This window comes from Parus major, chromosome 7 (genome assembly GCF_001522545.3).
Source record: "Parus major isolate Abel chromosome 7, Parus_major1.1, whole genome shotgun sequence".
In the NCBI taxonomy this organism is placed as follows: domain Eukaryota; kingdom Metazoa; phylum Chordata; class Aves; order Passeriformes; family Paridae; genus Parus; species Parus major.
In genome coordinates, this window is record NC_031776.1 from 30,249,356 (window position 1) to 30,321,444 (window position 72,089).

General features: G+C 40.7%; 1 protein-coding gene and 1 long non-coding RNA gene across 2 annotated transcripts; both read right to left on the bottom strand.

Moving 5' to 3' along the window:
• Positions 1–35,805: 35,805 nt before the first annotated feature.
• LOC117244743 lies at positions 35,806–38,942 on the bottom strand. Its single transcript, XR_004498382.1, has 4 exons — positions 38,569–38,942; positions 38,071–38,231; positions 37,801–37,879; positions 35,806–36,604 (listed from the first exon to the last, which is right to left on the bottom strand). It is a non-coding gene; the product is annotated as an uncharacterized LOC117244743 (long non-coding RNA).
• Positions 38,943–44,525: 5,583 nt separating this feature from the next.
• On the bottom strand, positions 44,526–57,880 carry ACTR3 (actin related protein 3). The gene is made up of 11 exons (XM_033516014.1): positions 57,825–57,880; positions 54,523–54,647; positions 53,847–53,957; positions 52,315–52,410; positions 51,666–51,773; positions 49,444–49,587; positions 48,512–48,685; positions 48,057–48,149; positions 47,510–47,635; positions 45,837–45,920; positions 44,526–45,440 (listed from the first exon to the last, which is right to left on the bottom strand). The coding sequence occupies exons 3-11, from the start codon at positions 53,916–53,918 to the stop codon at positions 45,345–45,347; spliced, it is 993 nt and encodes a 330-aa protein (XP_033371905.1). The 5' UTR covers positions 53,919–53,957; positions 54,523–54,647; positions 57,825–57,880; the 3' UTR covers positions 44,526–45,344.
• Positions 57,881–72,089: the final 14,209 nt, after the last annotated feature.

The following is a 72,089-nucleotide window of genomic DNA, read 5'->3' on the forward strand; positions in this document are numbered from 1 at the left end:
CTGTGACTGAGCCTGGACCAGTGACTCCTGCAACTGAGCTGGGCTGATGAGCAAAGCTGCTGCTTTCCTTTGCTGCCTCCCCCATGCTCCCTCCCAGCAAAGCCCCCTTTGAGCTCGGAAACCTCCCTCAATGGGAAGCACTGGGCTCAGGGGAAGTTCTGACAGACATTTCCCCCTGAGCAGCCTGTGAACAAAGATTAATGGCAGCAGAAGCCCAGATAAAAGCTTGACTGTGTTAAATGCCAGAAATATTCCTTATTTCCCCTTTCTTTATGAAATATGATTTTATCTTGACTTTTCAGAAATTCAGCATGATTGCTGTTTCAATTAACTTAGTGTTCTGTTTGTCATTAGTACAGTACACAATAATGTAACCCATTGTAATGTCCCAGGGCTTTTTTCAAAGATGCTGATTTACAGCAGGAAAGGGATTTTGCATTTCTTGCCAGTTATAAAATTGTTAAGGTAAAGCCAGGAAGCAGAAATGTTAGCATTCATTTCATCTCCAGCTGCTTCTATTTCCCCATGAAGGCTGCAGCAGGCAGTTCAACATAAAAGAAAGTTATTAAAAATTCCACACCCTTGAAGCAATCTTCATAAAACTGATAAAAATTCAATTTTCAAATTGCTTAATACAGCCTTCTCTTGACTAACACAGTTATCCTAACTTAAGGACCTTTTAAACTAATGACCTGGAAGGAATAGAGAATATTTCATTTGAATCTGTGCAAAATTTGAAGAAATGCTCTGTACTCTGACTTTTTGCATCTCTTAGTACCATTAGTAGTCCCTGAGCATCCTTCTCTGCTATGGAAACTTACAGGAAAGAACAGAGTGATTCATAATGCAACAGAAGTGATTAAGTACATTTGAACTCAGAAATATTAATAAGTTGCTGGTCATATATTTAAAACAAAGTCATGAATACATAATGCCTTACAAGTCCCACTCAAATATTACATTAGTTGAAATAATGAAAATTTACTTAACTAAACCACCTAGGAGAAGAACATATAATAAATTATTTTTGGACTTTGTTTTTGAACTGGAGTTGTGATAATTTATATCTCATAGCTCTTTTTCAAGCACAACACTTGAATAAAAAATTTAAAAAACAACTTTAGTGGCATGAATCTACATTAAAAACTAGATTCCCAAATTTGTCCAGCTTAGAGGATTATACCCCTAGTTATATCCCTAAGAAGATTGCTTGAAAGTTTCTTAAAAGCTTCCCTACATAAGACAATACACATAAATCAGTCTGCAGTAAGCCTAAGAATCAAAAGGAAGCGAAACATTTGTCTTTGTCAGCCCCTCTGGAGGAAGTGGCCCAGATTTGTAAAAGGCTTTGTGCAGAGTAGAGTACAGAGAGATCTGTCCTGTGAGGTGCTGGGTGATGGCACAGACCTGAGTGGCACCTGCAGCCCCCTGCTCCCATTCCTGCCTGATTCCTGGCACAGCCCTTCAGCAAACAGGAGGTCAGACCCCAAGCTAAACCAGCACCTTATCAGCTGCTGGTGGATTCCCACAGTCAGTAAAATAATTCCCTCAAGCCAGACTTTCCTGCAGCAGAGAGACACCAGCTCTGGAGATGGTGCTGGGACAGTGTAAATGACAATCAGTGCTCCCGACCTGCAGCTTCATGGGATGATTTCACATCCCCCACTTCTCCTAATGCTCAGATTCTGCTGTAGCACTTGCTGACAGAGCTAAAATGCCTGCACCCTGAAAGGAAGATGGCCTGTTTTGTGAGGAACCATGAGCAGTTTAAGACAAACACCAGGAAAGGTAATATTTTGCAGCAGAGTGCTCCCACGGTCCCCATCAAAGCCTCTGTGCCGCTCACGGGGCTGAACCCTTCTACACACCATGACTATTCCTTTTGAACTTCTGCTGGGGTTTTAGCTCTGATTTGAGAACAAGCTTGTGTATTGATTAGCAAGAGAAAGAGAAAAATCTGGCTTTGAAACTGCTTGTTTGAAGATAGGTTTTTCCAGCTTCATATAAATATCCAATGAATTTGAGAAATATTTGCAATGGCATTTAGGTAGCGGGATACAATATTGATATATATGGAAGTTTCTGGTCTGATTATACTGAGTGCTGCAGAGATTTGGATCAGTGGTTATCCACTTGGATGAGGGAATACTCACTTGGACTCACATGCTATCTCCAAGAGGTGCTCTTTAAAGCAAATTATCTGATCAAAATTAATTTGTATTTAAACAACTGTAGAAATTAGTTTATTTCAAGTACTCACTTTTATAAATTGCAGATGCAGCTTCATTATCTGATGAAGCACAGTGCATGTTGTCAAATTCAGGAAGTGGCACACACACAGTAACTGAGCATATATTTGTGAATAGCATTGAATTCAGCAATATATTTGTGAATATATTGGACTTTTTAAATTGTAACATGTACCATAGGGACATAGGCTAATGTCTGGAGAACTTCAGAGATTTCTGAAGATGGATGCTTTGATTAGTTGGGCTTAAGAGCACTGTATGGTACAGCCAAGCCTCTGTCTCACCTGGGGAAAAAAGATCCAGCAGCTCATATAGACACAATAACACCGCTTCAGAGCACGAGCTAAGTACAGACAAACAAATGAGAGGGAAAAGCCTTAACCACACTTGACAGAGAACTTAATTCCAAACAGGGCTCAGGGGGAAAGTCTCCCCCAGAGCAGGGAGCTGACATCCTTCTAAAGCCCCATCCAAGGCTCAGCAGTGACACTGGCCTGGCTCAAAGCACCCCTCAGTGTCACACAGATGTCCCTTTGGACAAGTGCTTGCTGTTGACCTCTGCCTGCTGTCTGTAACGTCAATGGCAAAGCTCCTACCGAAGGCAATGCGAGCACAGGCAACCCAAAGAGGCTTTTAAGAGGTTCCCCATAATATGCACGGTGAGAAGGCAATTTTACTTGCACTGTTGGCTGGAACAAGCATTATCATGCTTTGAGCACACCTATTTTCTGGTGAGCTACGGTGGTTGTTAGAGCATAAGCACAATCTGCCATCACATAATAAAGTCAACACATTACGCTTTAATTGGATGGAGTCATTTACACAGTAGTAACAGGGACTGAGAAGCAAAACACAACTCCTCATTTTCTTAAATCTATAACCAGCTGGTTTCACTGCAGGAATAAAGGGTATATGCCTCACACACCTCTTATTCGTCTTTGTGTTTTGCCAGGTAATTTAAGAAACATTTGCAAAAAACCCACTGTTTTCAGAGATTGAGTCATTCAGCAATGCAGCTGCTTGCAGGGGAGTCAATCTGCACAGGAGTGCAAACCAGGGGAACTTTTGCAAAGCTGAAAAATTCCTAAACACAGAAAGCAACAACCCAAAAGGTAAAATAACTCCTTTTCCAGAAGAAAATGTCCCAGCGATACAAAATACAGTTTAATTTAGTGCACTGACAGAGACAAGGACTCCAAAATGTTTTGAGAGATTTTACTGTAGAAAGAGAAAATTAAGTGTATAAGAAATTAAGTATTTACTGCAAGTTTTTTTCCCAAATTAAATCTCAGTATTTCTTTTAATGTATTTTTTTAATGCATTTCATTCTAAATGAAACTTTATAACCTTTTAACAACATTTTACTAATAGTCCCTTGCTGGCTTGATTAACACTAATCAGATGAAACATTTGACTGGATAAATATTGCAATGTTTTTTCTCCAGTTGCAAACATGCACTGTTGGTGCCCCTTTGCCAGCATCAAATATACAACTTCCAAACCTGTAACTGCTGTCCAATTCCATCTTGCCAATAAACTATGGATTCTAGGAAATAAATTCTAAATTTATGCAACCATTGAAAAAACCTGTTTCATTACCAAATGCAGTAAGTATTTCCATAAATTCTATGACATAATTCATCTGAATCTCATAATTATCTTCCCCCAGCCCAGTGTTTGTGGAAGGGTTGTTTTCCAGGAACAGCAAATACTGCTCCACAGGGCAGGCAGTGCAAAAACACAGACTCCAATATGAGAACATCTATGTCCAGAGATCCCATTAGAAGAGTAGAAATTCAGCATAAGCTACTTCTTGGAAAAAAGCTGTCGTAGTTTAAAGTTTCATCTTTATCCATAATTTTATATCTTTGCTCCTGTTTCTCTTCAATATGTATTTTGAACACTATTCTACTGTATTATACATCCCTGAGCAATCTGTTCAGTCAATTTTTGGATTACCAACTCATTGTATAGACTAAGTTAATAAAAGTTTTTAGGCCATTTACTCCTATCTACCTCAAAACAAATACATCTAAAAGCATTTCATTTTTTTGAGTAAATGTAGTTATAAGTAATACTCTGGGTATTCTTATCTATATAATTTATTTCAATAAACATATTTACACAATATTCTTCTACCTTCACTAAAGCCAGTGCTTCTAAATACATATTACTGTGTAACAGAAAGAAAACCCTACAGACAGCTCACATTGCATTCTCTGGATATATTCTCTTGAATATATCACAAGATTATACCTGCAAAAATCATCCTTTAAAAGCAATGTCAGGTTCCACAAAGCAAAGATGTTCCTTCCAGTTGCACTGGGCCTCTCATCATCACCATCATTGCTGGAGGGAAAAAATGGCACTGGGACACTTTGTGGAGATGCTGTACACACATGATGTCATATGTTAAACATGACTGAGACACATGATATTGGGAATGCAAACCAGGGGAACTTAAGCTGTAATTTTAAAATTGAGAACAGCTTCCTAACAAGTCTAGAACTGACTGCTCCAACAGCAAATTAAGACAGTTAATTTTTTTTTCCTACTTTGGCAAGTTAAGCAAGAACTGAAATATGCTTCATATATCATGAAGCATTGCTTGTTGCTCCACATGTAGCACATGGAAAATCATTAAATGATGCCTTTACAGGGACAGAAAATACTGCAGTCTAATTTCAAGGTAAAATATCTCCCACTAACTTGAAGTATAGAACAAAAATTAGAACGACCAAGTCACACATCGTTCATTGTCTTGAACAAAAATTAGTAGTTCAAAGAAACAGCCTGGAAGTTTGTGATATACTTTTCTCTCTAAATTGTTGAAGAAAATTCACCAGTGTTCAGAGTTAGAAATTACAATAAACTCATTTAGTTTTCCCAGAGATAGTGGCAAAATACTATTGCCTTCCAAACTAATAAAATGGTGCAGATATCTTTGATATCAATTACTGCCTTTGCAGTAATTAAGAAGATTTCTTGTTACTGTGGAAGAGACTCATGTAATGTTAGAGAGCCAGTTAAAACTCCAACAATGGCAGTGTAGTCACTCCAATCTCTCCTCCCTCTGGTCTGTAGCAACTTTTCAGATTTTCAACATTCACCTTGGATGCCTAAAGTGCCGTGGGAGGTATCCACACCAAGTATTGCAGTAGTTTTTACTGTGTCAAAAGTGCTTCCCTAAAACCCACCTGTGACAAAGTTTCACATGCTTGAGTGAAGGCACAGAAAGAAATGGGGAAATATATTCCTCCAATTTCCCACTCTGAGGAACCTCCTCCATGACCAGGACCACAATCAAAGGAGAGTAAAATTTGCCAAAAATATCTCTTTTAAAAGTAAGCTCATGTCCCAAACACTTGAGCAAGCCCTAGGTCCAAACTGTGTCTCTAAACACAAATAGAAATGGGGTAATGATAGTTCTTAATTATGTACAAAACATTTTATTTGAGTGCATAACCTTGTGCAATCTGACAAAAACTTGTTCTTTAGCATTAGCTAAATTTTTAGCTAATTTTTTACCAGGGGGAATTATTTTCTGGAAAAAGTTATTGAGTATCATTTTTGAATTGCATTTTCCCATTTAAATTCCTGTATGATTGTTGACAGAGCTTTCATGGGCACTTACCTGCAGTAACTTCAGTTACTGTAAGAGGCAGGTCAAGAGAAAAGATGGGATTTTACACCTCTGCTGTTGGTAGAGTGGAAGTGGTGACACCAAAGCTTGCTCTCTACCCATCCCCATTGCCTTCTACATGGATAGTGCAGGAACTTGCTCATCCCACTGGGGTTTCTTGCTTGTAACACATAAAGTGAGAGGAAAAATAGCCCAGGCCCACTTGCCAATCCAGTGTTAACTGCCCTGTGTACCCACCAGGAGGTTGGGAGCGCCCAGCAGCCGCCTGGGGCTGAGCAGGCACAGCTACACAGCCTTCCTGCAAGGCTGTAAATATGTAAAGGCATCGAGTTTTCTTTACTCCAGCACTTGTTGAAAATATTTTGGGTGCTTAGCAAATCTAGGCTCAAGCATTCACCCCCAGTCAGAGACAAACCTTTGTTCTTCCACAGCATCCTCTGCCACTCAGGCAGTGTCATTCTTATTCCCTTGCCATTGTCCCATGCTGACATTGCTGTGATAACACAACTCAGTCTTTTTTGCAAACTAAATATTCCTGCACATCTCTCATTATCCTTCTAAATGAAAGCACCAAAGTAAATATGAGTTAAGATTAGGCTGAGTATTCTCTGGTTTTAATTAAGAATATTATAGAAGTTGTAGTGAGATCCACTGCTTTCCTTACCCTTGCTAATCCACTTAATAGCTTTCCCATGGCACAGACTGGTGGATGACCTTATCCTGGAAATAAGGGAAATCAGGCCCTGCTCATTTCTAAAGGACAAGTTAAAAACATGCCTCCTGAGCTTCTGATATGGTCTCAGTTGCTGCTGGAAAACCAAGTAGCTACCATAGCCAAGACAACTTGCTCCCAGCTGAGGTCACCTGAAGGCCCGGAACCTCTCCTCACAAAGACCAAGTAAAATAAACACATGGGCCTTTAGCACCTTAAACCAGCCATTTAGGACTGGCCTTGCAAAACTTGGTAGCCCACATGATAAGCAGTATGAGTCTGTTTCTTGCAGGTTCCCCAGTGACTCAAGGTTTTAGTTTTATCAAAGCCCTAGCTTACACTCACACCTATTTCCTGGCAGCACAACTGCTAGAGCTGCAGTCTAGTTCATGAACTGAGCATTTTCAGTATGAAAAAAGCCAAACATTCTCCTTTAGAGTCCTTGACATTTGAAATTTATATTTACTCACTCCCTTATGAACCAGAGACTAATAAACCTTCAAGGCAGTCTTGGCCACTTGGCACTTTAAGGCCAAATGTAGATTTACACCACTTCCCTAAAACAGACTAGAGTGGTGGGAAACTGAAGAGCAATTTTGGGAACTATTTTGATGCATATGTTTGTAGAGAGCTATTTGATTTAGGGTAGGATTGAAGAAGAATTAATAAAGGCCTGGTCATTATTGAATTTCAGAGATTTTTCCAAGGCATGCATAGTGCTGGATCTTTTAAAAAGTAATCCAAATAAATGCATAAAATATTGATCTTGTCTAGCAAGGCCAAAATAATGCAGATGTTAAATTTCCCTTCTCTCCATGTACATCAAAATCAGTAAAAACTAAAGCAAAACATTACAATTAAATGTATAGGTTTGTGTCTTTCATACCAATATCCTTCAGGTCCTGAAGTCCTGCAAACATTTTCCCCAAATCTGCTGCACAGGAACATGCATTATTTATGCACTGTGCATACTTAGGAAAGGCAAGCTCTTTGCCATTCTCAGATAGTCTCTGAATAACACATAAAAGTGCTGGGTTGCTCAGAGCAACCCTAACACAAGCTCTGCAGAGGCTCTTCATAGGCCACTCTAACAAACTGTAACCCAGGGATGTGCTGGGAATGCAGCTGCTGGAAAAGCCATGTCAGGAGTGAGCAGCTTCTCAAGCTCTGCTCTCAGTGGGCAGAGGTGGCCCAAGACACACAGCCCTTCCCCAATGAATAATCAGTGTGGCTGAACACTCAAAGACATTTTAATCCCTCTCCCTAGGCTGCACTTTCTGTACTTTTCCTCCTATACACTACAAAGTCCTACCTGTGGTTTGCTAAATATCTGGAAATAAAGCAGGATTAGAAGCACTGCAGAATGTGGAGTGTTACAGCTCCACACATGTCTCAGAGAGAAGAGATACAATCGCTTTTAGTGACCCAGCACAGCTGAGGCTGACGTGAAGGCTGGTTACCCTCACTCATCCTCACCAGCGAAGTGCTGCTCGTGCTAACACTGCACACAGGACCTTCCCAGCATGGCTGAGCCTGGCTCTGGGTCCCTTGGGCTGGGTGCTCTCCAAACAGAGCCATGTTTGTCAGAATGTGGGTCAGTGTGGGCTAAAGCCTTCAGCAGAAGGCCAGGGAAAAGCCCCTTCCACACTCCAGCAGCTTCAGACACAGGGATTGTCTCATACCTGACTGAGCTGGTGTCACCCGAGGGATGGGATCAGCACGGTTCTGGCATTTGGCTCTGAAACAAGAGCTGGCACATCTGGAAGCAGGGACAGCATTAAGGTGGAGCATCCCTAGGCATGACAGGTTGTGTAACCCAAGCACTTCCTCCCTGGTTAGGAAACAAAAAAGGGTTCAGAACTGTAATATTTTTCCCTGACCACACAGTACAGTTCACATGGAGTGCACTGAATAAAGATTTTTCATGAGATTGGGAAAGGCTTATCTCTATCAGGCTGGCCAACCAATAGAGTTTATTCACATTTTAGATTCCCAAGACAGATACTGTTTGTGATCTTGTTTGCATGTTACTACACATTTTTATTTGAGCAGTTTTATTTCTTGTATTCCTTAATTAGGGCTGTCAAGCTTTTTCTGAATTCACTGCTTTTAAACACTTGGTTTTGTGAGGTACTTTTTCCCCTTGGTTAATGCTGGATGACAGAGGGTTACTAACTATTAAACTGTAATTTTATGTAAAATTAAATGCAATATAAGTTTGAAAAAATAGAATGACCAGTTCTGCAACCATTGTTTGTTTCTCATTAATCTGCAGCAATTTCACTTAAAAGTTGTATCATCAAGTTGTCTGTTACTTGCTTTTTAAAAATAAAATACTAATCTTTCTAGATGAACCATATATTAAAAATGCAAGTTGTAGTGCCTTCTGTTTCTTAAAAGGCCTTTTCTCAGTTAATCAGACATAAAGAGCTTGGCAGTATCACAATCTGTATGTTGGTGTCAAGGACATCACCCATGTGTCACTCCTGTAATCAACCCAATTTGCTAAGCTCCCAAGTTCCTTGCCACAGCCTTTAGATGGAAATAAAGCCCACTTGTTAATCATGAGGATAATGGATTTTGCAGTAATTGACAGTGACAGAAGTAAAAACAAGTTGCCTTGGGTAAAGAACTAGCAAAAGCCTCAGCAGCAGCCAGCTATGATCTGCATTTTCAAATAACAAAAGCTGCCCAAGTAATGCCTGAAGTCAGAGGCAGTGACAGATGTGTGCACTTCCCAGTCTTTTGTGATCCATATGCAATGTAGAGCGGCAGGAATCCTATCCTGCAAGTTAAGATCAGGTAAGATCAGGCTGGGACAGAGTGAAAACTGAGTTGTCCAGAACACCACTGCCAAAGTGCCCTCTCCTCAAAGGTCTATATTTGGAATATCCAGGTACTGAATGCACTAGTCTTTCATCATAACTTAAGTTATTAACATAACTTAAGGTATTAAAACATCTCTCTAAATGGAGAGATGAAAAGGAGGAAAAAGGAGGAAAAGTCTTTTCTGTTAGAGTTGTATTATGTAAAACTATAGTAATAATTTAGGTCAATACTATTTAAATTGCAAATGCTGAGGGGTATGGAATAATTAGTGCAGGAACAAACAGTTCAGAAGTGTGAAGGCCAGGATTTACAAGCAAAACTTAGCTAGGAAAAGGCTTAATAATGGCCAATTTTATTTGCACCCTGCTGTCATTCCAGTGGGTTCAGTCCAACAACAGATGTCTGTTTTGATATCCATCCCTATTTTAGGATTATTTAAAAAATACTCAATTCATAGTAACATTTCAGAAAAACATATCAATTTCAGAGATAGCAGCTCCCTGACTATGGATCACAGATTTAAAGGGCAACTGGGAAAATGAGGAAATTTACTTTGGAAAGATTGTACATTCTGACTTAGCAATGCAATACAATAATCAGAAAGCAGGATGTGCTTGGAAATGAGTGTGGATTTCCAGCCTTATAGATATCCTGGGAGCTGGGGAAGGTGCTTACTGTTTCCAGACATAACTTTGCCTTCGTCACCCTGCCACACAGCATTGCTGCATTATGAAAACAAGGTTGCATTTACACAGTAGTTATCAGAAGACTTCAGGAAAAGGCACACACAGGAGAAAGAGGATTTCGCTTTTACTTTGCAGAAGAGCAAATTGAGTAATTATGAAATCAGTCTTCTAAACTTCAGCAAGTAAGTGAAATTACAAGACCCCATATGTCATGTTGGAGCTCCTTAATATACTGCAGGTCCTAACACAGCAGGAAAGATTCTGGACACTGCTCAGTTTCACAGAACATATCATACAGCTAGACATGATGAATCAATGCTTCTTTTGCTATATCAGTGATGTATTTCTCAAAACATGTTCCAGGTCCAAAGGAAAATTAATACATTGACAGACATCATTAACACTGACACTGTGCTACCAGTCCATTACCTCTCACATTTCTGAATCTTCCACATTTAAGAAGTTCTCTGTAACAAATACAGGAAGTTTTATTAGTGTTCTAACCTTTCCCAGGTTTCTTTTTTTCTTCATAACTTTTTCCACCACAAGCATTATGGACAACATGTTGGCAGCTCTAACACAGTGCAAAGCACTTGTGCCCACTTCACAACGTTTGTCACATGCCCTCACTGATCGAAAGTCTCACAAGCTGCCCATATATATATGTTATATACACAATATGAATTCTGAGAACCTGTTGTCAAAACATTATAAAAATCCTTTAAAGCCAAGTTCTTTAAACATTTATGGCTAACTGCTATGCGAGTCAAGTGCATTGTTTATATTATCAAATGTCATATCTAATTCCCTGTTATGAACCCTTGAAATAAAATTATGTGATAATTACACAATCTGTTTGAAACCTGACAAATATATTCCCAGTACAAATGATTTACGAAGATAATGCGTTGCTATAGCATAATGGTACTTCTTAATGGAAGCAGTAAAGCTGTTTCCTATGCTTCGATAACCACAGTGATTTCTTACACAACTACTGATTAAGCAATAGATAATGGAGGCATTTTGGAAACTATATACACCACAGATTTATTTCAGGCTGCTCAAAAGTTATGGCCTGCCTATCTAAATGACCTGTTAGCAAGGTATGAGCTTCAGTTGGGCTGTTTTCCTCGCTCCTACCCAATTTAGTGCCACTGCACTAGATTTATGTTTAGAGCAATGCACAGTTTAGTCTCTTTTTGTAAGAACTGCTGTTAATCAGAAAATTAATGACTTGGCTGCTGTGGTGTGAGACATTAGTAATGCCAGCCCTGCTCTCTTGGAAGGGGCTTTGGGCTGGTAGGTGGTGAGCAGGAAACTCCCCCATGTGGGAAAGGCTTGCAGTCCTGCTGCTCTGAGAGCACCACCAGTGACAATAATTGGGGCACAGCCAGTGACATGAAGCCCTATGGCATCACCTGAGTGTCCTCCCCTTGCTCCTCTCCCTCCCACCAAGAGGGGCAAGTGATGCTCAAGAGAGAAAGCCATTCAAAACATTACCAACTGCATATTACATTATTTTCCTATCTCCTTTCCCCACCAAATGAGAAGTCCCTTCTCAACCATTTCATCATCATTATAATTAGTATCTATGGCAGCTGATCAAATTAATTGTTTCTTGGGTTCAAATCTAGTACTGGTAAGTTGTTAACTATTTAAATGAGACCCTCAATTTTCTACACATTTCTGCAGAGGGTTTAGTAATTGCTTTAGCTTTGTTCATTCTGCCAATCCACGCTTCAGAACACTGATTTCATTAATGAGCAGCTAAACATGACTGCCCTGCTGATGATTTGTTCCCATGCTACCTGGGAAATGTCATTTGAAATGGCCTAAGCTCTGTAAAAGGGCACTGAAAAATTTTAAGTGGCAGCACTTTGTTTTACTCCAAATTGCTACAAGTGGAAGAAAAATTGTATCTTATGCGGCCATTTCCAAAGGCATATCTAGAAATGATTGGTGCAACTTGCAAAATTGTATCTGGTTTCAAGATGAAAACTCTCACTTATGAAGATTTTTCTGAGTTTTAATTATCATAAATGTATATTCTTTAAGAGCATCAGTGCTAGAATTATAGTCTATAATTAAGAAGGAGCTCTAATCTGTTTTGTTCTTGTCTTCACTCTAATTTTTCAGTAACACAAGGTCTGTAAAGCATGAACTTTTAATATTCCAGAATCAATGCCAAATGGACAGGATGAAAGTAAGACTGGAAAAATATATTCTTCGTTACTTAGCACTATTCAATATTTTTCTGTGCTTAGCTGAGAACTTCTGCTATTTTCATGCTTCCAGGTAGGCAGAGGAATATTGGTTAAGGGAGCAGAATAGAATTGCAGACATGTTTCTTGCTAATTTAGTGAAAATAATCCCTATTCCTGCAAACATTTTGGATCTTTTGTTATGTTAGTTTATATATGTTCAAATCTTGACAGATAAATCCTACAGCTGGGACAGCAGAAGGGGAGCCAGGTACCCCACTGCACAGATCAATTCACTGAAATTCTGGGAGGGTTTGTGATTGAACAGGGATTTCCTTCAGCAGTGCCTCTGCTACTGACTGGGGTTAGATCTCTTCATATAAAAGGTTGACCTTTCAGTTCCCTGTTGCCTGCAAACGACCAAGAAGCCTGCTAACACTGCTAAAACTGTTGTAAGAGCATTTTAAGCATCAATAATATAAGATTTTTTCCTTAGACTTTGTTTTGATTCAACAATTTCAGCTGAAATTTCAGCAACTGAAAGCATGGTCCTAAGGAAAAAAGCAAACATACAACCAGGCACTGTTACCTTTACTGCCAAAGCAAGGATTAGCCCTAAGAGAAGCATCAGCAAATTACTGTCCTCATGAATAATTTTAAGGCAGTTATTTAAATTAGAAGTAGAGCAGGTGTTAGATACTAATCTGTTTTGCAAAGTAATTACATTAGTTGTATGCAATGTAACTGCAAATGAGTGCAACAGGCATTGAAGTAGGTGGGGAGATAAGAGTAATAAGGGTAAAAGCCTGCAACTGCACAGGTGAACTCCATGCATTTATGGATGAGGTAGGAATGGGAACTTTCATTAGTTCTGGTGGCCATATCATGGCCAAGCAGAGTTACCAGAGTGCAGAAGAAAGGATGATGCCAACTATGCCCCAGTTTTCTGATCTCCACAGCATTTAAAAGAGCAGTTTGAAAAATATAAAGAGATTTTGTCAGCAGCTCTGCAGTATTGCCATGAGGGAATAAAGTGCAATGATATTTTGAGACGTTCACAGATGTGAGAAGGGAACCACAAAGAGTTTGATTTGATTCAACTGCTGCCTGCCTACTTCCCTTTCCACTATTTTTCCTGCACACACATGCTGGATATTCCCCCCTGCACTCCAGCTCAGCTTGTTGATGGCAAACTTGGATGTGTCCCAAGAGAGGAGCTGGCTCACCAGGAGGCCACTCCACAATCTGTCTGCAGGACAAGACAGGTCTACCAGCAACCCTGGTCAGGTTAGGAGAGAAAAGAGAAGGACCTGCTGAGCAGGTTGTAGGCAACATGTGAAAATGTGCAAGAATCTCCTTGGCAGAAATTGAGAGGAAAGGGTCTGAGGGAGTCAAGACTAACTTGACAGGAATGCAAAAAAATTCATCTTTGTCTAGGGAAACCAGCTGAGGTGGCTTGAGGCTGAGTGAGGCCAGAGAGCAGGGAAGGAGAGGAGAAGACCATTAAAATTTCACAATATGATTTAAGTTCATAAGATCAAAGGCAAACCTCCTGGAGAGGATTTCCCAGGTGCATCACATATAAGAAACCCAAGAGGAACATTGCCACCAGCAGAGGACCAGTGCCCAGAATTCCAACCCTTCATGAGGTTCCCTGCACATTTGGGGTGTTTCTCCACAGCCAGACTCTTCTCCTGGCCTTTCCTTCCCAGCCACCTTCCAGACACTTCCCACTCAGAGTGCTTCAGCAGGAATCAGATGTCCAGGGACCAAAACCCAGGTGCCAAGGGTTCCCTGGTGAGCCCCTGCTTCAGATCACAAACCAGCACTAATGCTCTGAAATTCTGCATTCATCCAAGACAGGCCACAGACAAATCACTTCAGAACATGTCTGTTCTAGCTTCACATGGTATAACATGGCTTCTGTGAAGCTTGCTTTTTCTAACTAGAACAAAATGTTCTAAAGGCTGGAGCAGGGAGAGCACAGCTTTGTTACAAGGAAGAAACTGGGGTATTTTTTATGTAGACAATTGACATTTAGACAACTATCTTAAAATCAGAGCAAGGGAAAAGATTTTCCTCCACATTTTGTAGCTATCAGTGTCCAAAAAATAAAACATTTGACTTCTGAGTGGGTTTTGGTTGCTGTTTTAATTCTCCAAGACTCCTGATGTGATGATTAGATCAATTCCTGTCCATTAGAATTTGAAATGAATCTGTTTTGCAACTAGTGAGTGCCCTTCTAGTATTTCACTGAGCATTTTTGATAGATGGATGAATTTAAATAGAACAAAAATGTATCTGATAATGAAGTCATTATGCTTTTTCTGATTTAATCAGAATATTTGTACCATATAAGTCCATTAGAATAGAAACGAGATGATTCATATCAGGCTTCTTCAGGGAAATAACAAGCATTTTCAAAAATTTTATACTTCCAGCAGTGAGACTTTCTCCTCACAACCATCCACTTCACACAAAGCTTTGGTATGTTCATTGTGCATCTCTACATCCTTGTGGTGCTGTTTCAATGCTTTCTTAACAAAGGTGCCATCACTTAGAAGGTGTCATATGAAGAAAAGCATTTTACCTTTAACATGTATTCACAATTAAGGTGAGTGCTTTGAGGCAAGTGAGTAAAGGTATGTCTAATAGAGCTTCTGGGGAAAATCTTTCTGTTTCTCAGTCACATAAGGGCCAGGAGCAGGCAAGGGCCAGGATCCAGGCACTGTCAGTGCTGCAGGACAACAGAGACATGCCCACCCAACCCAGGAGTTTCCCAGGTACTAATGGCAGTGTCTGGGGCCAGGTTGTTTATCCCCGTTTGCCAAATACAAGCTACACCTACTTTTGGGGCTTTTAGTATCCCAACCCAAACAGCTGTGGGGCCATCCATCCCTCCTCCCAGCTTCAATAGGTGACCCTAATATAATCCCACAATAGAACTATGCTGCTGGGCTTTCCCACCTTCTTATCCCTGAACTCTGTTGATGAGGTGTAGAAATCAGAGATGCAACTGAGCACATTAATGAAAATTCATGTTTACCTCAAGCCCCTTTTTTGCCAGGCACCAAAAGCCACTGTGAAAAGCAGAAGACCTTGAGTCAAGCATAGTCCAGCAGTGGTTAAAACATCGGTGTGTTATCAACACTGCTTTAATCATCAATTCAAATCTCAGCACCATACAGGCTCCTGTGAAGTGACTTTGTGGGTAAATGAGGTATTAGCAAAATGCTCAGAACTAACTGCTGTTTGTCAGGCAGTTTTCAACCAAAAATTTTAATCTACATGTTTCCTCTACCATTTCTGAATATCACTTAAGACCAGTTGCTGTTGGAAGCCAGGTTTCAGGCTCTCAGCTACACTTTTTATTCACAGAGGCCAGGTGATAAGAATCAGTGAGATTCAAACCAATCTAATTCAGAAGATACAGTCTGGAAGATTGCTATCTCTACATGCTGCACAACTCTAAATTCACAAAGCATTATCCAGAGTAGCTCAATAAAACTCTCTGCTCCAGGCACAACAGTGGTCAAAAAAATCTAATCAAACAATTGAATACCTAGAAAATGTGATAGAAAATAGTGAAATTATAATAATGTCCTCAGATCAATATTACTCTTTCAGAAAGTAAATAAAGACTGAGCAGACGAGTGGCAAAGGTGAAGTTATAAGCTTCAATTCTTACTACTTCTACAGAAGGGCATAGGGCTTGCAGAAAAACTGAAAATTGGTGGTGCCCTGATTTTAAAACCACTTGGTCCCCTCATTACAGCAATCAGTGTGAAAGTACGTGAGGAACACGAACCTGAGGCTCTGTCAGCATGTGCAGGCTCTACTCCTGCTCTCAATCTTACAGCCAGAACACTTTATGGCTCAAGCTGTCTGAAATAGATACTGTGGACAGCAGCACAAATGCTGAATTTGTCAAGAGAGCTGACACTGCTTTCAGCACATCTGTAATTGCAATCTGGCCCCTACCAGAAGTAATTCCAAGCAACCACTTTGGAACAATATTTTTTTTTTCTCCCCTCCCTTTCTGTTTCTAAAGAAACTCAGAGAAAGACTCTTCACATGACTCAGTGCTCCTTATTCCTGCATCCTGACAGACTGGGAACTGACCTCTATGTGCACGTGCACCCACACAACAGTGGAAAATCTAACAGCTGCTGCCCGTGTCCCTGCTGGATAAGTGGGGTCCTCTCAATCTCTTCTGCAGCACTTGGTGAATAACTTCAGAAGGAAAAGTGTTTTCCTGCAGCAATGTGTTAAACTCCTTTTCCCATTGCAATCCCATTAGCATCCCACCTTCCCACGACTGCTGCAGCATCAGGAAAGCCAAAACTTCTTCACAGCCAGAAGGAGCTACAGAGACTCTCAGGGAGTACAGATACCTAGGCCATCACTTTCCTCAAAATCACAAAATAAAAGCATTTACAGCTACATCTATCCACAGTCTCTGAAAGCACAAAGAGGAAATGACAGAAGGTTTTTTTCCCTAGAACTGCTTTTAGATGAATACACCATTTTCACTGAAGGAAGAGTCTTACAGGGAAAACTACTTTTGCTATCACACCCAGTTAGTGCAGAATACACATTTATCTGTTAAGATATGGTTAAGAGGGAATTTTGGTATGGGTAACATAATCACCACATTACTCATAGAAAGGCAATTCAAGGTTGTTAAGGCTCACAGCAGGTGCCTGCTAGCTCCCAGTATGTGCTTAAATCCTGCAGTATTCAGTGGCAGGTAGAGGTGTTTGCAGAATTGACATTCTCAGAATAATGGCATTCAGATGGTAGCATTTCTATTCATTTTAGAATAGCATATATAAAAACTTTGGGTACATTTAACATGAAATCTGTGCTTCCCTTAAGCACATGAAATTGTAATTTATAGCTTTCGCAGCTAGATTCAGGGACTCAGAAACTTGATTTATTATGCATCTTCACATTGGTTTCTGTTCAAAACTTTGTTTAGCACCCCTCTGCACAGGACGACAACTAAAGCTAAAAAGCAAAAGCTTGATCAAAGCTGAAGCTGTTTTGTAGATAGTGACAAGAACACTTAGAGAAAGAAAATATTTAAGAAAAAGTTGCCCAGCTAAAGAAAGCAAAAAGGCATAAGCTAGTGAGCTGTTACCAACTGTATTATTTTCTATTTGAAAGACATCTTGTTTTCTCCAGCTGTATGAAACAAATTGCTGCTCTGATCTATGCTGAACTGGGGCTACACTGCAGACACTCAGAACCACAGCTTCTTTTACCACAACTGCCACCATACCATAGGAAAAAAACCCTAACATTTTTAAGGGAAATTGTTTTGACAATTTTTTTTCTCAAACAAATATTGCAAACTTTTAAAATACAGAAATAGGTGACTGTTATGATTTCCAGAATAGCAGTTCCAATGCCAATACCTATGGTTTTAATAAACCGTTTGTTATTTTACTGGAAATGTCCAGACTGATGATAAATTGTTACACTACTCAGTCTGGATGCTAGACCACATCCAACATTAGAAAAAGATGTGAGTTTAATTAAACTAGCTGTGATAATAACCAATCTCTTTCCATAAAATGGTACCATCTTCCCCATGAAAAAACAGGAAATATCTGAAAGGTTTGATTCCATGCAACTAATTAAATAAATTAAGGCCCAAATTTTCCCACAGGTAAATTTTAAATGCAAATTTGAATTTCAAAATAGATAATCTCAACCTTTCAGCCACATTTTTCCCACAGACAATTTAACTGTGCATCTTTCATAATTATGGACAAGCATATTTAACTGATAAGGTATTCTCAAATCATTTTTGTGGCTGTGAAACACTCCACAGTGTACAAATTGGGAAGAAGTTGAGCAAGCTTGGAGTAATTGTCTCTTCCATGACTTGCAAGCTTTGCTATAACAGAGATCCACCTGAAGGAAGGGGTAGAACTGCAAAAGGTCCCTCTTGGCACTAGGGACAAGCAGGGCCCACCTTGAGGTGTGGCTGGGGAAGGAGAGCCCTGAGTTCCCCTCAGGAACTGGTGTGGCTGTGAAAGAAGTATTCTTTCCCTAAACTCAGTTCCTGGAGAAAGGGGGGGCTGTGAATCATCAAATAATTCAAAACACTAGCGGGAAAAGTAAAAAACATGACCAAAATCGACTTACAGCACAGAACGGGGAGGTGGGGGCCTGTGGGGCCTTGCTCCTGGCAGCCGCCGGCTGTCGGCTCTCTTGCTCATCCCTCACCCTTTAATTTCAGCCGTGTTTAGGAATAAAGGGTCAGGTGTTTTAGCCAAGCCTTGGACTGGGTGTTTGTGTCCAGGTGCTGGCTGTGAGGGCTCCTCTGTGAGGAGATTCCCACAGAAATTACCGCAGTCCCACGGCCGGGCACAGCCAGGCCCTCAGCAATGGCGCCCTCAGCCTTGCCAGTGGCACTCCAGGAAAATTGTATTTCAGAAAGCTCAGAGTGTGCTTCTGTGGTGAAACTCTGAGGAGCACAGCCCTCCTAATGCCCCAGTGGCCTGCGGATCTCTCCTCACATTAACAGCCCTGGCAGGTTTTTACGGAATTCAATGCTGTTAAATAATGCATTTCTGAGATCAGGGGAGAGAAACAGCTCGTGCCACAAACTGGCCAAATTTAATCATAAACATTCATCAGAACACAGCTATGGCCATGGAGGCTGAATTATTTCTCTCTAAACATCTTGAGCTCAGATCAGGAATTTTGCCTAATCTTTGCCTGGCTCACAAAGCAGGGTTGATTTCCAGGCAAAGCTTGCCAGAATCCTTAGATCTGTGGCAGATCTGCTACGAGGCATATTTCCTCAGAAAAGGGATGCTCTCTCCAAGTCCTGCCAGCTTTTCCAAGACTTCTTAATTTCTGCCCTATACTCTGGAAAACGGTCTTCCAACACTGCAAGTTAGAAAGTCACACAAGTGCTGGGGATTTTGGCTCAAACAGCTTCCAATTTTTGCTACAGAAGTGGAATTGAGGATAGAAAAGAACATCCTTTATTTGGGTGTTCGGGTCTTTTCCTCAAATTTTCGGTTGAAAGTTTGCACTTGGAATTGAAACTACATATCAAACCCACACAGGCAGAAAAAAACCTGACAAATATCTGCCTAATCTATGCTTTAAACCTCAGCAATGGAAATCCTACAGCCTTTTTCACTGCAGTTCAAATGAGGAGACATGGAAGAAGAAGAAAATCCTTGCCCATGGCTCCATCACTGAGGGAAAGTGGCAGATTAGCTAGTTCCCATTCTGAGAAGTGCTGATTTGGGCTGTATTTTAGCACACCATGATGTATTTTGAGAATCCTCATAGAATAAGAGTGTGCTTGTGCTTAGCTAGCCCAGAACTACAATCTTATAATGACTAAGTCATGCTTGCTGCAATTGAAGTTCAGTACTTCTTCCCTTACCTGTCATAGTCATGGAAACAGTTTATTTCTCTGCACATTTTTTAGCTATATTTTAGGTCTGAGGTGTTTCATTGATCCTCTCCTCTTCAGGACATAGCTACATCACCTCACTCTTCGCTCATACATCTCACTTTCAGTAGCCCTGTACTCCCTGGAACAGGTGCACTTCATATTATTGAGAACAGTGCCATGAACACCAGGGACCCTTCCAGGAGTGCTGTACACACATCAAGCATTTCAAATGCCACACTGCTTCTTACATGTTGCAGTATTTGGGAGGAGATGTGCAAGAGTGTAATGTTTGTGATTTTCCTGATAGCTGGAGGATAATTGTGTGTGACTCAAGCGTCCTTTTTATAACCGTCATTTGTCACTGGCTTTCCACTTTCTATAACAATTTATTTTAAAATTTCAGGTCACTAAAAAGCCAACAGTTCAACTTCCTGCCCAGTCTCCACAGCAGAATACTTTGCTTTTAAATTCCTTAATAAACAGCAAAGCCTTTGGAATACCTTTCCTTTGTAGATTCGTTTTCCATGTGGAAATCTTACCAATTATTGGAGAGAACCAAAATGTGCTGTCTTTATTACTTTCTCCCACTTCACCTTCCCAGGAAGACTTTCATGATCATGATTATGAAAAAGTGCTTTTCACCATCCTTTTCTCAGTAAGTCCCCTGTGCTGATCAGGTCAAAGCCACCCAATTATTTTCCCTTCTTTCTCTGCTTCTTTGCCCAGAGTTGTATCCAGGTTTCTTCTGGAGCCTCTGCCTGTGCCCCTGGACAGTCTGTTCCTGCCCATAAAGTGTCTCATCAAGCCCAGTCTTCCCCTCAGATGATGTTATTTGCTGTTGTTGAGGTCTCAGCCATGTGATGATTACCTTGGCTCCTATAACTGGCAACCTCATCCTTCATTCCTTTCACTTCCAGCCAGGGACTTTAAATGGTTTTATTGCTCATCACTTTCTGGACCTCAAAGTAGTTATACAGCTCCTTCCTTCATTCCTACTCGTTCCTCATCCACCAGGGTACAAATCACATGCCTAATGTGCTCGTAAAAAAAAAATAAATGGTTATTTTTTAATTGTTCTTTCCAGTGCTGTACCTTGACAAGTTCACATCACCATCCCTCTTCCTGTCATGTCTTTTTTCAAAGGATCAGCTTTTCACTCACAAATCTCATTTACTATTTATCAATTTTACAACCAACGATACTCTTCCCATCATCTATATTTTAGACCATCTTTTGATTTTCACATCAACTTTTTTCCACAGGTTGAACCACTCTACTCTAGATAATTGATGGAAAGGGTTAGGTTCTTATAAATGTGTTGTTTAGCAAAATGCAAATAGTCACAGTGGTTTGGAACCAGAAGAACATACTTTAATAGTTCCTGGCTTTTGAAGGCTGATGGAGCAAAAATAGAAAACACATATATATGTATAGAAAGAGATTGGTTTTATACACAAATAGAGCTAAGAATTTATAGATTAAAGAATTTGTTCATCATCAATTTCTATACTGCTCTTTTCCTTTGGCTTTATTACAGATGAACTTTCTTCAGATCAAAGTCTAGCTTCCTGGAAGCATGTTTTCATAATTTATTAGTTTCAGAAAACAAAATCCAAAAATACTGCAAAATTTCATGTGCTTTTCCCATGGCAGTTATTTTGAATACATAAGACCAAATGCTGCTGACCTTGTGGCAGTAGAACACCCACTCAATGAGGTTACATTTTTGCTTAGGGAAGAATAGCAGGATTCAGTCCACAATGGTACTTTGTTTCATTTTTAGAGATTGTTTCCTGTAGAGTTTTATAGTGAAGATGAGTTCCATAATGCAAAGCTATGCAAACGTTTTAATCAGCTTGCAGGTGGGCACATCTCAATCACAGAAAATGTTTAACTAAGACTAAGAAAGCATCATGCAGTGCCAAGAGCATTGAATGTTTTAAGGGAAATGGGACAGAAAAGAAAGAAAAAACCAGAAATTCACTTTTAAGCTGCTGGAACACCTTCTTCACCTGTATTTTAATAAAAACATCATTTTGACTACATAGAAAGTAGCTTCAGAAATCATGTTTTGTAATCAAAGAATTTATTCTCATGCTCTTTCTCACCCCTGATGATGTAAATAGAAAGGCTCTCCAAATCTCATATGCTGCTGAAACCTCACACACACTGGTGGGTGCTTAAATCAAATAACCCAAAAGCCAATGCTCAGTGCTGCTAATGGGGCTCTGCATGACTGAGGCTCTGCAGGAGCCCAGGAGCATCAAGGAGCTGCTCCCCAGCTCTGCAGAGCACATGCACACAGATCCCCCTGGCCATTCAGCTGGAACTGCTGCCACGCCTCACTTGGCTCAAAAATAAAAACTCACATGATTTTCCTTGAAAGTCACATGAATTACCAAGGTCTGGATGCTTTGCAGGACCAGGGTGAGATCTGTAATTGCTACAGGAGTCAGCCAGATTGAACAGCTGACAATATCAGGGTATTTGAATATGAGGAAATTTCTCTGATCATTTGATAGGAAATCTCTCTCCTCAGTAACTGTAGGCATTATGTTGGGGCTTGGCAAACTCTTTGTGTCTTGGCCTGGACCAGAGAACAGAAAGAAAATCCTGGCAAGGACTGGAAGGCAGCATCAGCTCAAACCACATTTGAAGAGTTAATGAACTCAAGGAGTGAAGCTCTTAAAGGAATGAATATCCCCAAATTAATAAAATTTTTCATTTCATTAGGAAGTGAATACTCTCTCTTTTTACTCTACATCATTGAAACCATAAAGACAGCCCCTATGGAAATGGAAGACTCATCTGAAAAACTGATTTCATCTTTATCCATTATCTTTCTAAACGCAGCATCTTAGTGCCTGTGCTTTGAGTGTTCTCCAGAGAGCCAATGGGATTTCTTAATGGACTCTGTGCCAGGCTCTGTGTAGCTTCACCTAACAATATAAATGTAGCAATTCTGCTGAGGAATGATGGAATGAGGAATGATTGTCAGTTATAGCCTTGTATGTGGGAATCTCTTTTTCAGTGCATTTGTGTGCATTTGCTGCCAGAGAGAATTGCAGTCCAAATTTCTGTGCAATATTTAAAACATAATTGTGTTTAACAAACCCAGCAAAAAGTGGCAAGCAATGCAACAGTGAGGAAAAGCCCAGACTTGTTTCCAAACAATTCCTGGACTAGCTGAGCCAGGCAGCTCCCAAGAACCGTGCTCAAGGATGTGTCCAGAAGGATGGGGTGCCACAGGGAGCCAAGAGCAGCTGCAGGAGGTGTGTGGGGCTTGGCAGGGTTGGAAGGGATCTGTGGAGATAACTCAGTCTAGCTCCACCACCCAGGCAGGGCCATCTGGAGAAGAGGACACAGGAACAAGTCCAGGTGGGTTTGGAACGTCCCCAGAGAGGGAAACTGCCATCATCCCTGGGCAGCTGTTCCAGTGCTCTGCCACCCTCAGGGTAAAGAAGTTCTTCCTCAGGTTGAGATGAAACTTCTTGGCCACTGCTCCTCATCCAGTCCCCAGAATCACTGAAAGTATTCTGTCACCATTTTGTTTAGCTGAAGATGTCCACTCTGGGCTGAAGACAGCTGGTCACAAGTTGAAACACTGTGAGACTGCTAATCAGCTGCTTAATTTGGTAATTTTTTCCAGTAATTAATCATCCTCACTGCTAAAAACTATGCTGGATTTCTTGTTTGAATGTATTTGGTTTCAGCTTTCTGCTATTCCTTCTTTTTATACCTTTCTTTAACCTGAATGCTATACCTTAATTGTATAGTAACCATTACTCTTTCCCTGTGGATTTCCAGGGTAATCAAGTTACCTCTCCATTTTCTTTTTGATAATTTAAAAAATTTAAACTCCTTAATGCTGCCACTTTCAGATGGAGCCTAACCAACTTTGCAGACTGAAATTCTGTGTACAGCTTTTTTTCCTATATCCCCAGTAGTGTTCTTCAACATCCTTTTTAAAATATCAGTCTCATTAAAATCAGATTAAAATGCATTTTGCCCAAATAAGCCCTGCCTCCCAAGTGATCTGCATGGCTTTAATAAGATTTCCCCTTCCTCATGTTAGTTCTTACTTTGTACCAGCCACGGATTTACAACCCATGTTGTTATATTTGCTTTGGTGGAGTGCAGCAGTGTCGGGGGGCTCCTCTCTGACCCCAGAGCCACCTGGGGCAGGCAGCAGCTCCTGTAATGTTGCTGTTGAGATCTCTAATAAGATCTCAGCGTTTTTCCCACTTTTCTGCCGATGTGGAGCACTCCCGTGGCAGTGAGCTGGGCTGTCCCAGACCCCACAGAGTGCAGATGGCTGGGCCAGGGGAGCTGTATTCCCTGCTCCCCTCTGGATCAGCTCCAGCCATCCCTCCTCTCTCACGAGAGCTGGGGGTGTGTAGTGCAATGTATTTACATTTGTTGAGGCTTTTTTCTATGCAAGCAGCAAGGTAAGCAAAGCAAGCAAGGCAAGCAGCCCAGGGTTTTTGCTGATGTCTGGTGCAGTCAGAGCTCCCACTGCTGTGTTCCAACACCCATTTGCCCATGGGGAGGTGTGAAATGAGCAATTGTGAAGCTGAGACCAACTTCAGCTGCTCAGCATTTTAGAAATCTCCTTTTCTGAACCACCATATGTGCCATATTTTTTCATCACAGAACTTCTACATGTGCCTTATCTTTTTTTTCTTTCCAGTAGTGTTGGCATGACCCACTCAAGACAAAAAGCTTGTAAAATATTTCTTTGATTAATTCTAGTAGCTTAAATGAAATTGTTATTTACAACCAGGTGCTCTTTGCAGGAGGGGTGTCAGCAAAAGCACTGCTCTCTGCCATCTGTCCTTCACCCCCACGACCTCGTGCAATCTCACCATGGGCTTTGCAGGCCCAGTGATGGCCATGGCCACAAGCCTGACCTTCTGGACTTCAGCTACAGAAAAGTGATGTGGATTTCATGCCCTGATGTCTGTCGGTCTGCAGATACACTCTCACCATGGTTGGTATTTATAATTCAATGGAGTTTTGATTGTCTCTGGGGGAATTAAGGAAAATGGGGTTACAGTGAAAGATCTGTTTATATTTTCAAAATGTGCCCTGTGAAATCCCTCACAAGATTCACCTTAATGCATTCCTTGAGTCAGGAGTGAGTAATGTGATTTAGCTTCTACATTTTACAGGATCTGCAGCTGTAGAATTAGAAAATGGAGGTAAAATAAATAATAAAAATAAAACAAGTGCCAGAGAGACACAATTGCCATTCTAAGCAGAAGGCAACTCCTGTAAGTGGGAGTGTCAGGTAGAGCCTGCTGGGCTTCCTTGGGGAAATAACAGGACAGCATCTTTCCATCACTGAAACCATCAGGGAAACGGCTTCTGTAGGAAGTTCTCCACAGCTCCTTGTTTCTCATGTTGTCTTATGTTAGGCCAGCCATTTCTCAGGGACCTGACACAGATTCTAATTTGGCAAATAAAGGTTTGTATGTGCCCAGAGCAGGGAGCAGATATGGCAAGAGTGAAAACAGGCAGTGGTGGCTGGTTTCTGGTTTGGGTTTTTTACAGCAAGCCCTGACTCAAGCAAGATGATGAGTTTGTCCCTGCCCTGGGCTGGCCTCTGGGATTGCTGTGAATGCAGGGCTGTGAATGTAGTGCTGTGAATGCAGAGCTGTGATTGCCGGGCTGTGAATGCAGTGCTGTGAATGCAGGGCTGTGATTGCAGAGCTGTGATTGCAGTGCTGTGATTGCAGTGCTGTGAATGCAGAGCTGTGATTGCAGTGCTGTGATTGCTGAGCTGTGATTGCAGTGCTGTGATTGCAGGGCTGTGATTGCAGTGTGGGGTCCATCACTGCCCCGGCTGGAGCGCAGCACCGGGGATGCACAGATCCTAGAGCAAGCTCCAAGCAATGTTAAAGCAGATCTCTGTAGTATCCTGCAGCGTTAACACATTTTAACTCTCTTCCTTCCCTTCCCTCCCCCTCCAACCACCCATCTGTAATGATTTTGCCTTTCTATTTGCTAATGAAGTCGAAGCAACCGGGAGCAGCAGCCTTAATGCTGGATGAAACGCTGCTCCCTGGAGTGCTGCGTGTGTGACACAGCGGGGGGAGCGCTGGATGTCGGGTTGGTCTTTCTGTGAGGTACCTGTGCAGTGAACTTGACATCCCTGTCTAGACAGATAACTTATTTCCTTTTCCCTATCACTTTGCAATGTAAGTCTGAACATTCTTAGTCTTTCAAATACGAATGAAACAATTTTTTTTAACAGTTTGCAAACTTCTTTCTGATTTTATTCCTTTTCTCCTCTGTCTGGTACTCACTGGAATCGATTTTTAATTGAAATCGCTCCACCTCTAGGTCAGCCTGAAAGGTGCAACCATTACATTTCTGTCTTCTCAAGTTTGGAACATATTTTTCATTTTGCAACTATAGAAATTAGCTCTCTTTGCTTCCAAAAGAGCAGCAATTAGAAGAAATGAGCAACTTGAGCAGCCAAAACCCAAAAGGTAGCAATAAGCAAAGCCCTGGCAGAAAGCCTGGGGAGTGCACTGGTGCCCCACTGCTGTGTTTTGGGGCAGCTTTTTTGTTCATAGCTAACTGGACCAAAACTCAGGGAGCTCCCTGGGGACTGGGGAAGATGTCTGAACTGAGTGGGAAACGGTCTGTGAAGGTGCAGCCACATTGCAGAGGCACCAATTTGCTGTGATTTCCCTTTGGATGCAATGATCAGATCCATACTCCAACGTGTTTGGGCAGATAGTTCCACTTCAGGTTTTTTTAGGGGTTTTTTGTTGGTTTCTTTTTTCATACAGTTCTGTTCAGTTTCCATGAAAATCTGAAAATGATGAAAATTTATATTTCCTATCAGTTCCACTGAACTGATGAACTAAGAGTTACTCCTTTATTTTTCAGTGTGACCAGAGCTCTGCCTCTCCAAATACTGTGTGCTTTGTCCTGTCTAGCTTCCATTTATTTTTCTGCTTTTGTGCATGCTGTTCACCTTTCACATTCTGGAAATTGCTTTAGATGTAAATACATCCATTTGTGACTCCACACTCAAGATTTTAGAAGTTACTAGAAAATTCAAAGCAACATACATCGGATCTGAGTCTTTGCTGCTGATTCACATAATTGGTTTTTGGGATTTTGGTTTTCTCATTTTCTTCCTTTTATTAACAGATGTTCTCTTCCATTTTAAAGGGCTTGAAAATGTTAATTGTTTAAAGTACCAAGTCTGATCATTCTTTATCCTCTCTGTATTCTTCAGCTTTTTTTTTTTCCTGCAAGATCACCAAGCAGCACTCAGCACATTTAATTCACTCTGTAGACCTCAGTTATAGATTAGTAGACTCATTTCCTTCACACAGCATGCTGGGATTTAGAGAAATAGAAGTAAGCAGAAAACACTGGACTTTAAACAGGGGCTCAGACACAAAAACAAGTTACCTAGCTTGGGAAGTTTTAAAGGAGCAGCTGGACTTCAGGAACTGGCTATATCCATGCTTTTAGCATGACTCAGACAGGAGGATATTGATTTAGTTTTGTCTGGAACACATAAGGATGGGCGAAGTCCACCTCTCTGGTATTTCCAGTGGTTTGAACCATGCACACGAAGAGGCACAGCTCAGCTTGGCCATGGCAGATTTCTTCATTTTTGGTCCCATTTTGCTCCCTTGAACCCCACATTGTCATTGACTTGGAATATTTTGGATGGGCTGTAGGGCATATTGTCTGAGTTGTGTTTCATCATTAACCACACATTCGTGCTTGAGCTTCCTGTAGGTTTCTAGGCAGGTGGGCACTTCCAAGCTGAGACCAAATGAGGCACTCTGAGTGATCACCTGGAGGATCCTGGCTCCAAAACGTGCCTCCAACCACAAACTCCAATGCTCCAGGGCACTTTCCCTAACTTAGAGCGATGGACAGGTACCTGATTTTGAAAAGGGAAAACATCTTCCCCTTCATTCCTCAGTTGCCCTTCCCAGACCCATTCTGGGGTGAGCCAGAGGACAGCAAAGGAGAGTCCCCAGGGTAGCAGCTACAAAGACATCAGCTTGTTCTTTAAATATTCAGAAATCATACAAAGTGCTCTTGGCCACTGCAGACTGCTGAAGGTGGTCCAGTGATCAGGCAACAACAATGATGCTTTGCTTCTGTTTCCCCCTGCTGCCTTCCCTGCTCCTTGGACACATCTGTCACATAATGTTGGATATTGAAGGGGGTTTTCTTATCCCTGTAGGCCTGGTTTTTACCCCCAAATAAAGGTTTTGCAAGACTTTAATGGAAAGCACTAGAGAAATTCAACATCCTGTCAGAGCTGGGGCACAGGCTGACTGAGGAGATGACGCACAGCCCCAGGGCTGCCTCAGGGAAGGGTTTCTTGTGCCCTTGTTCCCATTTCTATCCATCTTACAGCTCCAGCAAAGAGCTCAGGATAAACACAACTTGGGCCTTTAATAATGTACAGCTTACAGTGAACAAGACAGCAACCTTTTGTGTCTACTCCTTTTCAAAGGGTGCCTCTCCTCTGTTTCCTCCATCAAGGTGAGGGCCAGAGGCAGGTTTAACACTTCCCTGGCTGATAGCAGGAGAGCTTGCTGATGGAGAGGGGAGCACAGAGGTTCTGGGGACAGCCAGAGGGATGTCAAACAGGGAGAGAAGACAGCACAGAGACACTTGAAACCTGCCCCCTTCTGTTGTGTCAGTAATTCACCACTCCTATTTCAGTGCAAACACATTCACTGTATGATGCACATGCAAATTGTCATCTCAGGAGGCTGCTCTGCCCAGCAAGGATGCCAAGGGCTCCTCCCTCCAGTTGCCTGAAGTGCCACCTGAGGGGTGACTTGAGGACATCTGAGACCTCCTTGAGGCAGATGTGAAGCATAGCAAGGTGCTCCATGAGGATGTCAAACGGCACCAGATCTGTGTTTAAGCTGCTGCCCCGCTGGACTGCAGCATGGGAGGAGCACAGCTGCCAAAAATGCACATTTTGTACCTTCACATCATTCCAAAGTCATGTTGGGTTACAAATTACAGATCCAAGTGCCAACTTTGCCTGTCACAATTCCCAGCAAGACATTTCAGCTGGGCCAATTAAGACTCAGTATGGTAACTTTCTGTAAGTTATTTCTTTTAGCATTTCAGCAATGGGCTTGGCTGCCAAGTGACATTTCTGAGCACTTTGTTCTAAGCTGAGGCAGTCTCTGATGATCCAAGCCACCCTGTGAAGACATGAGCAGTAATCCCTTCAAAGACACAACCCTTCTTTTCCTCTGAAATGCCTTTGGCAGTTTGTTCCTTTCTGAAAGAAAACACCAAGTGCTACAACATGATATATAGTTTATTGCTATTAATTTTTTATATGTTATTTCTAAGCATATCTTATCTCTTTAAGTTTCTTATTAGTTGGAATAATTTTCCTATTTAAGGGAATCTGCCTGTTGAATTGCAGAGTTTTCCTATTTAATTAAACTCCAAATGAATTTCACTGTTAATTTTTCAGATATCCATTTGCTCAGTACAAATAAGGGGAACATATGTCCTGTCAGCATTTTCCTGCTGCAATAATATACATGAAGCTTCCTCACCAGCTCACTCCTATGAGGGTGGGAGATACCCACAAGAGGATATGTCTGAGTGACTGGAAGCCAGAAACCTCCAGGAGCTGTCCCAAATCACCAGCACTGTGCTCAGTCAGTGCAGAGCTGGGAAGGAGGCAGATAATAAAGAGAAGGGGAATTAACCAAGACTTGTGGTCACTGTTCAGATCTTCCTTGAGCAAAGATTCATGCATAGTTTTCCATATCACCTTCACAAATAATTGGGAAAGACCAATTAAACTGCTTGAAGGGAAGCTCTGGAGCAGGAATTATTAAAATGTCATACCCTGCCCACAGCTTGTACCTGCAGCTAGGCCAGGCCACACCACAGGCACAGGAGTCAGATCTACAGTCACTGCTTGGGATTTTCTGAATAGTATTTTGTGTGTCTGTAGAGAAGGGGAGTTCAGAGACATTTCCAAATTCTGGAGGTGATCAACTGTGAAGTTTAAATCTGTTTCATAGTTAGGCCATAACAATATACTGCTTTAGTGATAATTCTGCATAACATAGTTTTTCTATCTCATTCTGTCAGCTGCAGCATCTCTCTCCATTCTTACTGCGGCCCAAGAAGTCCTCACGTTAAATCTTCCCACACCAGGCTTGTCTGTCACATCTACAGCAGCCTACATGTTATTGTCTCTTTAATTTTGCTAAGGAGGACTTCATCGTGCCTTACACCATCCTACACATGCTTCTCATACTACCCTCTAATTCTATTTCACATCCTTTATTTTGTATTTCCAGGCAGTTACCATTTCTCTTAGTTCTGTTGTTTTACATTATTCTCCTGACCTGATTATATGATCATCCTATTTTTCATATGATCACATTTCACCTTCTGCTTTCCCCAGTTCTGATGGGTTTTCATTTATTGTGCTGGCAAGGTTTTGATGTCAATTCACCAATTAATTCTTGCTACCACCACATGCTGTTAATATGGATTAGATGACTATGGACTTTTGAGAACTTGAGACCTAATTTCCAGCAGTTTTAAGGGGACACAAACAGCTCAGGGCTGACCTGCCAGTTTGGGAGTCCAGATGTCTCCAAAGGATGGCTGTACTGAACAGACAGTAGAAATCTGCAGTATCTCACATGAGGAAAAGAACAAAAAGAGTTTATTCCATGTTTATTACAGCAGTAATGGTATCACAGTGGGGGTGTGTCGCCTTATTCCAGATTTATAGCTGGGATCTGTGAATGTCCCAGGGCTCAGCGTGCAATCCCAAAGACACTCTATTTGCATGTACTCTACATTCAATAAATAAAAAATGGAAGTGTCAGAGATGCATTTTAAAACACTCTGTTATTAAGCAGCTGCCAGCAGATCTTGTGCTTTTTGGTCATTACTCTCCCACGAGCTCTCCCTGTGTGTTGTGACGAGCTGGAGATGTTTGAGCTTTTCTGCCAGCCTGAGAACCAAAGCATAGGGGGGAAAAAAAAGATGGGGGAAAAGTTATCTTTAGGTCTGTGTGTCTTAAGATGAAATCCTGCCTGCAGACAGCCCCAGCCTGGCAGAAGGAGTGATGAATAAGCCCCATTTCTTCCTGTGAGTAACCACTTCACTGGCAACCTCAGCCATGCAGCCCTACGCACCAAGGGACACTGATGGGCCATGAAATTTGAGTTTGTATCAATGATACATTTAACTTCCCATCCTTCACTCCAGTTCCAGATAGAAATAATTCATGAAGGACAGGTTTTGCAGTTAGCAAACAGAAACAAAGCCAGTGACAAAGTGAAAAGTGACAAAGGTCAATTTTTGGCCAACCCGCTCTTTTTCTTCACATTCAGGTTCTGAGAGGTGATTAAAGCAAGACAATGCTATTACTTGGAATGAAAGCATGAAAGATTTTTTTTTTTTCCTCTGAGGTGCAAAGGATGCAGAGGGAAGAATGAGACCTGAGATCTCTGAGCAGGGCCCTCTTTCACACCTCCACGCCCTTTTCAAGCTCTGTTCCCTCCCCAGCCCACACACCTCTAGAGAGGGAGACACAGGACTGTCACTTCTGCAGTGCATCCCTTCTTCCCCTAAACCCTGTGTGAGTGGGCAGACCACCAGATCTCACACTTGCATGACCCCAGCAAAGTTGAAGCTTAACTTTTATCTGGGCTGCCAGGTGGTCCTGAGAGAGGTCCCTGTATCCTCACTGATGTCCTCCCCATGGTTACCTGTCCCCTGAAGCTGTCTTCTCCAGCTGTCCTCTATTTTGCTGTCCTTTTTTCTACTCATTTCTCCCTTGCCAGAACCTTCTGATTTCACCTCTGGGCATCACACAGGCTCATGTCAACTCTATAACCATGGTGTATTTAACCACTGCAGTCAGCTCCCTTATTTTCACCCTCTAGAACATAATCCTTTTCTTCTTTTTTCTTTCCAGCAGAAGGCAACACACTGCCACTCAATGACCTCTGAAAGATGAGTAAATTTATAGCTCTTCCACCCCTGCAAAGGCAAAAAGCAAAATTTTAATTTGCTTTCTTCAAGAAAGACTTTTCCTGCTCTATTATATTGGCACTTACTCACTGCCAGGGCCTTACACGCTGCATGATGTGCAAGAAGGAGAGTCACAGGGAATAAAATCATTTGTGCTGCAAGGCACCTCAGCCATTCAGTAATTAATCTGAATTATTTTTGTGTTTGGGCTGGAATGGAAGGATGAGTTCCAGCTCAGTGAGAGCTGAATGTTTCTGTGCCCCAGATGTTTTGTGCATGCCTGCAGATATTTCCCCACTAATTACCACACCTGGCACCTACAGAGGTGACAACAAACACAAGCTGATGTCTCCCACTTCACCCAATAGCTCTGCCAGGTTTGGTGACTTGGTTGAGATCTTGTTCTTTACCCAGGGCCTTAAAACCACGGCCCCAAAGTGAAGGTGCCTGGATCCTACCACATGTGAAATTACCTGTTCCCCCCATGATTATTTTCCTGAATTACTGTTGGGTCACCCCAAAAAAAGCAGCATCACAGATGACACTGAAAGTTTAAAATTCGCTGCCTTGGGCTTTTTTATTATTATTCTGCTTCCTCTGTGAGGGATGAACTGCAGTCCCAACCTTGTGTTCTTTATTTGCAGGTGATTTTGACTTAGCTGCACTATTGATCCCAAGATGAATAGGAAGCCCAGGAGCTTAAGCCCTGTCCCCAAAGGTGTGAAAGCTTCATTAGATTTATGAAATTCTCCAGGATATACTGGGGCTCTGCAGTCTATCTAGCAAAGAGGCTTTACATTTTACTCACATTCACATGATTTGTATTCCTTGTTGAATTATTATTTTTTATTATTTTTATTTGGACTCAAGATTTTTCCTCTAGCTCAACTGCACAAGAAATGCAGTCAATCAGTAGGTGGGGAGGTGAGCAGTCCATCCCCCATGAGTCTCAGATATTCCATTTCTCAGACTCATCCTAGCACTACCATCTCCACATCCTTTCTCTCAGGCAGGACAGATTTGGCATTTTCCTCTGAGGGAATCAATGAGGCTTCATGATTTCCTCTTGTTTTGTCCTGGGATAAACAAAAGCATCTTTAGGAAGAGTCCTAAATAAAAGCATAAAATGGTCCCAGATAAAAGCAGGAAGCAATGGCTTTACAGGTGTGTCCCAGTTTTGGCTGGGATAGAGTCAATATTTTTTCACAGTGAGGGTTTTGTTTTGTGTTTTTTATGGAACCAGTGCTGGTAACTCAGGGATGCTTTCCTTATCCCTGGGCAGTGCATGCACAGAGCCAAGACCTTTCCTGCTCCTCATCCTGCCCCACCAGTGAGGAGGCTGGGGGTAGACGGGGAGTTGGGAGGGACAGGACAGCCGAGCCCAGCCCAAGGGATATCCCAGACCACAGGGCATCATGCTCAGCACACACAGCTGGGGGAAGGGGGAGGAAGGGGAGGATGTTTGAAGCAGTGGTGTTTGCCTTCTCAAGTCACCTCTGTGTGACAGAGCCTGGCTTTCCTGGAGAAGGCTGAACACCCTCCTGCCCACAGGAAGTGGGGAATGAACTCCCTGGTTTGATTTTCTTGAGAGAACAGCTTTTGTTTCACCTATTGAGCTGTCTTTATCTCACCACACCACTTTTCTCACTTCCACTCTTCCAATTCCCTCCCTCATCCCATCGTGTGGGAGTGAGTGAGTGGCTTGAGTTGTCACCTGGGGTTAAACCACAACAAGATGCAAAGAAAACCTGGCATCACTTTCTGACTCAAAGCAGGAACATCAGCCGGCTGTGGGGACAAAGCCCCAGGCAGCACAGTGCACACCATGGCTGAGGTGGTGCTGGGGTACCAAGGGGACCACTTAGAACCAACATTTTTTAATAACTTCCCTCACAGTGTGTCGTGGGGAGTTAGTGGCAGATCTCTGACATTTGTACAACAGACTAATTCAGAGGCTGAGAAGTCCAGAGAGGATAATGAACTTAGACAGGTATTGTCTAAATGAGAGAAGAAAAAGGCCACTTTGCATATATAAGAAATATAATCCAAAATGTGGAAATTTTATTCAGAAAGAGAATGAAGCCTTGAAAGCAACAAAACAGAAGTAGCCCGAGGACAGACACTAAGGTGAGTGTAAGGTGAGCAGAAACTGGTAAATATCATCAAAATGTGACCACGGCTCAGGGCTGTTTTCCCTGGAATAGCCACAGGTTCTGCTGCTCCACAGGGAAAAGAGGCAGGCAGTGCATGGGGTACACTGGCAGGATTGGTGAGGAGGACAGCAAGGACTGCTGAAGATCAGGAAGAAGGAGACATGACAGCTACACACTCGAGGATTTTGCAAAATGGCAACATCCAAAGAAACACAAGCAGGTTTCAATATAGCTGTGTGTGAAGGGAATGTAAATCAGCCTGCTGGAAGAGCAGAAAACCCTCTGTGACAGGCAGATCAAGCTGCCTGTGAAGTCACACAGCTTCCAAGAGGCAGGGCAGGAGTGTCCTTCACCCAGTCTGGACCAGCACCAGACAATTCCCCAGCCACAGCCACCTCCTCTGGGCTGCCCCAGAGAAAACCTCCCACCCCATCAAGGCAATGCTGTGCCAGCAGTTTCCACTTACCTAAAGATAAAACAGAAACATTCTTGATTGCCCTTTTCTGCAGTTTTGGTGAAGTTTCAGCATGACAAACTGTTACAGGAATGACATCTTTCTAGGCATTTCTAGCTTTTGTGCATAGCAAGAAAACACAGTTTTCTTCACATCAAATAGTGACTGTTCTCACCATTAAATGGCTGTTTGGATTTTTGTTACATTTTCTGCTTACAAAAACCCTTGGACATAGGCATTATTTTAAGCTAGCTCTAGCAATGATACTTGCAGTCATAACAAAAATGCAGCTTTAAAAGACCCTTTATAGCTCTGATTTTCCTCACTTCTGCCTGGAGAGCATCAAAATTTTTGGTTGTTTGTTCAAGGCAGTATTACTGAGAATATAATATAGTTATGGTATATTTCTAAGAAGGCATTTAACAAGCAACATCCACAGATTACAAGCAGTACCCCTTTTCTACAGGTGTATTTTTGGCTGTACCTGGTGGAGCAGCCTGGGGTCACAGGGACTGCCACCTGGCCAGAGCATTTGGATGTGATGTGCAAAACTCTTGTGCCACTATCAGCCCTTGGTGGGCTGCAGCCTCATGAACCAAATCCTTCATCCTCCCTTAAAGCCAATTTGCTAAATGGTGGCAATGCACCAATCTGGATTCTGCAATCTGCAGCAATGCAGCAGGTTTGGTTTGGTTTGGTTTGGTTTGGTTTGGTTTGGTTTGGTTTGGTTTGGTTTGGTTTGGTGGGTGGGGAGTTCCCCCACTTCCTCTCACAGAAGAACCATGGGGTGCACGAAGTGTTGCTGTAATTAAAACATCTCTGCTGAATTGCACCAGGCAGGCCTGTGCTAAACAAGGACTTGACACCATCCTGGCTGACCTTTACAGAGTGTTTCTGCTGTGCCATTAATTTTCACAGGTCCCTTAGGTGGGCACTTCAGAAAGCCTTCCCTCGCTTTTTGGGCTGCAATTCCAGGGTTATGGCATTTTCAGACACACCAGCCAAAGACCCATGCAGGCTTATTTTATTTAATGGGTATTTTTATATATCCTTTAATCAAATATTTGGCTGCTGCAATCATCTTGGCTAATGAATGTGAGCAGGACCCCTCTGTGTCCAGTGCCTGGGTCCTTCTCTTCATTTCACACCCTGATCACACCATTCCTCCCCTAATATAGGGACATGGGTATAGGGCATCTTGTCAGAATCTAATTTATTGTTTCTAAGCATTACTGGAATACGTTTCTTCCTCTTGAACTAGAATCTGAAATAGTGAATTTGTTTCCTATAAGGCAGCCCACCTACATGATTAAACCTGTGACCACACTGCTAATTTAAATACAGTATTTCTAAAAGCTATTGAAAAAGGTCCACTACTCAAAATCATTTTTCAAGATCTTGCTTTATTTAAAAGCACAGCCCTGATAAAAAAACACCTCTGAATCCAACCACTTAAACATATTTTAAGATGTCCAAGAGTTACTTGGGCAGATTTACCAATAATGAAGATAATGAAGGCAAACACTGCCGTCACAAAGGGAGGCCAGACAGTGTAAGGTCCTGCCTTGGACAATCACATCCCAAGTAGAGAAGAGCTCCCAGTAATTACAGCCCCACCAGAAGCAAAATGGCATGTAATACAGAGCAGTTTATGACACCTGTGGTGCATCCCAATTCCACAAACAACTATGGCAAACATTATATAGCTTTCCTTTGGGGATGAGTGAAAATTACACACAGAGGGACTGGAAATCTATTAAGCCATTCAGCAGGTAATAATTCCTGCCAAATCAGGCAGTAATGTGAGCTGCTTATTAGCTGTATTAGATACCCGCAGACAGAAGGCATCCAGCACCGTTCTGTGGCACAGCATTATCCCTTGATTTGTTTCAGGCCACTTGTATTTGTCACCCACCCCCTCAGGAAGCCAAAGCCACCACCTGGCATCAGTTAGCTGGAGGCTTTCCTCTGTAAATTGATCTTTGTGAATTAAGGCAGCAGAAGCTGTGGGCTGAATTACACCCAGCTGTGCACAGGCTTGTTTTAAGAGGAGATTGTATTTTCAACTCAGGTGAGCCAAGGAAGGGATGAGCAAGTTTTTCTGCTCCAGTAAATCATACACTGAAGGCTTTGTGGTCTTCCCCAAAACACAGCTTCACACAGACCAAGGGCTCTAGCAGCAGCAGCATCAGACTTAACAATAAAATGATCAATGCTCCTGCAAGAAAAGAGGAGAGAGAAAATGCATCAACAGATATTTTGCAGGCATAAAGTGTAAAAATTAGATTAGTTATGTGACTCCTTGACCAATTGTTGGGTAATAATCTTGGAGAGCAATCTAATTTAAATTTCTATTTACTGTTATTACATTACAGCCACTAACAAGAGCCTTTCAGTCCTTTCCCTCCTTTTTTCCTGATTCCCTTCACCCTTTTACTGTGGAGCCGCTTACCTGAAACTCCAGATGGAGCAGGCAGGCCCCACACTTTACCCCTGGGGCAAAGGGCCCCACATTGCAGGGGTACCGTCCCCATTTGTGTATAAAGAGCTCAGGCACCTCAGTCCATAAATGACCCATCCCTCTGTCCTGTAACTTACTCAAAAAAATACACCAGGTTTTAGTTGTCACATTATTTCCATGTAATACCTAAGAATCATGGCAGAGGGACACCATATAAAAATATTATCCAGGAAGTCACTCAAGACTTGCACTCATTACATAAAGGCCTGGCTGTTAAATGGTCTTTCCCATCACATCTTAATTTTATAATTTTGAAGGGCAGATTTGGAGTTTTCTGAGCCATGTCTGTCTAAAGTGTATTAAACATGATATCTTCACAGTGTGAATAAGTAGAGTGCCTTTTCAATATTGCCTGTGCACATCAATATATAGATAATATTGAAAAGTCAGTTGTGTTTGCCAAGTGAATGTGCACATTTTACATGCTCACTTAGGGCAGTGCACTGTGGCAGTGGCAAGCCAAGGCTGTTAAGGCAAATACAAATACTATGAAACCTGAATTAAATTTTTCTATATCTTTTCAGTTGCCACTTATTCTATATTCTTCTGCTCTTTTTTTAGTCCCCATGTGAAGCTGAGCACCATCCCCTGCTGAAATGCTGACACTTCCAGTTATAACTTCATTGCAGAAGAAAAGCCTCAGGAAGAGGAGTCTGGATCCTGCTGCCAGAGCCTGGCTGAGGGGTGGAAGGTGAGGGAGGTCACCAGGCTGTGCTGGTGGTACCACAGTGCTGTCTGAAAGCTCTGGCCATGTGCTTTGAAGCAAAGAGTCTCCCAGCCATGCAGCTCCTTCCTTCTTCTTCACCAGGTATTGACTGTTTATCAAATATTGGAAAAGTGCCTTTCCTGGTTTACCACCTAGACAGCAAGAGGAGCCCCTGTACCATCGTTACCTTTCTCTTTATGTCTGGACATTTGTCCTGCCTTAGGAATTTCCAATACCCCTCTCTTCTCCCGTGCTCTCAAACACACCTGAAATGAAGTATGCAAAGTTATCCCTATGCTGAACAATGGAAAAAATCCCAAATGGTATTTGATGTGAATCAGGGCTTAAAGGCAGAGAGACAATATAAATCCTGCATTGTCATTAATACTCATGAAGAGAAAAATATTTTTTCCTTTAGGAAAAATAGCAAACAGAGCAGCAAAGGGACTTTCATCACTTTCTGGCTTTGGCTGCAGCAGCAGGTGGCAGGGGTCACACATCTGAGGAGACTCAGGGGATTCACAGCAGCCCTACATCCCGTGGTCCTGCAGCAGCACCTCCTCTGCCAGGATCAGCACTGAGGCAGCTGCCAGCACTGCCCACCGGGAGAGGAAAGACCTGCAGATAGGATCAGACAGGTGCAAATGTTTACTGCCAACAAAATTTCACATTTCCAGTGTGTTTTGAATGAAACTTTTAAATGCAATTTTTTTAATGCCAGTGAATTTCCCCTCAGATTTTTTTATTTAAGCTGATTACTCTGACTTGCTTGAGTTTCTAAAGAGCAAGAACTCTGAAAATTAATAAATTGCCACACTGCTATGCATTTAACAAAAATTCTAAGGACCAACAGCCCATGTACCCAGCAGAAGGCACGTGTGTGGTGACAAAAGCTTTCAGGGAAGATGCTTGGAGGGCTAAGGAGTAAGCAAAGAAAGCTGCTCTGGATGCTCACCTGCAATGATCTGCAGGATTCAGCTCTGTGCAATTCCTCTGTCCGGGTTCTTAACCTTGCTTTGACTGCTGGAGCCAAACCTATTTCTCATTTGAAGGAAAATTAACCTTCCAAGTGAAAGTCAGGGTTCCAGGCTGCACAGGGGTGCTGAAAAAAGGAAAACCACAGAGACCCCAGCTGCAGGTCTGTCAGTTCAATTCTCACCTCCCTGCACACCAACCTCTCTCTCTACACAAGCTCCAGGTGTATTTTATCTGTCCCTCCAACACACCCATTTATAACATGGCTAATCTGTTAGGAGACTGGAAAGTAGTGTGCCATTTAGTCTCCCTGTCTTTTGGAGGCTGGAAAATTCTCATTTTGCAGGCTGCAATTCTCATCAGAGTTGGAGTGGGTTATAGCACCTGGGCCCTGACAGCCATTACCTGGAGAAAGCATCTAACTACTGCTACCCAATATCTTCTTCAGCTGGGAGAGGAGCTGGGGGCAGGCATGAAGGGGAAGGCTGTGTTCAGGCAGCACACCTGAACCATGAGCACAGTCTGGACGTCACCACCAATGGCACAGAGTCCCCTAGTCCCCATGCCACCTCTGCTTTCTCAGCCTACTGCTCACCTCTGCCATTGCCACAGCAAACACATCCCATTCATCAGGGGAATTATGGGCATAATGGAATAAGGAAACAACCCACAGAGGACAGCAGTTGCAGAGTGCTACAAAATGTGACATCGACCCCACAGGTCACGGAGCATTGTCTCCTGTCATCCCTTTGTCATTAGTTTTGATCTATTTAGCTCTGTAGGGCATAGACAATAAAGGAGAAACCCTTTCCCTGAGTACAGGAGGAGCAAGGGACCACAAATATTCATTGGGCAGTATTTGTGCCAGCAAGGAGCTGCCATCACCACAAAGTTTCCCGGCACAGAGGCTCAAAGGCTTTTGCCACAACCATGAAGTGAGGAGCTGAAGGAGCAAGTGACCGAGTCCACCAGCAGAACAACCCCAGGAACTCCAAGATCACCTGGGAAAACACATGGGCTGTGCTGTGGGATGCACCTCCCATTCCCCTGCTCCATGACCTGTGCTCAGCCCCTCTGGCTCAGCCCCTGCTGCATCAGGCACCGTCTCACCTCTGTCTGGCAGACAGCTCCGTGCCGTCTGACTTGGACAGGTTTTAGCAGCTGCCAGGGTGCTGCAGGGCGTGCAGAGGTAAGAGAGTGAAAGGACCATGAGTTAGAGGTGGCTGCTCAAACAGAACAAAATCATCCCCCCCAGGGTGTTCCACAGCTGAGGAAAGGTGTATCTGCCCTTTCTGAGCTCGCTGTCAGCTTGCACATTTGGCAGATAAACCACATTAGACATTTTGTAGGTCAGATGAGTTAATGGAGGTGAGAGAGGAGCAGAAGGTTTCCAGGTCATGACTTCATGAAATCAAAGTGCATTAGCAATAATTAGAGGAGTTCTTCTATAAATCCTCATAGCTCTGTAAAATACAAGAGGCACACACAGCTGCTGCCCAGCTCCATCCAGCCCAGGACCACTTCCAGGGTATCTGCTCAGGCTGAACACTGTGATTACACCAGAACAGCCTGGTTATGGCCCAGCTCCCCACAACAATGTGAAAACTTTCCTCTTCCCCAAATCAACCCTCAGGTAACAGCACAATTTGCTCAGAAAAGTCTGGTGAGCCATACTGAGAACAGTGCCGAGACATCCGTGCAGTATCACCACAGCAGGGTCAGATTATCATTGCCTGCACTTTGTGGGGGACAAGCACAAAACACTAAAAGCACCTCCAATCTCTGTCAGGACCACGATAAGCAGAGCTCTCCCTGGCTTTATCTCTGCTTATGGGATGGGTGCATGCTTGTGCCATCTCCTGTGCACTCCCTACAACCAGGTGCAAGGAAAGGTTGAGGTAATTCAGAATTGAATCGCAATGGGAGTGCAAAATCCAGGCAGTTATCTCTTGGTGTCACATCCTGCATGTGACATGGATTCCCTCTCAGTGCACCTCGGTATTCCCTGTGCCGAGGGACTCAGTCCTGCTCAGCATCCACAGCTGAGCTCACACCACTTCTGCCTGGAGCATCTGCAGGGAGACATCTCCGGATTCCTTGGCTCCAGGTACAAAGACAAGGCTCTAATCTTCCTCACCTTGACGTGACTACAAAACACCAGCCTTTCCAGGAGGGTTTGCCGTCACATGCTTTCAGTCAGCTGCTTTTTTCCACGCAGGTTGTGCCAAGGGGTTTTCCAGGCTGCAGCCGCGCCGGATTTCTTGTAGGAAAGTGCCATCCTGTGGCCAAGCGTGAACCCCTGAGTGCAGCGAGCCTGCCCTCTCCTGCCAGGCAGCCTCACACAATCACAGCTCATAAAGGGCTGCACAAAGGCCAATTCCCCCTCCCCTCCCCTCCCCACGGTGCTTCAGCTGCAACTCTGCATCACAACAGATTCGTGCATGCTCCTGATTTGCTGGGTTCCTTGGGAGATTTACCATTCATATTTGTTATTTATTACTGTGTTTGAGGCACAACTTGGGGTATTTTTCACCACTAACAGTCTGGCTAAATCAGAGTTTGGAAACTGGAGACAACAATGAAACCAACCCACAGCTAAACACCACCTTGCCGAATGGGTTTTGGGGGTTCCATCCCAGAGCAGTCACTGCTGACACAACCCTTGCCATGCTGTAGGCAGCCCTGGGCTCTGCAACAACTCAGGGATGGGGAGACTCAAACAAGACCAGGGGAAAATTTTCCACACAGCTCAGTAGCCAGGGCATTTAGGTGGGATGGAGAGAGGTATTTAAACCCCTGCTCCACTTAATGTTCATTTATTAAAAGAAATTGGAACAACTCCAAGATGCTAAAACAGGTTAGTCCTGGGTGCTCATGCAGGTCAGCTTCTGGGTTTTCATGAAGTGGAAATGGCTTCTTCTGTGCTGTTTTGTCTTTCAAACAAAACATCTTTCCTGACCTTTTAGTTCATGAGAAGCAGAAAAAAACCCGAGCTCTTTTCTCAGCCATATCAGTGTTACATGCTCTGTATCAAGCACTACATCTTTAGCTCCTGTAAACTAATTTCTGCTGTGCTCCCTGGGCCTCCCTCCAGCAGTAAATGCATTTACACTAAAATATTTATATTTATACTGCAACTTTGGGGATAAAAACCCTACAGCCACTGTGTGTTGCCTCCCAAACACACAGGGGGGCATTGCTTCTCACGGAGGTGAGAGACACCTGCTGCCAACACTGCAACCCAGTGTCTGATTAAAAATGCTGTGAGGAAAGAGACATCTGCAGCATCCACATGGGAGCTGGGATCCTGTTTGAAACAGGAAACTCACAGGCTTCTACTGAAACAGGGGACTGGCACCTGGAGCCGATTATTTCTGCATTTTGCTTCTGTGGAGGAAATTTTTTTTTAAAAACCAACCAAAACAAGTATTAAGTGATGCTAACAATGTATATATCTTAATTTTACTGACAGAGGAGTTTTAGTCCTACACAGAGAACACCAGTTATCCGGCAGGGAGGCTGCACAGCACTAGCCCACAGCTGGCAGTAGGAGCTCAGCCAGCCCAGCAGTTGCCTCCAGGCATCTTTTCAAGTGATAACTCATCCATCCCAACAATACCTAACATTTGGTACATTTTCACAAAATGAAGAGATGAGCCTAAACCAACTTGGCAGTGACCTTTGATTTATTCCAAGTTCAGCTGCATGAAACTACCAGCTTTTAAGCCAATTAAACCTGGAGTCCTACTTCATCTACTGGAATAAAATCAAATTCCTAGAGGAGGGTAAAGTGAGCCAAGTTCAGGCAGGCCAAACTGCAGCTGTTTAGTGCTCTTTGCTATTTTCTTATTATCACAGTCAGCACTGCTCCAGCTCTTCCTGCAGGCAGCAGGACAGTAGAAGTGTAAGTCTCCTTTGTAGAATTATATAATTAGTAGGTGGGAAATGACCACCTCAGCTTTCAGCAGGTGGGGAGAGCCTGCTCTTGTGTCTTTGAGATTTCTTGAATCCAGGAGTCCCTCCTGGACTCCTCTGCCCTTCAGAATGGTCTCCTCAGGGATTCTGTCAGCCAGGCTCATACACAGGACACAAAGCTATGCCCTGACCTCAGTCCCATTAAATCCCCTTAAATGCATTTAAAATTGCCTTCCCTGTGTAACCTCTCCAGTAATGAGCCTTTGGAGAAAAAAAAATATCATTTCATGCTCTGTGGGGTTTTTTTAAGCACTTGCCTTTGCAATGAACCTTTTGGATGCTTTAAGGCCACCACACAGAACAATGGGAGATCCACATTTCAAGACTGCAGAGGGTTTTCCTGGGACTGCCTGTGTTTAACACTGTACAGTGTGTGCTTTACACAATCCCTGGGATGCCCTACCCAGGGGCTGCTCAGCCACTTCACCACTCACCAGCAGCAGATCTGACGTGCAGAACACTCTGAGCCCTTTCCAGACAGTTATTCCCACTGTACAAGACTGAATTTACTACTATGTATGGTGTGTTTAAGTATTGACTCTCCATGCAGTCCAAGTCATTAACAGGAGCTGCTCATACTTTTTTTTAGTTCTCTTAACACACCCAAAATCAGCTGTGGCTGTGTAACTTCTCCAAAAGTACACCTACAGTTTAAAAAAAAAAACCAAAAAACACACTGCAAAAAACTCCCACTTACTCCATTCCATGAGAAAATTAATGTAATTTTAGATGACACCTACAAATAAAAAAATCAATGCTTGTGTGAGGGCATGGTTTCTCCCCCTTCTCTTCTACACAAATGACAAACAGAAGCTTTGAGCAGCTCCCCTGGGGCCCCAGAAAGATGAACACAGAACCTGTACAACACCCAAGATCTCTCTACAGCGGTGTGTGAGAGGAAGAGGAATTCACTCCTTCTTTTTGCACTTGCTCACTGTTCTGTATCTGTGTTGGGAATTTAAGATTTTCACGTGAATTCTTAAGACTCTTATTTTCTAGAGAAGAAAAAGATCTTTGCTTTATCTTCACACCACTGCAGTGTATCAAACTATCCTGTCACCAGATAGGATACAGTGGCAGAACCAGGATTGCTGGAAAAGCGTAACTCAAATTAACTTTATTTTATATATATTTGCCAATTGGTCTTCTTTACCACATGAATCAGCCTACAGCTACGACTCAAACTGAGTTTAAAAGCAAGTTATAAGAACTAAAACACTGTATCACTGTTACAGAGATGTTACCAAAATAGTTTTGTAATAAAATTGTTCAAAAACGTGTTGTTTGCCTCATGTTCTGTTTGATTCCAGCATGTAAATTTTTTACAATGTTTGCTGTAAAAACAACTTTCCCACATTCATTCTTGTTTTGGAGTCAAGTGGAGCACCAAGTTATGAAGCTTTGGCAATTGATAAGCTTCTCTGATAAAAACATGAGCCATCTTTGGGCTATCTCCCTCTTGTGGACTTCTATGCAAACAGCCTCAACTCCATCTGTGGCCCAGAAGTGCCTAAAAATTGAGTTTTCTCTCACCAAATATCAACAGAAATTGTAAGCAATTGCAGCCACTACAGAAAGTGTTCTTCCTAGAAAGAATGAGAAAGAGATTGTTTTCACTTTATTTTTATCTACATGGTATTTTCTTGCAGAAAAACCACAGAGATTGAAAACGCAGTGCTGACTCCTGAATAGCACCACCTGCAAGAAAGTGGGGGGAAAAAAGTTACAGAACAAAGTAGATGAACAAAGCCAACAGTGGAGGAGCTGTCAGGCTTCTCTAGGTAAGTGCTAGCTAACTGAACACACAAACTGCAGTTCTAAAATGCTCACACTTGAGTTACACAAAGCACATTACATCTCTACCTCACAGACCAACCTCACTCCTCAAAAGCCACAGCGGATATGTAGGGACCCATGCTCAGAACTTCCCATGTCATGAGATTAACAAGTCTGACACCAACATAAAAAGAAATTTTGTGCCTTTATTGGAATGGTGTTAGGCTTTAAATACACCAAATTTTGATAACCTGATTATTTGGTTTAATTAGAAATGACACTACAGAACTGCAATACTGGTCCAACAGTCTTGTCTTTACTTTTTTTTTTTTTTTTAAAGCAAGAGATAGTATGAAAATGCACCAAGTAATCAGAAAGCACTAGCAGGCATTGGTTAATCCAAGATAGTAGCTTCTTAGTTCCAAAAGCACTCGCATTGTATGGAACCCAGGATTTAGACTGGTCATGATTTGCAAGAGCTAGTTGCATGAGTCATGACTTTTTTTCTTTTTTTTAAATTTACTTTCAAGTTGGTCACTGGTAAATTTTTTTTCCTCAAATATTACAGTTTCTTTTATTCATATTTTTCCTCAAAGTATAAAAAAGTATGAAATATAAACAAGCTCCTGTATTGCACCCATGAAGGGGTACAATGGAAGCATTAGAGAGCTGACTATCTACACACCATCAAATCCCATCAAATCTTGGATAATTCATTAATATACAAAATATCAGGGCACAGAAAGAACTAAAATCCACTTTTTCTTTGTTTTGTTACGCACAGGTTCAAATAATCAATCTAAAGAAAAAACGTGATCCTTTTGGCTTTCCACTACATCCGCATGTTGAGACACTTATTAAAATGATCCTGCTTAATTGTGTTTGGTCTTTTTCATATTGTCAAGTCATGTTTGTTATCTTAATACCAGCCATCAGACAAACAAGTAATCAGAAAGACTCTTCCTCCTCCCCACTTCCCCAGCCCTGACCCCTGCAGGGTCAGCTTTAAGACATGACTCCAAACACAGGGTTGTGACGACAGATGCTAGGGCCAATCTCTTCATAATCTTTTTTGGTATGGCATACTTGGTAGAATTCAGGCTGTAAAGGGAAGGAAAAAAACATTAGTGTATGGTATAGATACCTTATTTTAACAGTATTAACTTTTATGTAGCCAGTGGAAAAAGATAAAGATAGCACAGAAATCTAGAATTGAGTTACATCATGCATGGCTAAACACCAATGCAAAGAATATACTCTGCCACAAAACTAAAATGCACTATTTAACAACTCACACAAAGCTTTAATTCAGCTTTCATTTGCTCTTCCACGTCTTTAAAGTCTAATGCAAAAACAGGAAAGGTATATTTACCACCTGAGATATATCAGAAATTCCTCTACCACACTTAATATACAATTAATATACAATGAGAGATGAGAGTTCCAAAAGCACAGTCAGAATGGCTCAAACATGCTCAGCTTGACAGTTAAACTCACTGTGGAAGCCAGCATTGATCCTCCAAACCAGACTGCATATCTCTGCATATGGTGTGTAATGACTTGGACATCAATGGGCTTCGGCTGCAGAAAAAAGGAGAGAAAAGCAGCACATTAGAAGTCACTTCTGCTGGTAAAAACCAGATCTAGTTTTAAAGGAGTGTATACACCAAATTATTTTCATAAATTAGTATTTTTGCAAGTGCTATATATGTAAATTTACATCTATGGCTTCAGACTTTCCCTTGTACAATGAAGAGTGAGAAACAGCTCCTGCTTATAGATCAAGTTATCTGCTTTATCAGACAGAGATATTTCCATTCACACCCATTTCTTTTCACACAATGTTCTGATTAATTTCTTGATGAGCTATTTATTTATGCATTTATAAGCATTAATCCATTCTACCTAAACTCTTCAAAAATACACACTTTAGGAAGTTAATTTTCAAGTTTCATGTGATTATTCTAACAAAGCATCAGTTGCAGATTGAAAATTTATCCAGGATGTCAATCATGTTTTTCTGAACTACAGCACCCATTCCAGTCAGCCATTCCCTTTCCCTCCATAGGGAAACCTGTTGGTTACACAACCCATTCCTTACTGCTGCCCATAGAAACTGCCAGTGCATGTAACAGTTTCAGAATTTATTTGTTACAGCCCAACCCGCTGAAATTTGAAACAGTATCTAACAGTATCTAAAAATGTTCTGTGACACATTTGCAAAACTCCAGCCAGCGATTCTTTGCCACGCCTGGCACCTAGAAGACAAGAAGAATCCAATTTCCTTACTCAGATTCTGCTTCCTTACTAAGTGGTACGAGTCTAGTAAAGAAAACATGATGTTTCTTGGGCCAGAGAACTGTGTATGACTGAAATTTCAGAGTTGTCTACATGGCATATTATAAAACTCTGCTGGGGTTTTAAAGGATTGTTTGAGGTCGCCTAGCTAGATTGCTACTAAAAAAATAAATGAGAAAAATCACTTCAATTTTGCTTTAAAAGGAAAAACCCACAATGTTGTTCTTTTTTTTTGTTTGGTTGGTTTTTTTTTGTTTTTCCTTTGCTGGTCTTTTATTTATGCAGAGACAACAGAAAGATGCAGCAGTTGGCTCACAGATATGAAGGGGGAAGAGCACAAATTAAGGATCATGCCATTTAGTAAAAACATGAAGTTGCTTATAGTAAAATAATAGAGGTGGGAAGGGACCACATGTCTCTGGCTTGGGCCTCCTGCTCAAGGCAGGGTAAGCTATGAAGCCAGGGGAAGGGTTTTATCCAGCTGAACTTCAAAGTCAGTAATCTCCACACATGTACTGAGACACTATCAGTAAAACCTTCTCTAATCAAGACTCCCTCATTCCTCACAGGACACGTGCTCCTGACTCTCCTGGCGGCTCAACAATGAGCTTGATTCATCTCTCTTATCTTCAAGCTCAAAAGACTGAGCACAGTGAAATGCAATTGATCAATAAACAACAATCACAAAGACAGCTGGAGTGGCCAAGCCCTGGTATGTGATCAGTGTAATGGAAGAATCTCTGAAAAGCCTCTCTAAGAACTTCAAATAAGGTAAAGACATTTCAACAAAGACCAAAGATCATTGCAAGATGTCATTTGCACATTTTCCAGTTAACAGATGCTTGTTTAATGTGTGAGCTGCAGGAACCAACCTTCAGTCTGCCACCACTAAGTTCTTCACTAAGTTTCAGCCTGGCATCAACAGTCCTTTTCAAGTCTCGCTGTAAACGGCGACCGAAGTCCCTGAACATGGTTGAGCCTCCAGAGAGGACAATATTCTGTTTTGAATAACAAAACCTGTTAACCACATCTGAAACACACAAGTCTCCAGCTTTACCCAGTTCCTAAATTCTAAATATCTAAAAACAGTTTTTAAAGCTACAGTTAAGCAAATTACCTAACATAAAAGCATGACACAACATGAACTCATCAAGGGTTTGCTACATTAAAATAGCCTGTGCTTTAAAATCCATTTATATCTTATTACATCTCACCACTTCTGCTCAGTTTTTTGTTCCCCTAATGAAAAAGCACATTCTGAAAATGTTTAAGTGAACAAACAAAGCCTTTTGCATATTGGATTCATTTCTAGAAAAATGGTAAATGTTGTTAATTTTGCTTTGGTTTTTAAGAGTTTCAAATATGTACCTTGATAAAAATCACAATTCTTCTAAAAAACCCAGATATTAAGCTACTGACCTTATATAGAGGACGTCTAACATCAATGGGACAATTCTGAATAACTTCATCTACTACTTCTGAGATTGGTTGTGTAAAGTCAGGATTAGCAAACTGCAATCAGGAATAAAAATCAAGTCACTGTAGAGGACCACATATTGCAAAGGAAGAGATAAAGAGGAAGAAAAGCAAAGAATCGTTCTATTATACTACAGATGTCATGAAAATTAATAATGGAAACAGTTGTTAAATACTTTTGCTACTAAGTGCTTTGTGTATCAGCCTGGATTTGTATAAAGATTATTAACAATCAAGAATCAAACCATGCTGACTTGCAACAATAGCTGGTATCTATTTATAAATAAGAAGAAATGTAAGTCAGGATGATCACTACTTCTTTACAATTTTGCAAATAGGATTTCTATGCTATCACCTAAAATGCTTTTAAAACAGAAAGTTTAGTCAAATCAACTTACCTCAGGATGGAAGAAAATCTCTGGCCCCAGGAATCTCTCATAACCAACATCAATGGTAAATTCTTTCTTTGAGATAGCATTAATTCCAGTATATTGTTTAATCCACTTTGTACCATCTGTGTCATACTTGTTAAATTCTTTTACTAAGTCAGGGCAAACATAACTAAAGCGCTCCTGCAAATCGAATAAATACAGTTAGAACTACCTAAAGTATAGAAAACTGATATGAAATTTCAGAAAATGCAGTAATTTAAACTTTTAGAAGTATTACATTGGCAGACAAAGAATATGCCTCAAAACAGCTGAACTGACATTTACTGTACACAGGTAGATAATGGCTCTGCTACTAGAGATCATTTCTGTGCAACACTGAAGGCTCTTGCTGAGCTAAATTACTTTTCTTCTGCTTTTCCTCTAAACTTTGATGATTGTGAGAAATTAATTCTGAAATACAGTGAAGAACTGCCAGGGAAATAAAATTTAAGTGTACTTTAAGCTGAATGTCTTCCAGCATTGCTTTGTTCTCTATGTAACGTGTGTTACAAAAAAGAACACATTAATATTCAGAAAGAATGTAAGAGCAATTACAGCTCTTTATATGACACATCCAGCCAACAGTATTTCCAACAGAACATTACAGTAATAATAGCAACAGGATAATAACAACAACAATAATGATAATGGAGGGGAAGAGAAAGGGAAGACAACAGGTGAAGAGTGAAATTCCAGGCCAGACTGAGTGAGTGTAGCCCAACAGTAAACCTTGAATTTAAGCTATTTCATGTTATTACACTATTAAGACATTTTTCTATTACTTAGAATCAGAGCCCTAATACTCAGGAGGACAATTACTTTCAGATATTCTTGTACTTTAAAACCAGATACCAAGTTGTGATATAAAATAACTTTAAGATCAAGAACATTCACATTACCTTCACTGCTTTAGCTGTTTCCAAGGATTGTTCAGGAGGAATTCCTACTTCTCTCTCCCTCAGCAACTGCTGAATGAAGTATGTGATATCTCTCCCAGCAATTGGAATGTGTTTGATACAGCTGCCAATCACATATCCTTCAGCCTGTAAACAAAATTAATGGGGACAAAGATACTGATAAGAGCTACTTTCACCAAAGCTCAGAGGGAGAAAGGCATGGAGTCTAAACTCCTACCCACTACCTGTGATTCTGAGGCTAAAGCTGTTTAAGACTGGCTCATTTAATTACAACAAATCAAATTCTTCACAGTATAGCCTTACTTTACTTTGCATGACATTGGTTCATAATTCTTACAAGGTTAGAAGGAACAGAAAAGTCACTAGCACACAAGGCAGACAAATCACTATACTCACTATTCCTTGGCCTTTATTTTCTCTTCAAAATGAGGTTACTCTTACCAAAAAGGTCAAGAAACCTTTTTTTCGTGAAATATTATTTTAGAATAACTGATGTGGCCCTGCAGTCACAGCCACAGATGTAACATGTTACAATCCACATGAACCAAAATTAATTTTCTGAAAGCAGGGAGAAAATGCATCATTTCAGCACATTAATTGGGACTGCTCAGAACATCAGCCTGGCCCATCCTCATCCATCAACCTACCCTTACAAGTCACACTCATCCTGAGGACCACTATCAATGCATTAAAAACATCTGGTCTAAACAAAGAAACCAAGTGTGCAAGCTTGGCCTTCAACCCTACTAGACCTGCTAAATCCAAACAGAGGAGTCCAGGTATCACACTCATGCTTCACTTCTCCTAAATCCACACACACCTTATGTTCATACAAATATGTCTAACACAGAAAACAATGTTATAAAAAAAATCTACCACTACTGTTAACTTCACTACAGAGAAAAGTGTTCGTTAATTCCTTTTTATCTATTTTATAAGTGGTAGAACACTGTTGACAATTTGTTTAACATGTTTAAAAATTTCAGAAGTAACTGACATTGTGCAAAGGAATTTAATGCTTCAAATGATACAGAATACCTCCTCTTATTTCAATTTAAAAAAATCCAAACCCACAAATCAGGAAAAGCTCAACTCTTTTAAACAGTAATTTGGACTACTAAGCACAACTTTAAAAGTTTACCTGTAGAAGGTCAGAGATGTCAATTTTTTCCTAAGTCTTATTAAAAATACACTAACTTGGATTAACAGTCTGAATAAAGATCTAGCCATTAAATTCCACCAAAATTAATAAGAAATTGCCACATGGCAGTGTATGTTTGACCACCACCAATGCTACTGTTTCTAAAAAATTGATGTTACTGGGGCACAATAAAACTTTGTACAGATCTTTGTCTTAAAAACTGTAATCTAACTTCATTTTGAAAATACAAATGTATCTAGTACATAGACAGGAATTTAACACCCCCAGGAAACATGGGCAGAGAAACCTATTATCAGCCACTTGAAATAAAAAACACTATTAATATTCCAATTATAAATTTTTGAACTTTTAAATTGAAATTTTAAACTTTTGAATGCACAGCTTTTCAAAAGGAAATCCACACCTGCAGGAAACCCAATAATCTGACAGTAAGAAAACTGCAGCTGTAGGTGTTCATCATTTAATAAAACATCACACAGTCATCCAAGTTTCTGCTTTAGCAACTTTGTATTGGATGTTTAACACTAACCAGCCCTAGGCGTTGTTTTTTCTCCAGTCAAGCAGGAACTTTGACTTTGCTTGTATGGCTGAAGCACTACTAAACACTGGGAACAGATGGAGAAAAAATAAACAATACAACATCTGCCCTCTAATACTTCGTATTATTTCTACTTATATATAAATGAACTGAGCTAAATGAAAACAAAACATCAAACTCTTTGTACTGACTACTATAAAGAGCCTATTTACTCTTACCAGTAAACCAAATTGGAAATATGTTAAAGCAATTTCACCCATCACTTAGCATGGCCTTGGCAATTGACCTTTTAAGGTAAGTCACTGAAAGACAATTAGCTCTGCCAAACTCAGGGCTACAGAGTTCTTCAAGAGTTCCTGCACTACAAAACTCACACCCACAGCCCTGGGAGTTATCTGACATTTTCCTACCTATACTTCAGTGGGTGTAGGTGTACACTTCAGAGAACTTAGAGGACAAATTGTTCTCTGTTGAAGCTGTAGTGTAGCTTTGAGGCACACTTACCACAGGAATAACATGAGTGACACCATCTCCACTGTCTATAACTGTGCCAGTCAGTGTTCGCTCTCCTACTTGTCTTGACGTCCAAGATGCAGCTAAGGCAAGGACAGCCTTGGGGAAAAAACACACCAAAATCAAATATTAGCAAAACATCTGCCTGCAGACCTCACTTTCCACCACCCCCACCAAGGACAGACTGACACCCCACGATAATTTACAGCATGGAAACTGATTTAATAATATTATATATGTCTACACAACCTCTTAGAAAAAAGAAGCTGTACAAGTGTAATTTTTGACACTTGCCTGATGTTTTTTCAGCCATGCTGAAACATAATTTTTCGTTACTTCATACTGAAAGGGGTTCAGTTCTTGGATTAATAGAATTATTATGATGTGGTGTGGTTTTTTTATTTACTTATGGTGCAGCAGATATATATCATACTCTACTGCTCAGAAGCCTGTAGAGGTAACAGAGGAACAGTATCCAGTAACCACCCACAGAATCAAAGCATGCCAAACATGCAGTGCTGGAACTGCCAACCAGAAGGATAGAAACAAATTCAAAACTTACACAGTTTTTTCACAGTGAAATTAGTTTTATCCCAAGGAGAAATATTGCAGCTGTGACTTTCAACAGCCCTGTCCTTACCTGAACAGCAATATATAGCCCTGGAACGTTGAAAGATTCAAACATGATTTCAGCAGTATATTCTCTATTTTCTGGAGTATTTAATGGAGGCTCAGTCTGTGAGACAAAAAAAAAAAAAATATATGAGTTTTACTTACACTGAAACCAAACATTTGACTTTAAAAAAAAGAACCACCAACTCCTAACTTAAGTTAAGATGAGTCATTCAACAACAATAGCATGTAAAAATAGTAATGGACAAAGGGTGCTTTTAAGAATTTATGCAAATTGCATTAAAAGAAAGAGAAAAAAAAGTGCAATAAAAACTACATCCGTTAATGCTTAAGAATTTACACCCAAGACCTCCTTTGTGGGTTGCTTAGCTCATTACAACTTTTGATTTCACTTGAAAGAATCAAGGACTATCAAAATATGTCAAAGGATGCAGTTTAGCACATTTAAAGAATGATATTTTTTAGATTTCTCAACAAAAAGAGCTGTTTTCCTTCAGAAGGCAGACACTGTAACACAAGTTGTTATGCTCAGCTGTTGGAATGTACTCAAGTGAGAGGAGCTGAACAACAAAAAACCATACCATAATAGTGTGCTACAGCTTCCAATGAAATATCAAACATACTCAAGGCTTTATTCTGAAGCAGCATTTTGGATAGTGCTACAGAATACTTGAGAAAAGAAAATATCACTCTTCCATTGCAGCAACTGTGTAACAGGAGGGCAAAAAGAGGAGGGAGTCAGATTTTTCACAAAGGTGTTGGGACAAGGAGCCAGAGACACAAAACTCAACTTGGGAAATCCTAAGTAGGTATTAGGAGGAAAAGAGGTAACTTAAAGGTGGTCAAATATTGAAAAGGGGCCCAGGGTTCTTATGGCATTTTGATCCTTTGAGATATTCACAATTTGGCTGGACACAGCCTTGAGCAACTGGACCTAGTTATTGCTTCAAGTAGGTGAAGGCATTTAAACAGGTATGGCCAACACCTCTAATTCCAAACCTGGTTATAAAATAACACACTAAGCCAAACTGCCTATTTCAATGGCCCTAAATAAAATACTAAGGAATGACAGATGCTTCAGAATAACATTGACCTTGAGATCTAATCATCCCAAACATGACAATCAACCCTTCCAGTTTCACAGAAAATAAAAGACAGAAATTTACTCTCTAGATACTTCATCCAGATGGCAGTACTGTAAAAACAAAATAATTGCAATTATGGAAAGTCAAAGCACAAGTATTTCTTTTGTCTCAAATACATAAACTTAACACTATTGAGTTCAGTGGAGAAGGAAAATAAGAAAGTGAGGTATCAGATAATTTGGAGGAAAATGAGAAGAACAGAAAAATATTTGCTGTTCTGACACAATGACATTTTTAGAAAATTAAAGATGGCTTAAGGCACGTCAAGAAAGCTCCAGGTAATTTATTTACTTTTGCTTTCAAAATATGCATATTTATATTTGAGAATTTACATAAGTCAGCACATTGTTATTCATTACATGGAATATCTTAAGCAGGGCATAAATTTACCTACCAAAAGAAAATAATGGTCCTCAGGTTCTGCTCTTAAATATTTAAAGATTACTTGCTCCATAAACCTCTCCATCAAGTCCCAGTCTTCAACTATACCATGGCGGATAGGCCACTGTTGGAGAAAAATATCCAATTATAACTGGAAACAAGAAAAAAGAAACAAAACCCCCAAAACCAAGCAAAAAAATCTATTTTTTTAACTGCAGTAGAAGTATATTATCTACACAGGCAAGAAACTTCAGTTTAGGCTTCGCCTCTTCAAAATTCTGTTTCTAACCTTGAGTAGCAAGAACAACACACCACATTTTTTTCAGTACAGCAGAATGGTGGCACTGGGATAAACTGAAAGTTCCCCCAGCCCAGTGTCCCACTCTGATGCTCCTGATAAAAGTCAAGGAACAAGAGAATGTGGCATTTCCACTTTACACCCTCTCAGCGTCCTTTCATTTATCAAGAAATATATATATATATATATGTGTAATATATATATTCACAGTGTTTTGAATACTCCCCAAAATCAAAAAAACCAATACCAAACCTTGTTTTCTATTTAAACAGAGTTAATAAATAAATAAGATTAAAGTTATCAAGAAAGCATTCTTAACATTGTATTTACTATACATGTGATGCTTGCTAAACACTATCAAAAAATTACTTTTAAAACTTTTTCTCAATACCTTGGTTGCATAAGTTGGTTTTTCTATTGCTTCGTCCCCAATGAAGAAGTCTAAATCATCCACACCTTTCAAAACCCTCCTTTGTGCTTGATCGACCACTTTTGCTGACTCTTTGATAGCAATACCTTCAACAGAGAACACAAACATTATTGTAGGTCATCAAAAAAAGAAAATCTACACTGAAAAAACAGATATACTCTAATCACAATCATCCTTTGTTTCAAGCATAACTCAGAAAAGCTACACAGAACACAGATAATTTGACTTCCTGTCATGGGTAAGCATGGTAAGGATTTAAAAAATAATAAAGTAACAGACTTAAATACAAATTTAATTGTTAGACACTCAACATGCAATCAGGAAGATAAAATATACACAGAAACATTAAAATAGGATATCTCTACAGATCTCATTTTATTCAACAAATGTGCTAATTTTCTGCAGACTGCAATAATAACAATTTTAAGTGTTATTAGTGTTGTTATTCTGTTAAAAAGGATCACTCCCCAGCTACCAGCAGCATCTGCTGTATTTTTTTCAGATCTTACTAATTGCTTTTAAACACAATCTTTCACACAGATAAGGAAATTCTAAAAGAATATACAAGCAGCATTAGATCATTAGAGCATTAGATCAGCCTCAGCTGTTTGCTCTAAGGTTGTGATCCAAAAGCCCTCTCAATTGCGCAAGTATTTTTCTAGTTCTCACCTTCAGCAGGAAGTTATGTTTGCTCACAACTAAGATTAAGAAAAGTTGTTAAAAAGTCGTTAAATAGCTGCAGTCTCAAGCCCAGCAGCCAGGGCAGCACAGCAACAGGATCTGGAAATCAGCAGCTTCCTAAGGGGTAAAAGCGCCCTGAGTTCATGGATCATCCTCCTCCCTTTCCTTCCCACAGAGAGCAACACAAGCAGAGCCAGAGGAACCAAGAAGTTGAATGTTGTGAAAGACTGAACAGGATGGAACAGAAGTCATTATTTTGAGCTCTTCAGGAAGAAAACTGAATCATAATGCAACTTCTGTAGCTGCTTACAGGAGAGCAGAGAGGAAGCAGAAGAGCGGAGGAAGCCAAATAGAAGGGGGGTAGATTAGAAGCAGAAGCTAAAATCACAGGGAAGAAAATGTTGCAAGGCAGGTGCTTGCTTCAAGTCAAGAGAGGAACCTTGACAAATATTTTCAGGTCATTGTTACAAAGCTCACACATCTAGAGGAATTTTTCTGTCCAGATGTGTGTTATCCTCAAGGACTTTCAAGTAAAATCCACCACTTGCCAGAGGATTATACCAACTTTCAAGCCCAACTGGTCTCATCCTGTTAGAAGCCTAAAACAAGATGGGAGGTCTGAAATATTTTGCTGCCCTCAAGGTCAGCTTGTTCAGCCCTGCGTTTGAAAGCCAGAAATTAGGAGCAAACAACCTGAATCAAGAATCATATCCTGAAAATACAAATGAGAAAATAAATCTTGATGAAACCTCAGCTGCAGTGCCTGAGGATGAGCAGTATCCCAGCAATACTCAGAGCAGTTGCCTTTGGTTTGCTTGGCACAAGAATTAAGAGCTTTTGGGGGGGGGAATAAAATAACATCCTTGCATTGAATCAATTTTTGTGCTGAACCACTACTCAAGCCAGTTTTTTCTTTTGGAAGTAAAGAACAGGCCATCAGCTATCACAGATAAACTGAAATAATGAAAACTCAACTACTGGGTAATGGAAAGAAGGTGACTCCCGTTTTAACAAACATCAGGAAAAACCTGCTTAAGTGAGTAAAAATCAAGCAAAATTAATGATCTGAGATCTAAAAATCAGCCAGGGAAGAAAGCAGTGAACCCAAGCTGCATCAACAAACTGGCTCAATATATTCTCATTTACTTCACCTTTCATGTAAGCATTTATCATCTCTACAGAGGCATATTCAGAATAAAATCAAGAACACATCATAGGGAGATAAAAATTTGTTAAGAGCAGGAATGAATAAGATAAGCTACAAGTGACCAAGGCACAAGGAATGTTGCTCAGACCTGTTTAACAGCAAACATTAATTTTAGAGAAACAAATTATAAAATGCCACTGCTGGAAGTGCAAGGAGAAACCAAACCATTTTTCCACAGGGAATAACATTAAGGAAATCACAGACACCAAAGTGCTTTTTTGTAACATTTTACTTTGAAATGGACTTAGCTGTACTCTTACCTTTGTTTCTCTACTGTGGATTAACCCAGTGCTATTTTATTTCATTCGAGGCAGAGGATTAACACAAACTCACGCCGTTACTGCAATTATCTAGCTTGGATTGCAGCACAAATGAGAAAAATGGGGTTTTTTATTGAGAGAATTGCAGTCAAGGGCCATTTCAGCTGCAGGAGCATCTAGACTGAGCACCCTGTTTTTCATACACCACACTGTATCAAAAGGCTGTCAAAAAAACCCACATTTTCCCTCCTTCTCTTCTACTTTAATAGTGTCCCTGTTGGATAAATTTCTCTGCTTAATGATCTGACAGGTCATTTCATTCCCTGTGTTTAAAATATCATGATATTTCTTCTTTTTTGGAACGAGAAAGTGATCTTCAAATTAAATAACCAAATCTAAAGATGCAGAAAAAGTATGTAAACTCTATGTATCTGAAATTAAATAACCACTTATATTTTATATATTTATATTTTAACATGTGCTATGAAGTTTAAAGAGCACTGTAAGGGTTTTTTCAATGTTTAGAAGCTTTTTATATCTAATGTTAAACTAGCTTTTGTGTGAAAAGCAAAACTGTAGAGTGTTTTATATGACACTGAAATAAAGTTAATGAAGTTAATCTGAAAACCAAATAATGTAAGAAATACCTATCAGAAACCAAAACAGAAGATATGGAATGGATTTTCAGAATCCATTCTCCTGTTCTCATATGTGAATTACCTTTATCTTCCCATGAAAATTACTTTTTGAAGTATGTTTCCTAGAAAAACTAACACAGAGCCTGAACTCCCAAGTTCTATTTTACAGTGACTGTGCTGAAGCAGTATTAGTTCCAGCTCTCTTCCTGTTCTATTTGCAAGGAAAACTGGGTGTGCTAATTATTCCTTTTCACCAGGATGTAATCCGTGATTACTTTGGCACAGATGAACAATGAGGAATTGCCAAGTGGTGTACGAGGTCAAAAGGTGAAGCATTTCTAAGGGAAGCTGAGTGAGCTCCACACTCCGGAGCAGAACAAGTCTCTTTTAATGATGGCTTTTTTCAGGTTTTTTATGGCATGTTACAGAAAGTCCAAGAGTAACTTCAGCATTGATACATAAGTAACAAATACTTACATGAAGGGATAATGAACTGGGGTTCAGTATTACCCGCATATCCGAGCTTTGTATACCTGTTGAGGTAAAAAAGGATTTGGTTATAATATTTAATACCTCAAATAACAAAGATATCTCTTTTTTTTTAATGAGCAGACCCCTCTTCCTGGATCAGAACACCACACTGACTTTTCTACAAAAAGAAGGGAAAAAAATCCTAAGGGAAACTAAGAATTTCTGTCTTTTAAAGTATAAATCAATATTCCCTGCCACAAATCAAGCATGACTTCTACTCTAACAACATTTTACTAAAGAACATGAAGTGTGTAATTCAATCTATCAATGTTTAGGAGAACAATTTTGTCAGTGCAGCTCCTCCCTGCTCAGCAGCCAGCATCTCCATAGAAATATTTTCATAGTTAATGCTAGTGATAAAAGTGTCTTTGTAATTCTTAACTGTAGGGGGAAAAGCTGCCCTGCCCATGGATTGCCAGCTGGGCATGAGGCAGGGCTGGTCATTCTCATGTCACAAGCAGCTGGTAATGACAAATCCTAGCAAAAGCCATTCCATTTCACAAATGGAAAACAGTGTCAAAATGTGTCTAGTAAGAGTAAAGAAAGAAAAAGGAAAATAATTACATGCCTTCACCCAGTTTTCAGGATATGCTATGGATATACACATTATCTTCATTATCATGATGCAAGAAAACTTAAGAAATTAACAAAGTATTCATGAAAAATATCTACAAAACTCATGGTACCAAAACCAGCTGCTAGAAATGCTGTCTCCAAAGCAGCATAGGCAAATTCTAAAGCTTGCAGACCAAAATGCACAGCTCTAGCTCAAGAGTTCGAGCTTACCCACATGTTTTAAACAAACACAGACATGACAAAGTTCTCATTTTCTCTGTACAGTCAGGCAGCTGCACTAAATTAGCACCATCAGCAAAGGCACAAATGCTGTAGTAGCACCTCTACAGCTTTCAGCACTGCGATGGAATCCTGAAGATCACAGGAGGTGTAAGGGAGCAGGAACTCTACCAAAGCATAAATCCATGGCAGTACCAGAGCGAGGCTGGGAGAGCTCTCCCCGGGCTGGGAGAGCAGGGCTGCTGCCGGAGCTCTGCCTGCGACGCCTCTCCCGCAGCACTGAGCGCCTTGTGCCCAGCAACACCTACACAATTTCTGTCACTGAGGCTGACTGCACCCATCAGCGCTGGGCCAAGACACGCAGATCCTCAGAGGGAAGGTGGGTTTCTCTTGAATAACGAAGTGGCTAGCACAGGACCTCATCCAACAGCACAAATGCTTTGCAGGAGGTGTATTTTCAAAGCTGTAAACCCAATCTTGTACATGCTGTAACAGTTGGGAGTAAGCATGTACAGAAACTTGACTTCACACCAACCACAAGGAATGTTTCTTGACAAAGAAAACTTTGCAGGCATAAGATAAGAAATAACGAAAAAGGAAACTAAATATCAGAAAGAACTTCACAAATCACAAAAACATCAACATTAGGCACTATATGTGCCTCACCTCAGGACACACAACTTGAATTTTGCTCATTGAAGTTGGATTTTCTTAAATCCAAGTTAAAGATCTACTTCCCTAAAGAAATATCAAGAATTCCACAAACTGGTGCTTCTTTAACCTATTACACAGAATAAAACTGTTCATTGTATTTACTTACAGTGCTCTAAGGTTTTTAGTGCCACAATTACTAAGCAAACCAGCAAATACTGACTCACTCCCTCTACCTTCCCCAGCAAATCAAAACTGTGGTATGTAGATTTTAAAGTTAAATCTAGACAAGAACTTTGGAGCCTGAATGCTGCATAAACCTACAACTAGATTAGAAGTGTTTTTCAACAGGTAAAAAGGTTAAAACTGTTTGATTTTTAAACTCAGTATTTCAAAGAAAGCAAAAGCTGAACTGCTGCAGGTAACTGGCAGCTTAGTTGCTTGTGGGTGGGAGTTTGCCCAGCACACACACAGCCAGCAAGACTGAAAGAAAAATAATCTCATGAAAGATGCATTTTACATAAAAAGAGCGTATTCAGACATAAAATCAGCATATATAAAAATACTATGGCCTACTCAGCAAGAAGTGTACTGACTCAGGGGAAAAAAATTGTAGTGCATTTTTAGGTTTCTAAGAAAAGAAAGGGGAAAAAAACCTGCATGACTTTTGGTCTCCGAATATTAGTTCATTGTATCAGCAAGTCTCCAGTGCAGTGTCCTACACAAGATTTCACATCTCTCATGTACAAGACTTCATTGCACAGCTGGACCTCCAGCACTGCTGGCACACAGGTCAGGGATGGATCCCTGCTCCCCTGGGAGCCTCAGGAACCCAGCACAGCCAGGGACCATGGCATAACACATTATAACACTAAACCTGATTTTCATAACTAAATGCACATAGAGATACTCTTGAGTTTAAATGGAGTCTAAAAATGTGATAGGTGAGGCAAAGTGAATGAAAGTCAATAAAAATCTTCAATTCTCCAAATGCACAATCTAGTCACCATGGGATTCTTTACAAATTAACTTTTGCAGATACAAGGTTTTATTCAGACTGATCAGATCTGTCACTGCCACTTGAAGTAAATATTTAAATCACATTAAAAGAAGGAAACTATAGGCAATACAGATTCTACAAGTATACAGTTTCCACAAGGAGTTCATACATGGCAATGTGTGTCTGACTAATGAATGATTCACAGGGGAAAAAGGCACACCCCAGCTTCTTCAGGGCAGGAATTACTGCTGCTACAGAAAAAGAATTCTGACAGTAGAGATAACAGGCAGGACCAATACTGGATTTTTCATAAATCACCCCTTGTCTTGCTACCCACAATTGATGAGTGGAAGAAGGGACTTGAATGGAGAGAGGCAGGCACACCCCATTAATGAGAGACACGGACTCTGCTTTCCCACATGGAATTTGGGACATTCAGGAGTAAGAGCACAAGGCACTGCACACAGGAGTGTAATGGTAGAAGCTGCTTTCTATTAAAACCTGTAACACAGAACTCATTTACAAAGTCCCAAAGGTGAAAGCCTTGATTGTTCGGGTGTTTTCCTTTATTTCTCTATGTTCAGCTCCCTAAAGTGTTTCTGCAGGCCTATTAGCCAAAGAAACAATCAGCCAAAAAATCTGTTGGATAATTATGGCCTTTAGCTTTAGTTCAGAAAATCAGCTACAGAGTATCCAAGAGCAGTGCACAAAGTCTCTATACATATGTGCATGTCTGTCTACCATATACATCCATATATATATATATATATATATACACATATATAGGAACACCACTCTCTAGGCTACACAGATTTGTGATAAACAAAACATGGCATTTTTGTAATGGACATTCCTAGCACAAAGAGGTTTGGGAGAGTAACTAATGAAGGCTCTTTCTGAGTTAACTCCACTAACCCCTGTCTCACCTATCAGTGGAGAAACAGCTTCAGCATGTGACCATCACCCTCAAAAACTCACATCCTGAAACTGCACAGCAGCTCTGCACTCTGCCCAAGAGCTCTCTGGAAGGACAGCCAAAGGGCTTTCCAGAGTGCTCTCAACAGCACTAATGGGATTTCTTACATGTGCTCTCTCACCTAGAATAGATGTTTCTGAGGCTATGACACAAAAGCAATGTCACTGGAAGGCTATTTGTGCATTAGTCATGCGGACAGTTTTAAAGCCAAAAGGAAACAGTGCTGAGGGTAAGATCTTGTAATGAGGATGTCATTACCAGAACCTCCATCTGCAAACCACAAACTATGACCATGTGCCTTTGCTCCACTGCCTTCCTACCCACAACAAATGCCATTCTTCCGAGTTATACACCCTAGTTCAAGCACAACTGCAATTCTAACAAAAGTGAGGAACAGGGAGACAAGTGCTCCGTGGGCAATGCAGCTGTCCAGCTGCTCCTGAAGTACCACAGAGCTGGGGGTCCAACACAAATTGTGAGTGTCATTTCTCTGACAGCTCTGCACAAAGACAGGAGTTAACCAAGCATAAGCAGGCAAGAGCACTCGAGGACAAGAATCACCTGATCTCCAACTCCTATAGCAAATCTGGGTTGCAGACTATTCCTCAGCTAGTCCTAATGACCTGGGCTAGCAGAAATGTCATGTGTTTAAAATGCGCACACGAACAGAAGAAAGATGTACCTGCAATGCTGGTCCCACTGGGAAGATACAAAGCAACTTGAAAAACAAACAAAAGAAAAAAGAAACTTTTTTTCTGTGGGAAAAGTAGAGCAAGTGGGATTAAAAAACTCAAAACTGAAGAAAATCAAAATGGTCTCTTTCTGGTTTAACTTCAAGATGCATCATTAGGAAAACAAGGGCATTTTGTTCAGAGTGCTATTATTTTTTCTTGTTGTTCATCAAACTGCTCACTTCATGATGGGTCTGAATTACTGTTCACCATCTGAGCCACACACAACCCTTCTGTGCAAGTTCTCACTCCAAATACAACACACCCTTTGCCTGTATCTCACCCTGCAGATGCAATGGGCTTCCCAGGCATCACAGCCAGGACATTACATGTGTGTAACTTGTAAAATTCTGCTTTGCTGTGTACCACAGCCTGTACAGCAAGCCCAGCAAGGCTACCCTACCTAAACACACTTCAGCTCACATGCAGAACATGCCCAAGTGGTCCTGCTCCAAGCAAGTCTAACATCCCATGATTAGATTAGGCTTTACACAGTTAAATGCATTTATTCTTAAATGTAAGCTGATACTGCCTTTTTGCAAGGTGTCACACTTGCTCAGGCAGCAGGTCCCTGCTCCATATCCCCTTCCATGCAAATGGGTCTGGAGCTATCTCCCATTTCCCTTGAGAGCCTCTTCCCAAGTGTTTATGAACTCTCCTAAGGCAGGAGTGCTTTGCATTTCTTTACTGAAATCACATTAAAAAAGACTCTAGGAAACAAGGGCCAAAGACAGAAAGCAAGATGATTGCAACACTCATCATTCAACACATGTTCATTGCTGACAAAATTACCTTAACTCAAAAAAAAATTATAATTAAGTAAGCAGGGCATAGAAGGCATTACAGAAAAGCTCAGCATGTGGAGATTCTAAGGGGAACACACACTCTTGATAATATATTCAAAAGGGCATGAAATAAATCTCATGGCAAAACACCCAAGTTTTTTAACAGAATGGAAAGGGATTCAGCTCCTCAATACCAGCTCCTTACACATGGTCTGTCCATCAAAGACTTTATCAGAAAGGGCTTTATCCTTTCTTATTTTAACCTGGATAAATTCTATATAAAAAGTTTTTACTGTCTGATGTCTTCTGATAACAGCTGCCTTAAAAAAAGTGGAACATTTCTCAAACATGGATGAATTCCTAGTCTTCATACCCAGAGCCTCATGTGACTTAAAAGCCTGAACAAGCCCATATGTTTTTATGTGATGCTTTTCTTCTTTCATCCTTCTTCTATCAGGATTGTTCTCTCATCCTGATGGGACTGAAAAGCCTAGGAATTATTTACTTTTGAAATCCCTGTAAAGAGAAATGATGAGAAAATTACAGTGAAAGAGGAAAGCTGTCTTGCCCCTTTAAAAAAGGTCCCAGCTCCAGCATCAAGTGCAAATTGGTTAAGCAGCAGCAGAAGTCCCTGAAGGACTGATTATATTAGGAAAATGGGACTTGTATTAATAAATTAGTTTACCATCTCTTTTAAAATGTCCTTGATAAAACATAAGACAGCAAGATTTTTAAATTAGCCATGTATTTTATATTTTACATCTTTAGCTGATACAGTTTACCTTTTACACATTACTAGTTTACATTTTTAAATAGCAGCCACTTCTGTCAAATTCTGAAACATTTTTGATCAACAAGTGTTTTAAGTAATCAATAGTGGAAACCAACGAATTTTCTCTATAAATGGAAAAAAACCACAAGATTAGAGGCACTCTCAGGTAAAGAGAACCTTCTTAAACCATAGATCAGACACATGAAGGGATGGTAAAAGGGGGTACAATATTTCAATGGCATATGGGACCTCTCTAGGTAACAGAGATGTTAAAAATATCACAGTCTACAAGCTTGACCTTGGAATTAACTGTATTACTGTGTGTTTGAAACTATTATTTTACAGTATTTCCCCCAAAAAGTATCAGTCCACTCAAGCAAGAACCTTCACCTTGGCAACAAATACTTCTGTGCCACATACTGAAACTGTCACAGTAAAACAAACCATAAGCAGATTGGTGTGCAATTTAATAAATGAGCTCAAAAGCAGCTTGAAAGTGAAGTGCTTCTAGCTAACATTTACTTCCTACACAGATAAAAAACACCTTTAAAAAAGGCTGATTTACCTTTAAAGGCATCTAGATTTCTGTGTAGAAATTTATCCAGTGCTGCTTTTTATCAGCAGCTACCTCTACAACTCAGCACAGACAACTGTACTGCTTGCTAGTAAAATCCAGCTAAAATGGGGAGTGAAAACCACAAAGACACATCTGCACAGAGCCAGACCAGAATGGCCAAGAGGAACATGGGGGCAAAAGCAGCCTGTGCTACAGAGCACTGGGAACAAATTCACATCTTCTGTAATACAGGTCTCCAGGGGACATTTTTAACACCAGTCTAGAGAACAGAGGGAGTTACTGCATTGTGCTGCTTCTAACTTTACTAACACTTGGATGGAGTAAAAGATCAAAAACATTCAATTTTGCTTTATGTTTACTACCACCAAATCTTTGAAAATCAACCAACCCAACAAAAATGAACAACACAGGTAAGCTGACTCTGGAAAAGTTCTCTTTGAAGAGGAAGATAAGATGCATTTATGTCCAAAAGACTGGCTTATAATTGAACTATGAAAAGTGGACTTGAAACCAGCCCATACTTAAGTCTTCACAACTAACAAAATCCAAATTCTGGCATCTTGATGATACTACTACCTATATTTGCACTCTTTGTCAATTTTATTTGTATTTCTAATGTTTAATGTTGGCACATACCTTAACACAAAAGTTAAAGTTTTCCTTTAACTGTTTTCCTCAAAGTAAGAAGAGCAAACGGCTTTGGATATTATCTTTGTATAATGAGAGTAGAGTAGTTTGTGTTGGCAAAGGCAAAATGCTCCCTTTCTACTCACTGCTTCCTTTGAGATTTCTAGACTAATTCATTTTAACAAGTGTCTTAACAGTGCCTCTGTGTTACACCACACCCACACAGCACTCACCTATACTGATAGGCTTTTTAATAAATTCGTATTTCATTTTTCCAAGCTTTCTGAGCATTTTTCACAGCCTGCCTACTCCATGCAGTATTTCCAAATAATGAGGAAAGAATGCCCAAAAGTTTGGCAGTCTTACATGAATAATTACTTAACAGTGTAAGTTATTTAGTATGAGGGGGAGCTTTATTTGGCAACTTTCTATATCATTTACCCAAAATAAGCTGAACCTCAGAAGCTGGACTCAATTATCCTTGTGGGTCCTTTCCAACTCAGAATATTCTATGTCTCCACAGACATTTATCAGGAAGAAAAAGCCCATGAAAATAAATTAATTATACATATTTTTCAACAGATAAAGAAAGGATCAATTGAATGAACACATATATAAGCTGCAAGTGAACAAAATCCTGCACTTGAAGAAATTAAACAGGTGAAATCTAAGTCTTATGATGCAGAAAAAGCCTGACTTGACTTGGAAGTTTCTTCAAGCAAATGTAATGAGGGGCTAAAACTGTAAAGTTATCCCACATTTAAAAAAAAAAAAAAAAGGAAAAGAAGGTTGAGCTTTTGTGCTTGCTATTTGCACAGTTTCAGCACTTGTACAGCTGCAGCTTTGACCCAAAAGCTGTAGCCCCAATCCCATCAACCTGAGCAGAGGGCAGGATGAACCACGATGGACTGGGAGAGCAGGGATGGAGGGCAGGAGCAGCCAGCAAGCACCAAGGGACTGTCCCAGCACTCCTAATCTGCCCTGTGCACCCACTACCACTTCAGCCTTTCAGCAGGTAACCAAAAGTTTTCCATCAAGAGCAGGCTTGCACAAAAGCACCAGGTTACATATTTATCATGTTACACCATGCTTCTAATAGAAGATGGTTCCTATTAGAAACAGTTGGCATGTAATAAAAAAACGTCCCACTCAGCTGTGGACAAAAACATACCAGTAAATATTGTTTACTATAAAAAGCAAGTCTCATTTAACAGGATCACAGAGATTCTTAAGTCTGACAATAAATATGCAAGCAGATGTATTGTGAAAGTTCTTGCAGATGATAAACAATGTTCTGTATCTAAGGCGAGTCACAGCAAAAAAAAAATACTAATACCATAAACCTAGATAAGAGATAGGGTGTTAAGTAAAGAATTACGATTTGGATTCCTCCATTGATAGCATTTATTTATCAAAATAAAGTATCAACAGATAACCTCCTGTCTGCATCTTGCTCTCTACAGCCTGAGCATGCCAAAACACATCCTGTGCACAGCTGCAAACATTTGCACTGACCACAGGAGAATAATAAAGAGAAAGGAAATCCCAGAAAAAATTAAAACCGTACATTTATCTGGAGTTTTTCCGTCTAGTCTTAGAAATGCAAACCCATGATCAGAACAAGAAAAAAAAAAAAATGAATCATATTATACTCTGTTACATTAAGTCAGTGGATAAAATGATTATTTTTTTTTCAATTCTGGATATAATTGAATAAACAAAACGCCAGCAATACATCACTCGTTGCATTTGAAAAGGATTGATGCTTCATTTTGATGCTTGAAGTAACCCTGCTATGGGCACTAACAAGTTTGCAATCCAATTAGGATTTTCAAGCATCTACCCAAGGATGATTTCTGTTAGACTGGTACACCTAAATATATTTTAGTTCAGTGACCAAACCAAAAATTTAAGATTAAAACAACAGAGATGCCTTTTCTTACACAGAGCAGAAAAGAACTTTGAATTTCCTTGAGGACAAACCCACATATGTTTTAAGTTATTTTACCTTTGAAATTAACCTTGTCTCCCTAAAATCTAATTTTGGACAATCATTTGTTTAAGTTTTTTTTTAAAAAATAAGCTTGTTTGAAATTGTCAAAACCCTTTAGCATGTCCCAAAGAAAGTCTGCAATGATGAAACTAAATGTTGAAACATTATGTTGAAACTTTCCAATTGCATGAACTGACAGACCTACTGCAAAGTTTCTTTTATGTGCCTATAAAGCAATACAGAGCATGAATTACAACCCAAAACTGGTGCACTATTTCTAAACTCCTAAAAATTGTATTTTCAACTAATTTAGAGAAGTAAATGTCCATAGGAATCATGCAATCAACGCACTTGCTGGGAAGAGAGTCAAAGCCAGGTGCTAAACACACCAAGGCACAAGAAGGGAACCTGTCCATCCCAGGCACACCTCAAACCCTGCAGTTCATAGAAGGAGGTTCATTAATCATTAACTTACAGAGCCAGCCCAGGGATGCAAGCAGTTTGTCCTCTACCCTGACATGCCACCACCCCTCTCCTCTTTATCAAGCACAAGTGAGACATGGGCAAGGAGGAGCAGAAACACAAGAGCTGGAAGGTGCCATGCATCTTAAATGGCTTCTGGAATGCACTAAAACAAGATAAAAACTGATCCCTGTGATGGAATTACAAAAAAAAAAAAAAAGTGTGTCAATAGAAATATATGTACTCCAAACTGAACTCCTATTATTCCTAACTATGTTACATACTCTCAGCATTTAGTGTCATAACATGGACTGTAATAGATCAGACTCATCCAAGAGACACCACAGGTCATCAGCAGCCTTCAAAGTCTTCTTGCAAATGCTTTTTAAATGTATTAAATCAATTCTTAACCTAGTACAATTCCTTTTTCCACATGAAGGATGACACATTTTCCCCTCCCTCCCTAACCACACTTCAGCCATTGGCAAGCAAAAGATACTCTTAAAACCTGGAAGAATATTTTTTCTAAATGCCATCAAGGAAATGTTTTGCCCATGCTTTTCAGACTGAAAAATTACTTCTGGGATGACACAACACAGAGAAAATTCAGCCCAAGAGAACATTTTCATGAAGACTCAATCCCACAGAAGGTTGTGACAAGATATCCAGTTGAAGTATAAACTGCAAAAATATCATGGTGCTGTAATCTTTATACTAAACATAAGTTAGGTTTTGAAAAACCTGCAAAAATAACCCATGTCTGGAACAACAGAAAGAAAACTAATTTAAAGGCACTGTATAAAATACTAAAAAGTTCAAGAACTCAGAAAACAGACTGCTACTTCCCCCTACCTTGATTTTACAGCACCGAATTTCTCACCTCACAGATTTTGCGATCTGTTGAAGATTATTGCTTTTCATGGATCTTGTACTCATTTACACTCTCAGGTCAAAACCCAGAAGAGAAACAGAATGATATAATCTTGTCATAGCTTATCACATCAGAAGACATTCAATCCATAAATACTTTGCTCTCCTTAAGAGCTATAGAGGTGTTGCATGAAGATTAGCTAGAGCAGTAGGGTTTGTAAGGAATTTCCCCAAAGCAAAGCTCACTCCAGCCAGCTTCTGCTTCTCTGAGGTTCTGTGTGCTCATATGTACTCTTCATTCACAGCACTGGTTAGAGAGACCAAATAGCCAAAAAACTCTCAGAGATGTATGTGACTCATTCCAAAGAACAGCTTGCAACTCCACATCAAGAAACGCTGGAAATCCTGAGCAGCCTCAATCCTCCTGGCTCTCAGCTCAGCAGGAAACCAGTCTGGAGGTGTCAAAGAAATCCTAAGTTCCCATCAAGAACAGGAAACCTTTCTCCAATCAACCCCAAGCCCTTTAATTCACCCCTAGTATGCAAGAAAGAAGTTTTAAAAACATCACTTTTTGCAACCTGTGCACGGGAAATAAAAAAGAGGCCTAGCTTGGCATATGAGAACATGTAGAAAACAAGACCCATGACAACAGGTTGGGGTTTTTCCACACGATCATATAACCAATTTACTCAAGAGAAAGGTTACCAGCAGACATGACCTTCCCAACAAAAGACTCTTGAGTACACACACTGTTGAGAAGCTGGTCACCACTGACACTCAAGTATTGAATGGATCCACCTGACAGCCACTAAAAAATGGCACACAAACATGCAGGAAAAAGAGCTCAGGTATAGAAAATACAAATAGTATTCTGTAAATCCCTTTCAGTGCTATAATTAAGTTCTCATTTTGGAAGTGCAGCAGTTGCATAGCCACTTACTGCAGCTCAGCTGAAGAGCCATTAATTTGAACACTTGCAATTATCTGCCATCCCGAATGAGCTAATTCAGTGTTATACAAGTTACAACTGAAGAAAAAAGTGCATTCACACAAAAAGACAGTTAAAATCTACTTGTCAACCTAATCAAGCTAAATTCCAAAGTGGCGTAGGAAGAGCTTTTAATCATGACTTGCAGGCAGTGCTGTGTTCGCCTGTAGAAGAGGCGGCAAGAACAATTCAAATACCCAAAAGGCACAGAGCAAAAGACTGCAGCCTACTGTGATTAAAAAATGACTAAGAGCCTTTTCCTTTCTTTGGTACGTTGCTCACATACTTTATGGGAAGAACTCCATCTCATTTTTCTATTTTGAATTTTTGTTTTAAAATGCATGTAATCCTTAGATACACCAAAGTATGAAGTAAGTTGCATTCACAGCATACCTACTGACTTCAGGAAAATCAAAATTTTGGCAGTGTTTGAAGGATGTAAACAGAACAGCATATAGGTGCTATTTCATAACCCATGACCTGGTGCCCATCTTTTGTGGAAAGAGAGGGGCTCTCAGCAGCCAAGTGAAGTCAAATTCACTGTTAACATGGACAAAGATTTCATGACAATAAGGTCCACAGTGATGTTCTACAAATTATCCAACAGAACAAAAATATACTTTAAACTAGACAAGGCTATCAGTTATAGAAATAAATAATACTGGCTTTAACAGTTGTGTCAAACTAACTGGGCTCTTCAGATTTTTCATCTCATGCCTTTAACTCTACTGTACAATTAAAAGGACAGCACTGCACATCAGTAGCTTCTAAAACCACAAGTATTTACTTGCTCTTACGAGGTATCAATTACCTTATTTTCCAGGTATCAAGTTTGCTTAAGCAAAGAATGCAAATTTCAGGGTAAAAAATGTAACACTGGAAAAATTTCAGCTGCATGTGATTGCCATGTCACTGATTAAACCCATTTCCCAGCTCTAGCTGTATGACACACACTTATATGACCCCTGAGAAGTTTGACCTAGCTGTTAAAACCTCAAGCAACAGTCATTATATTATCTCCCCAATCTCTTCTGTGTTTTGGTCTCTTTATGCTTTGAAAGAAGTCCTTATCATTTGTATAATCTGTGCAGACTGATGCTGAAAAGCAGAACTCCACTGCCTTTCTCATTTCTGTCTCAGCCGGCAAAAATGCACACACACATTAAAAAAACAAAAACAAAATTTAACACTCAGATAAACAAACTGAACTGTGGGTACAAGCACAAGACACAGGAAGACACTCTTCAATGCCACTTCTACACCTGCCCTTTTGCTGATTGAGGTCAATTCTCCTGAGATTACAAATTATCAACCCTTCCCCCTAAAAAAAGCCTCCTTACCATAAACCCACTACACATTTCAAGCCTGTTCAAAGCAAGGCAGCTCCTTTCACCCTTTCTGTTTTGGCTGTATTTCCAAAACCTCTTTTCCTCTTTTTGGGGGCTATATTTAATTTGTCTGCTTTCTGTCATTTTGGCAGACAGGACAGAACACTGAGACCTCAGCTGATCTGCGCTAAGCACCAGGCTGACATAGTTTGTGTTCTCACACAAAAACTGAGATAGACTGGGAGGGCTGCACCAAATTAAAAAATAAGAGCCATATATTATAACCCACTGCACCATTACCCACCTGTTTGTTATTCATATCGAGCATCATATTTTTCCTTTATAAATTCACCACTTTATATTTTTTCTGCTGAAATTATTGCATTCAAACCACCCCAACACTATGTAATCTTTTCAGTGCTACAAGTCTATGCCCCCACTTTCTTGAAGCAGGATTTTATGGAAGAACCTTGGATGAGGAAATTCACCTGAAATTAAAAGCCTAGAAAATAAAATAGGCTGGGCTGCAAAAAAATATATATATACTACACAGTAAAACAGCATTTTAGAGCATTTTTTTAAAAATGTGTAGGGAAATAAATAAATTAAACAGGAGCAAGACTTGACTAACATCATATTCAAGAATATTACAGAGTAGACCCTCTGAAGTGAAGCTGATTAATGGTGTACTTGCATGCACATCTTCCCCAGGAAGATTTAACAGTCATGTCCCTTGGTACACCTCTCACATCAACAAGACAAAGTAATTTCTTACACATCTCTGTGCTTGCATGCTGCTCCTGCGGGGCATTGCTGAAAGCTTTAAGAGAATTTCTAATCCAGTGGTCACAAACTCTACTTTACAAACCTATAAAAACATAATTATTGCCTTTAATGGGAGTACCGGTGATACACAAACTTGTGGGATGGCAAAAAGCCTCTGGTGGCATGTGGCAGAGTAGTTACAGATCTTTTGATTTGAAACACAAACAGCACATACACACGTGTTAAACTCACATATACTTCTATTACACTCAGCTACACAACCTCATTCCCACTGTGCTAACTTTCCTCCATCCCACAGAATTCAAGGTTTTAATTCTGCTTTCACTACAGGAATCACTTCTTCATACAACTGTTAGACATGCAGACATCAGACACACACATACATATACCTGCTTTTCCTAAAGACATTTATTAATGTCCTACACCAAACAGATTCTCTTGAGGGGATGATGAGCACTGCTTTCAGAAACAAGTGCTTAGGTTGCAGAAGAACACGCCCTTTCAAGAAAGCATGATAAATATCTGCATCTACAGAGCACTCGCTGAAGATTTTCTTTATTTTTAGCAAGAAGGAAAACAAAAGTGAAACAATGCCATCAGCAGTAGCTAAAGAGCCTTGACTATAGAGCAGTGCTTTCCCTTCCAATGAAACCCTGATGCCTGATGGAGACATTTCCTCTTTCCATGGCCCCGCAGCCCGCGGGTCGCGGTTCGCACTTCCCGAGCGCGCCCGGCCCGGCTTCCCACGGCACCGCCGGGGCTGCCGCCCTGCCCCAGCCTCGGCAGCCGCGCAACAGCGAGCCCGGATCCCCGCGGCCTCCTCCCGCACCGCTCCTTGGGCTACGGACCACGGGCACCGCGTTCCTTCCA

Coding starts and splice junctions, on each gene's coding strand:
- ACTR3 (XM_033516014.1), bottom strand. CDS start 53,918: ATGGAGAGGTTTATGGAGCAAGTAATCTTTAAATATTTAAGAGCAGAA. Junction 52,411..53,846: donor AGGACCATTATTTTCTTTTG/GTAGGTAAATTT, acceptor TTTGTCTCACAG/ACTGAGCCTCCATTAAATAC. Junction 48,150..48,511: donor AGATTTTCTTCCATCCTGAG/GTAAGTTGATTT, acceptor TCCTGATTGCAG/TTTGCTAATCCTGACTTTAC.